The 59,655-nt window shown below is 32.4% G+C and overlaps 4 protein-coding genes across 5 annotated transcripts; 2 read left to right on the top strand and 2 right to left on the bottom strand.

Annotated features, from left to right (window-relative positions):
- The first annotated feature begins 7,280 nt into the window (after window positions 1-7,280).
- On the top strand, window positions 7,281-11,489 carry LOC141616823 (uncharacterized). 2 transcript variants are annotated; one of them, XM_074433976.1, is made up of 7 exons: window positions 7,281-7,752; window positions 8,341-8,463; window positions 8,753-8,875; window positions 9,265-9,517; window positions 10,155-10,263; window positions 10,569-10,733; window positions 11,213-11,489. In XM_074433976.1, the coding sequence occupies exons 1-7, from the start codon at window positions 7,645-7,647 to the stop codon at window positions 11,247-11,249; spliced, it is 918 nt and encodes a 305-aa protein (XP_074290077.1). In that variant the 5' UTR covers window positions 7,281-7,644; the 3' UTR covers window positions 11,250-11,489. The 2 variants fall into 2 exon arrangements, with proteins under 2 accessions (XP_074290077.1, XP_074290076.1); XM_074433975.1 differs by having other exon boundaries at window positions 10,149-10,263.
- Window positions 11,490-12,062: 573 nt separating this feature from the next.
- On the top strand, window positions 12,063-14,558 carry LOC141620241 (uncharacterized). The gene is made up of 3 exons (XM_074437164.1): window positions 12,063-13,414; window positions 13,573-14,052; window positions 14,198-14,558. The coding sequence occupies exons 1-3, from the start codon at window positions 12,063-12,065 to the stop codon at window positions 14,556-14,558; spliced, it is 2,193 nt and encodes a 730-aa protein (XP_074293265.1).
- Window positions 14,559-15,762: 1,204 nt separating this feature from the next.
- On the bottom strand, window positions 15,763-25,940 carry LOC141616822 (uncharacterized). The gene is made up of 8 exons (XM_074433974.1): window positions 25,871-25,940; window positions 24,239-25,248; window positions 23,744-23,865; window positions 21,538-22,635; window positions 20,408-20,717; window positions 18,280-18,445; window positions 18,051-18,156; window positions 15,763-16,834 (listed from the first exon to the last, which is right to left on the bottom strand). The coding sequence occupies exons 2-8, from the start codon at window positions 25,040-25,042 to the stop codon at window positions 16,717-16,719; spliced, it is 2,724 nt and encodes a 907-aa protein (XP_074290075.1). The 5' UTR covers window positions 25,043-25,248; window positions 25,871-25,940; the 3' UTR covers window positions 15,763-16,716.
- Window positions 25,941-40,914: 14,974 nt separating this feature from the next.
- LOC141620240 (uncharacterized) lies at window positions 40,915-41,364 on the bottom strand. The gene has a single exon (XM_074437163.1). It carries the CDS (start codon window positions 41,362-41,364, stop codon window positions 40,915-40,917), a length of 450 nt encoding a protein of 149 aa, XP_074293264.1.
- Between the last annotated feature and the right edge of the window lie 18,291 nt (window positions 41,365-59,655).

The raw sequence follows: 59,655 nt of genomic DNA, 5'->3' as shown, positions 1-59,655 counted from the left end.
CTCACCAGAACAAAGCAGCAGAGCTGCGTCCTTTGAATAGGCGCAGACACTGCGTCTGTTCCTTGGCTCAGTTCTGGCTGTGAAGCCGTAATTGCAAGCCGTTAATGTTAATTGGTGAATTTAATGATCGATTGATGATATTTACTCGGATGGAAGTGATTAGCATGTTATTTAACATATGAATGGGTCGTGAAAACAGTAAAATATGAATGAGACGGAATTGAACGAATTAACATAAGATGGATTAATGATAGAAGTGAAAAATATTAACAAACTAAACAAATTAAATCAATTAATTGAGTTAGATACGATGGATTAATGACGAATATGCGATGAACACAACGAAAGACAGATGAAAACTATATCAAAGACGAATTCCAGAAACCCAATATTGATGAATTGAATCTCTACAACCCGGGATTGAATTTAATGACGAAAACCCGCAAATATTGGATTATTAGGGATTCAAGTCGGATTTGTGACGATTAAAACATGTTAATGATGATGACTAAATATACATGTGAATTATATGCTATCATGATGAAGAATTAACAAACAAACGAAACAAATAAAATAACTTTGACGAATAACAGAGGACGAACGAAGAAGAAAGGAAGCAGAAACTGCGGCAGCCTCACGAAGAGGCGCAGCAGGAACTGCGCTCCTTCGAAGAGGCGCAGCAGTTGCTGCGTCCTTTCTCGATGGCTATCTACTGGAAATCCGTAAAAAGAGGTTTTAAAGCATGGTTTTAGAAATCGGTTTTAACGAGGTATTTTCGACATAAACCTTACAATTGTGATACAATAACTAAAATACAATAAATAAAAGAGAGATCATACACCCTCAGCCTTACATGTTGACGAAACGAGAAGAACTAAGATATCGATTAGTGATGCTCGACGCGAATGCAAAGAAAGTGCCCTCGTAAGAGGAAAACGATTAAGTTAATTAAGTTGATTATGGTGTAGTTGGTCAAATTGGTCGGTCATGCAAACGGGGAGGCTGGTACTCAGAAGGATCCGAGCTTACGTGGTCGAAGGTTCAAGCACGTAGACGCCAAAAAGTAAGAACAAAGTCTAGAATGCAAAGGGAGAAGAGAAAAGCGGACACTCGCGTGAGAAATATGAGGAGCGAAGGCTCCTATTTATACTAATCACGTGAAGGAATTAGGGTTTCGGAGACTCTTTGGAAGTGAATCTCGGAAAGATATGAAAAATATACGAGAAACATGCAGAAAAGGGCCTGGGAAGAGGCGCAGCAGCCACTGCGTCTCTTGGAAGAAGCGCAGCGCCTGCTGCGTCTGTTCCCAAGTGGTTTCCTCCTGCGGAAGAAAGATTTCCTTGTTTGAGTTATGGTAGGACGGAAATAATTCGGTTTTCCTTAATATCTTATGTGAATATTACGGGAAATTGTTTACTAAAAGATAAAATTTATGAAATATGAAATAGAAATATCCTAACATTCCAAACATTCGACTCGGGATTTAACGATTATCAGAAAATGGAGACGGTTTTAGGCCCGGACTCCGAATGTACTCTAATTACTGTCAAAACGACCGTACCGGGACATAGATGACAACTAAGAGGTAGACATTAATATTTGAGCAATCACTTGACGATAATCTTACGAATTGTCACAAATCGTTCCGCGTACCAAACATGCGGCTCAATCATCACCGGGTGGTTTGCGAGAGGTGCAGAAATGAGGTATCTACAAACTTACGCGTCAAGACCAACATACATGCAAAACAATGCATAAAGAAGCAAAATAACACCTTTGAATTAAACATAATATGCAACGAAGTCAAAATATAGGCATATGACCCAAAACAGGGGTCACTAGATCGAGTACAGGCCACTCGATCGAGTAAGGGACTTACTCGATCGAGTAGGTGAAGATCAGAAGCACGTAAAACAAATCACCAGGGCTACTCGATCGAGTAACTAACGTACTCGATCGAATGTCGCCTACTCGATCGAGTACCTACGCATTTCTCAGCACTGTCCAGGTTTCGTAAAACAGCCATAACTCACTCATTTCTTAGTCGTTTTGGGCGTGTGACCTATCGTTATAATCGTAAAAGAACAAGCTATCACCTCCAATTGGAATCACATTAAAATCATTTATACATATCAAGTTATAACAGTTTAAAGACAACCTCTCTATAATCGAAAAACATAACTACTTAATTTTACCTCCAAACAACTTAAACGACAACATGGTAAACAAAAACAACCCAATACTCATAAAACTAGTAGTCCCAATCACATGTTACTATTTTCGAAAGCAAAGCAACAACATTCATCATGCAAATAATTTATTTAACTTGCCAATCATGACTTACCCACATGCTTTTATTTTATCACTTTTCGTAAACAAAACATACTCATACATTAAAAATCCTATTTCCATGTTACTAATACAACAATATTACAAATACACTTCGTCACCTAAACATATTCATAATCACAAAATTCATATTCTCGTGCAATTGTCACTCCATCTTTTCCAATCAATTCATCCATTTCCACCACATTCTTCATACAACATATACATATGAACAATAGTAGACATGTATAAGAAATCATTATATAAAATTACACAAACAAAGTTATGTATAATCATATCACATATGAACTACTTCTTTTTTCCACCACATTACTCATCATTCTCATACACTTTTCCAACGATTCCAACCAACATGTAAACCAACTATCATGCAACATGCTTTCAACCAACAACATAACAAAAATCACATCATGACCATCTTTCTTACATATTCCCCATTCTCCACACACATACATCCACCGATTTATACCACACTTTGCTACAAAGATACACAATTCATAAGATAAACACATAGCGATCCCAACTCATATCCCATGGTGACCGGTTCAAAATTGTAGGGCGAGTTCGCGACTTTAGGACGTCTCCCAAGTCTTTGCATTAGCTCATACAACTTCTACCCCGGGTTCATTTTATTTAGACTCCCTAGGTTCATTAGATTCATTGGTTACAGGTTTCAGGATCGTCACTCTGATACCATTTTGTAACACCCCCATACTCCAAGTGCCTTACTAGGACCACTTAAGGCATGGAAGTGCTACCATCTCGGTTACCCGAGGCAATGATAATCATAAGACAATAAAGAAACGTACTTTAAAATTAAACATAGTTTAAGTGATTACATGATCAAAACCAAAACTGATAAACCGAAATACAAGGTTCTCGGGGCGGTCTCATCGCTAAAACTATCAAAGCTACAAAACACCGTCGATATAGCGGAAGACTTCTAACGCCACGTGATGACTCGTCCCAAACTATCTCATACGCGTCATATCATACCTCGCTCAATAATCGCTCACCACCCCGAATGGATCACCACGATTTTAAAACATTAAACGGGGTCGATTAATCACACAATTTATATAACCAACAAGACAATAAACAACACACTTCAAAGAGTCACACACAATCACCCACACCAATCAATCTCCGTCACCGATCGTCCACCGGACCACCCACGCTGGGGGACCGCACCGTACCCACCAAATCCCCGCTCATCATACCGAGCGATAACCCCGTCCCATTAATGTGCACATCCCCTTCCGTGGCGGGTTCCACGAAGGGCGAAACTAAGGCGTGAAGCCACTCCCGCAAGTGACTCCACTCACCGAGAACGCATCTCGAGAACCGAGAGACAAACAATCGGAATCACAATACAACATCAACAACCGTCTGAATCAATCAACAATCACTAACTACAAAACAATCACCACACATTATGTAATTAATACCGAGTAGGAAACCCTACCGAACAAAGAACACAATCGACGGTCTCAACAGCTGTATCAAAATTCCTCTTTTACGAATCCTCCTCCTAACATATAATCACATAATTACTAACAATCACGAAACTAACACAAATCCCCAATTCCCAAAATTAGGGTTTAAACAAAGTTAACTAAATACTATAAAATTGGTATGTAGATCTTACCCTTGACGCAAGGATCACAAAGGTATCAAGAAAGGTAAAATCTGACCATCCAAGCTCCGGGATTTTCCAACAATGCGATTAAAGCGAATGACGTAGTTTGATTTCTCTTTTCACAGTAATTAGGTTTTAAAAAGTGTTTACAGAATAGTGACGGAAGTAATATATACTTAATCGCATTATTAACAAAACCCGAGAAATCATCCCCCGTAAACCGGCTACTCGATCGAGTAGCTAAGGTACTCGATCGAGTGCCCCCTTACTCGATCGAGTATCCACGTTACTCGATCGAGTACCCAACAGGTCAGAAACTATTTTAAACTGCAACTCACCCTTACTCGACAGAGTAAGGCCTACTCGATAGAGTACCCCGAGACTCATAAATATGTAGTATTACACTGAGATTGAGTATATGTGATGTTGGAGATCTAAACACTACTCGGAGTTGAATAAATAACTTAAATGTTCATTTATGGATTGACGCTATATTGAAGTGGCTTATAGCTACATATTGAATTTTCTGAGTAGTTCTCGTGATTAAAAATCACATTTTGATTATTATATGTAATCGGTGATCTCCTGAGTTGGGCATTGTGATTCAGCACATGTAAAATCCAATTGCATTATATGTTACTCCCCGAAATATTTTGTTATTGTACAAAATGCCCATGTAAAATCTCGTCGATGATATGAGAAATTGATGTCTAAGGTGGTTATAATAAATTTTGGACTATATATTGGTTATAGTTTTTACCACCTTAGGGGGAGAAAAGTGAGTTAAAAGTTGGTAAAAATAAATATGGAATGATCCCTTACTGAACCAGAAGTTCAGATAATGTTATACATCAAATTCATTGAGTAGAGGTTTTGAATTTGATATAAAAAAAATATTTTTACCAGATTGATACATATACACCTGAAGTGTAATTCAATAAAAGTCAAGATGAATTGATGGTTCCACTATGAAAATGAAATAGATGATAAATAGCAAGATGGAGCAGTTGGTATGGAATAAGAATGCTATATTTGGAGTGTTCCCGAAGTGACACAGATATCTGAATGATAATATATGGCCTAGATGAATATAATGGTACCAAATATATACTCAGATTCAGATATCATTGAACAGTATTGATATTATCAAAAGATGATAAATTATATCGATATATTTTATGGAACCTATATATATATATATATATATATATATATATATATATATATATATATATATATATATATATATATATATATATATATATATATATTTTCGCGCGATATCTTATGGACTCGTAATGGGGATCTTCTACTTAAGTCCATTTTAATTGTCGACATATAATCAATTATTATACATGAGCTCATGGACATGAAGTCCATACATTGACCTGAAGTCAATATATGTTATGAATCTTGAAAAATAAACTGTACAGTTACATTATTGAGTCACCACCATGTGCATTTAGAGATAAGTACATTATTTGTATATTAGATTTAATATATATCCATCATTGCATTATTTTATAAATTTTGTTTAGAAAATAGGTTTCATGTCATATGAATGCACATATTTCATAATATTGTTTTAACTTATTATATTATTAAAAGGATAAATGTTATCTTATAAGACACTCCAACGAGGATAACTCCCTGTAGGAACCTCTTATAAACAATCATCAAATGATGATGATGATGATGATGATGATTGATCAATTGAGTTTTGAAAACTCTTGGTTATACATATAAACCTCTACCATACGATTGAAAGATTATCGTGATTAGTTCCAAAATGGAATATTCAAAATACTAAAGAGTTAATTTGAATAAATTGTATTGTCTCAACCTGTAGTTAAACATATGGAAATTCATACATGAATGAATTTCAGTAGTGAAAATCTATAATAAGGATGTCAATCCATACAGTAATATGATTTGGCAAGAAAGATCGATGATTTTTCAAGATGAATTGTTAATCAGATTGATTCTGCTGAAGAGAATGAATTCAGAAATGATAGCTACACCTTTTTTCCCTTCGACTAATTTTTTTATCCCAATGGGTTTTTCCTAGTAAGGTTTTTAACGAGGTAGCACTATAAGCGCATTAATACGCTATAGTCACGATGATCATCATAATTGTTAAGATGACAATTGGTACGTTTAGACATGCATATAATGTTATGTCATCTATTAAGAAGAATTAAAATTATTTTCTCTCAAAATTGCAGAGGTATTTTTTTTTAAATGAAGATCAGAGATTTATCATGAAATGATGACCATATCCAGATTATGAGTTCCGAAGAAATATGATATTGAAACTATCAAGGATTTCTACTGATTGAAGATATCAAGTTTATTATCAACCACGATGGGTTCTATTTCAACGATCGAGAAATTTTGTCAAAGCATAGATTATTTCAAGATATATCAAGCTATGTAATCATCAAGGGGAGTTAACACGCGTTGTACTCTTTTTCCTTATCCATGGTTTTGTCCCATTGGGTTTTCCATGGAAAGGTTTTAATGAGACAGCTTGTTATGCGTGTTAGGAGAATATTATCATCGTAAGACATTGTATTATTTTAGGTAATGGTCATCTAAGGCGAGTGTTATAAAATATATATTGTGGTTGACCATTATACCCTTCGTTCTTAATCATTGTAACCCTTCACCAACCATTGTAACCATTCACCAATCATTGTTACCCTTCATCATTATACATTGTTATGGATGTATATAAATATATTCACACACATTGTACATGGAAAATAATAAGAATACATTATTATATTCTCTTACATTATTTCTACTCTTCTCATATAGATTTCTAACAAAATGTAATTATTAGTTTTCTTTTTTAGTGAATGCACATAATTGTAGTCACCTTCCGTATCTAAGAAAAATGTTTTTTGAAGGGAAAAATGTGAGAGTCCTTATTATTTTAGTAGATATAACAACAATAGGGGATGGAAAGGATCCATATGCATAAAGAAGATACTACAATTGCGACCAAGAGTAATATTTATGTTCTGTTTGACAAGTCGTTTCAGGTAATTTATTTGACTAAAGTGGGCTTATTTAGCCAAAATTACAGCTACCTTATTTTTCTGTAAGTATTTGAGCGTATTTAAATAAATTAGTTACCTGAAATAAAATGTTACTTTGTTAACATTTGAAATTTCACGTTCCTGAACTGATTTTATTTTCCTGTTTTACACATTCAACCTATAATATTATCATATCCTTTTATATCTTTTCATCAAAATAAGTAAGTTACCTATTCAGCTTATTTGTCAAACATCAATTACCTTATCAGCTCCCAAATTTGAGCTACCCTGTCCACCAAAGGATAAACTTTAGCAAACAAACACCAAGGTCCATCTAAAATGGAGGTCCCACCCTGAAAACCACCATCAATCATGGAGTTGATCATTCATTCATGCTGCCCATATTCAATAACAGTCAAATATCAATATCACAGCCTTTGGTATTTTATTTTTTTGTTAGGCTTAGCCTCCCTATGTATGTGGAATTTTGTAGACTACAAATCCTTAGCAAAATATCTTCAAGTTTTCAGCTAAATAATCCTGGTCCCTATACAAAATTTGCGTAAACTAAACCTCATTCACAGAACTTTTGGAGGCTAATTGTATAAGAAAATGGTGAGTCAAACAGCTCGGCGACGAATCAACACCATTTCTGGTCACTTTGGTGCTGATTTACTTACTGAGGATCTTACTGTTTCAACCACCAACTTATTTCCTTTGGTACCTTCAACTTTCTATAACATCTTTTTTTTTATTCAGTTACCGAACTTTTGTATGTTCAGTGGCGGATTTAGGGGGTAGCAGGGGCGCTCGTGTCCGCTGGAAAATGAAAAACTCGTAAATTTTAGTTAAAAAGTTCTGAATTTTTTTCGAGTTTTTCTTATGCCATTACTTGTTCGCTCACGGTAGAATTTTTTGTCCCCCCAACCTCAAATCCTGGCTCCCCACTGCGTATGTTTGAGAATAAGACACTCTGTATTACATTAAAGGTTCATTTTACTGATTAGATGTGCAGCATCAAATCCTCTCTATTTAGAGCCTGATTTTTAACTTGGCACCGAACCCTCATCACTGAGACTACTAGATCAATTAACATCAGAGATAACAAATGATAAAACGAATCATTTGATACTTGATAGTAGCTCCTCTGCCTTGATGTCATTCTGTTGGGATTGTGTTGTATATGTATCACAATTTGAGATTGTTGGCTGTTTGAAATGAATCATTTGAACATTTAGATTATTTTGTATGAGCAACCTGACTGGAAATGATGATCTCATCTGGGAGATTGTTTGTTTGCTGTTGCAGAACTGCAGCAGCAATTTAAGCACACCATTTAGACGTCTCGATAACAGACTACATTATGGAAGGCAAGCATCTGCTGCTCAAGGATTTTTCATGAAGCAGGCTGAAACTCCTATAAATCAGACTGTAAGTCCCGTTTTCAGAACACCAAGCATCTGTTTTTCCCATCCTAGTTAAACTCCGAGACTTTCACGAGTGATACTCGACTACCTCTTGTAGCTGAGAGGATTAGGACTTAAAAACATTTGATTGATTTTCCGTAGAAATCAAATCCTGTATATGCATCTACGGCCTAGAGCTTCTGCTGTCTGAGTGAAAATCATACAAAACTTTAGATCATTTTGTATGAGCATCTTACGATTATTATCATGAGTATATGTCGTGATCCAAAATGGAAAACTGTTTGATGTTGCAGAACTGTACTAGCAACTTAAGCACACCATTTAAACGGCTTGATAATAGAATGCATTATGGACGTCAATCTTCAGCTTCTCAAGGATATTTCATGAGGCAGGCTGCAAGTCCTGTGAATCAGACTGTAAGTTCCATTTTCAGAACACTAGGCACCTGTTATTCTCTCATAAAACGTCCTAACGTTATTGCCAAAAGACGTGTCACTTTATGGTAAGAGAAGGGAGTCGGAGGAGCATTGTGTTACCCTTGGATAGTTGGATAGGAAACAGAAAGAGGCACTTCTCTAATGTTCCATTAATTAAATTTGTGTTGAGATTTTTGTATCGACTTACTGCCGCTTTACCTCTAAAAACAATAGCATGGCACTATGACGAGTGAAGGGTTTCAAATATATGTAGTCCTACACCTATGTTGGAAAAGGCGGTTTCTTAAAGGCCTATAATGAAAAATTTGTTGATAATGACATCGGCAGTCTCTTATTTTCTCTTAAGTTGTTTGAAATTTCCATGGCAGGGCAATTCTAACCAAACTGATGTTTGCGGTAAGAGTTGCATCAATGAAGAAAAGCCTACTTTTAATCCTACACCTCCATTATTTAATCGGATGGGGAGTGGGGAACCTCAGTTTGCAAAACCTGAAGTAGAACTCAATTGGTTTGCTAAGATGCCATCTGCATCTTCATGCCGCAAGTTTGCTAGACCTACTGAACAACTAGCCGAAAAGAAGCTGACCACTCAGAAGCCCATAGTTTCATCCCAACCCAATGGTATGTATATGAATCTTAGCTTTTATCAATACAGTCGTTGCATGAATCTAGTCACATTTCATAATAGAGATGTTTGTTTAAACACTTCTTAGGTCCTGAAGTGATTGGAGATGCATTTTTTGCATAAGCTAAATTAAACAAATGGGCTAATTGTAAGACGTCATTGTGTTTTTACTCGTTTAGCAACATCAACGTTGCCTGAACTTGATCCCTCAAAAATTCCTACCTTTTATGAGATAAGGGGATCAGTTTTCTGCAGCTTACCCCTACATTGAAAATGTTAATAAGACTATTTCCTCACAAGTCCTAGAGTCATACCCTCCCACAATGGAGGGTAATAAGTCGGTCGAATGTATGCAGCCTTAGTAAAAAGGGGTTATTTTCAGATTGACCATAATGAAAATTGTGTCGGAGATTGCAGTTTGACTAATTGTGACTTAAAAGGAAAAAGAAAAAAAAACAAGTGCAGACAGTTGAGTGAGTTATTTTACTTTATTCCATCGAATTAAACAACCAAGGACTAGTGAATCTTTGGCTCTACTGAAAATGAAAATGCATGCTGAAGTTCTTACATAGTTACATGGTATTTATTTATTTTATTATTTTCAACTTGATTGGGTGATTATTCAAGGAGTAGAATGGTCGCCAAGGATCAATGTCGCTGAGTCCAAATGCAGCTATGTCATCACAGTGGAACTTCCTGGGATTGATGTCAGAGATATCAGAGTGGAGATGGACGACAAAAAGTAGGACGTTTGTTTAGCATCGACATTCTCCTTTGTTTCAGCCTAATCTATTGTAACATCTACGCCTTGTTTCGATGAAGGGATTTGGAATAAAAAGAGAGGGATGTAGTTTCCCTTTCGGTTTTGTCCATTTTCCTCCTATAAGCCAAACTAAAGTCACTTTGATGATGACAAATCCATCACTTTCTCTCCAAATCCCGTCCATCCAAACAATGAGCTAGTCTTTTTGGTAGTTTCTTTGTAATATAATGCAAACAAGTCTAAAGGATTTGAGCGGAAACCTGATGCACACTGTGTTCTTGCAGCTTGATTGTGAGAGGTAAACGGTCAGCAAAATGGTGGAATGCAACAGGATGTTCAAATGATTCTGATATGACTTATCACAAGAGGGAGATATCGCAAGGACAATACCAGGTTATTTGGCCTATTCCGGCAGGTGCAAACAAGGATTATATCTCAGCCGAGTTCATGTAAGTTCAATTTGACTCTGATGAACACCCCTCATTCCTCATTCCCTGCTTTTTGGATTTATAAATTGATGGAATAAAGTGAAATGACTCAAACTGTGGGATTTCTTATATTGTGGAATAGCGGTCTTGATTAATGCAGTTGCCATTATGCATATGCTACTTGTATTTGATCCCCCTCACCATCATAGACTCGGGCCTTTGAGGCGCTAGTGCAACATTGGTGACGACTTACTGCAAACTTGTTATTGCATTTGCATATGTTACTAACTGATTAATGCAGTTCACAAGTATTTAAGTGTTCTCGACTAGTATGTATGGAGAAATCTTATGTTTTGGTTGAAAATGAAATGCATACCCAGGTCGGAGTGTCGAACATGAGACACAGATACGTGAACTGATATGAAAACTTGTGCAGTAACAACAACTAACAATGTAACATAAGTCATTGAACTTATGATTTGTACTTGAATTTGATGCAGGGAGGGGATACTTCAGATCACAATCCCCAAGATGTGATAATCGATATCCTGGAAACAAACTATAACTCGGTATAGTATACACGAATAATCGATGCAGAGATTACACTCTACTGTTTATCATATCATATGTACATATAGACGATGTAGTATCAAATTATCAATGACGCGGATAATATTGAGGTTATATGGTAATGTACACTCAGTCAATGGCCCTGTTTAAGTTGATTGAGTTGCTTCTGAATCGGATCTTCTCCAGTAGCTATTTTTTGTTTGGAAGAAATCTCGCGTCCATCATTTTAACCCCTGGTTTGATCTGCTATCCTCTGAGATTGCACAAGTTATGATTTTTGTAAAATCTCCTAGCAAACAAAATGAAGCCCTTCTTATGCCCAAGTAAAGAATCAGAGTGAGTCTTTGTTATGTACGTCCTATTCTTACTCCTGGCAAAGGGCCAATAAGAGTCGCAATGGATAACGATTCGAACGGGTTTTAAACCTAATAATGTGAGATTGCGAGTACCTTGTTGAATGTTGACGCCTATTCTTTACTCATATAGTGGGTACGAACGTATTCTGACCCTATCGAACATTGGAAAGTTCAGTAAATTTGCTGAAAGTCTAGCAAACAGTTGAGAAGGGTTGGCCATCCTGAACCTTTAAAAAGCTAATAACAAAAAACGCCGTTGCCGGGGATCACAGGCGGGAATACTTACCACTATACTACAACGACCTTGTGTTCTACAACTGGGAATATTTAAGTTCTTATCAATGGGACACCCTCTAGCCGAATTTTTCCTTAGTGTGGACTGTGTTAAGGTGACCCTATTTCACCCTATCTTTTTATCCTATGCATGGAGATCCTTTCCCTTATGATTACAAAAGCGGAATCTAAGGGACTCATTGAAGGTATTAAACTATCACGGCATAGTCCTGCTATTTCTCATCTTTTATATGCTGATGATTCACCCTTGTGCCTCCGTCTGACTTCTTCAAGTTGTGAAACCTTGCGAAGCATCTTGAACGACTTCAGCTCTATGTCGGGTCAAATGATAAATAATCAAAAATCTTATATCAAGTTCAGCCCGAACTCTCCTGCTGATTTTAAAGAGCATATTATTGATATTTTGCAAGCGCAAACGAAGACTAAATTTGGTTCATATCTAGGCATCCCAATCGATTTAGGCAGGAGAAAAACTTCATCTTTTCAGTTTCTTCTTGACAAGATATCAAACAAAATTCTCTCCTGGGGACTAGCGCATTTTTCTCAAGCGGCTAAGTTGATTCTTATTAATTCGATCCTTATGGCTTCCGTTACTTATATTGCATCTGTTCTTCCTATTCCACAGCAAATCACCTCGAAAATCAATTTTTTGATTGACCTCTTCTGGTGGAAGAATTCCCAAAAGAAACGTGCTCAGCATTGGTTACCATTTGAGCAATTACAGCTATCAAAGACAAATGGTGGTCTGGGTTTAAAAAGCGCACGACTTATTAGCCAAGCAATGTTGGCTAAAAAATTTTGGCGCTGTCACCAACATCCAACCTCACTGATCTCAAAAATTCTCTGTCCAAAATACCGGAAAGATTTTCCTATTCCTGGCAGTATTTTGAAATATTCAAACGCTTCTTTTGCTTGGAAAGGAACTGTCAAGTCCACCTTCTTACTTCGTGACGGTATTGCGTGGAAATTTGGGAATGGAAGCTTAATTGATCTAAGGAATGACGCATGGGTTCTTGGGAATAAGCCTATTTTAAAGTCCCAGTCACAAGTGCAGACAATCAGTTTTGCGGATATTATGCTTGATTCCACTCATTGGAATTCGACAAATGTTTTTCAGTTCTTTAATAAATCTACAGCAACAAGTATTTGTGCTTTGGAACTTCCTCCTGAGCCTACAGATGACTATATATACTGGAAATTTACGGAAGACGGATTTTATTCAGCTAAGTCAGGATACTTGTTTCTTTTGGACAGAAGTCATCACTCATCTGCTTCAAACTCTCACTTTGCTTTGATCTGGAAACTTCCATGTCAACCTCACATCAAGATTTTTTTGTGGAAAATTGCCCATCATATTTTACCCACTGCCAACATCTTAATTCGCAGAGGTTTGATTGTTGATCATGCCTGCTGTTTTTGTAATCTCGAGTCTGAAACTTTGGCACACCTTTTCCGAGACTGCTGCATAACCAAAAGACTTTGGTTTGCTAGCCAACTCGGAATTCGGGTTGATTCATCCTCCAACATACCTTTACTGCTTGGATGAACAATTTTTTAAGTTACTTTTCGCTTTCCGGGAACCACGAACCTTATCAGGTCCTGCACTTCTCTTTACTTCTTTTTGCTATTTGGAAACATAGGAACAATGTTATCTTTCGGGATTGTCGGGTCAATCTTGCTGCTATTTTACAAAAAACTGATATGCTTTTCTCGCAACAGCTTGATTTCATGTTCAGATCTAAGAGTGATAAATATGAAATCAACTCGACTGATGTTGCCTGCCTTCGGATCCCTTCTCCAGAGCTCATTCACCATTACTTCAAGATTGAGGTTACTTTCAACAAAAAGACGTGGCAGGGCTCTTTTCGAATCCGTTGCAATGACAATATCATTCATGAAGTTCCGAACTTCTTCTGTAATTCTCATCTTCAATGTTCCATTACCGCCTTACTTGAAGCAATGTCTCATGCCTCAGCGTGTAAGCTTCAAGATGTACTTTTCACATTCGGAAACACCAGACTCCTTCAATTGCTTCACAAAAAGGACAAGCTTAAAGTTCCCGTTACATTTTCTAATAGTATGATGCGTATTAAATCTTATCTTAGCTGTAATTTTAAGTGGTATATTAGTGGCTATGTGTAATTCAACTTTTCTTGATTATAATATATAGTACACTTTTGTCAAAAAAAACTAGGAGTTGCTTTATTTTCATGTACTCCAGTAGAGTGTAGACTGATTATAATTCAACTTTTATGTTGACGCCAGTTGGAAAAAATCGTGTCTTGCGGGTTTTGGATGGATTGTCATTGGGCCTGAAGGGGAAACTAGATATGAAGGTTATCTATGTGGTCGGGCTGAATCTCCTCTTCAAGCTAAAGCACTTGGGGTGAAGGAGGTCATCTCTTGGGCACGGCAGGAGGGAATTCTACACGTTGAAATTTCCTCTGATTGTCTTTCGCTACTGACGCAATGGATGGGGAAGCAGGCAAAGCATCATCATATTAGGGGCATCTTACATGACATTTCTCTTATTTCATCCGGCTTTCATTGTTTGTGTTTTAGCTATGTTCGCAGGGACATTAACTACAGAGCTCATGCCTTGGCAAAACGGGCTATGAGTTCGTAATAGGAACCTTTCTTTCCAGCTGCCAAAAAAAAAAAAAAAAAAAAAAAAAAAAGTAGACAAATCAAATAAAATCTCTACTTCTCTGGTAACGTGCGTCTTGCTTCAGACGGGCCTTTTTAGTCTGAAATAATAAGACGGGATTTTGTAATCATTTTACAGTTAAATGTGACCACTATTGAAAAACCAGATTCTACATATAAGTTCGTAACACGCTATACCATTGTGGTTACATTTAACTATAAAATGGTCACATATGCCCGTCTGAAAAATAAGACGAAAAGTGTCCGTCTGAAATAAGAATTTGTGATTTTTCATATATATCCTAAAGAATTTTAAATATTCTCTTCATCTATAAATAGCGTCAAAATGGCAAATGCGAGATTTAAATTTAAAAGCGAAACGTAAGAGTATTAGACATCTGAATATTTTTTTTTTGGTGCATAGACATCTGAATATTTGATACACCCTTTTCCCCATTTTCTACATATATCACAATTCACAATGAGCCTTATATTTTAATGCTGGCGAGGTTACACTTATCACATTTACATCTTATACGTCGTTTTAAAGACAAAGTACTGGTCATAGACAAAATAAAAATTTTCATTCACAAAATTTTTTTTTTTTTTGTAAAGGAAACCATACGAGCGAATTTAGTGCTGATGGCCACTTAGACCTGGCAAATCAGGTCAACGGGTCGGGTTCGGGTCGGGCCAATTTGTGTCGGGTCATTTCGGGTTTCTAAAATATTCGGGTTAGTTCGGGTCGGGTCGGGTCATTTAGGGTTTACGGGTCTGTTCGGGTTTGTTGTTTCGGGTCAAGCGAATCGGGTCATTTCTGGTCGGGTCATCTTCGGGTCAACGTTTAAGAAGGAAAAAGGCATTTCAAGTCTTTTGGGGCCAATTAAAGTTATGTTTTGTCGGGTCATTTTCGGGTTGGGTAGTTTCGGGTCGGGTCATTTCAAGTCGGGTTAATACGGGTCTATGAAAGCTCGGGTCATTTTCGAGTCGAGTCGGGTTAATTCGGGTTTCGGGTGTCATTCGGGTGCGGCATTTCGGGTCAATTTCAAGTCTCGGGTCGGCCTTTTCGGGTCGGGGTTGATTTTGCCAGTGATGGGGTTCCAATCATTCTCCACAGTATTAATTTGGTTTTTTTGTTAACATTTTTATAGAAAACAAAAAAAATACGTATAATATTAAACAAATTTATGATCAAGAAACACTTAAAACAGCAATTATTTATGTGTAGCAAAATGCACCATTCAGAAGTTAATTACATATTGATGCGAGCAAAATTAAGTTAAAAGACTCAACGAGGCATCGGCCAAATGCCATGCTGCACTGTATGTGCGACTCGTGCATAAGAAGAAACAAACAATACACAACTCTTTCTCAGATTTCGGTTTTTTTTCATTCCCATACCTCCATCAACCATGTGTAAGGTTAATTAAAACAAAAAAAAATCATGGCACAATACCGTATTTTGAAAATAAACTGTATCTGCTCGCAAAAAGGAGCACCTTGTGAAGATGAGATGCACAGCTTCGTGCCTTGCGTCTTTATCCTAATGTGCCCTTGTTGCCCATGTACAGCTTCGTGCTTTTCAAAGCTAAGCATAACATTATTACATGTTGGAACTTCAAAAGAGATTGCTTCATTTATACAGCTTTTCAAAGAAGAATGTTCCAAATGAAGTCCAGTGAATATCCAAGTTCTATAACCAGTCTAGTGCTGATCAGCTCCAAATGACGACCCACCACGACAAGATTGTTGACATTTCCACAGTGCATTCAGTAGATTTCATACACCGAGCATCTGGGAAAGAGGGCATTAGAAATGCCATCTTCCCAATCCGATATACTTATAAATGTTCAATGCACACTACTTTACATCAGAACGAGGTTTAAGTAACCATATATACATATCCTTTAATGTAACAGAGGAAAGATGAGCAGCTAAAAAAGGCTCGACATATAAACAAATGATTAAAATCTCTCTTTTTGTGGTTTTCCTTTTCCTTAAAAAAATCGGAGTATTTGGCTATTCACTAGAATTGTATATTTCCAAAATATACAAAGAAAGTATGTCAAAAAAGGAACTGAAGGAAGGGTATGAATAAGATTATGATGGCACTAGCTATGCTCCTCTCTCATCTTATTCTATTGTATGAAATACGCACGAATCACCTCAACAACGGGTGCCTGGCACATAGGACACTTCCCCTTGCCCTGAAGCAAAACATTCGCACAATTTGTACATGTGCACATATGCCCACATCTGCGATATTGGAGGAAACAAAGACGTGAGAAGAGCTTGAGACAGAAAAATAGTGCTCGAATGAGATTCAGCTTTCCATCATTATACAACATTACAACATTTTCTGGATGCCTAAAAGCTTCCTCTCCTAGGGCCTAAGGCCTAAGGGGGGCCATGTGTGAAAAACGCAGATTACGAGTGACAAAATGAAAAATGCATTTACAAACTGCATAGCTCGATTGGTACTTGGTCATATAAGAAACTGCATGTTGTTTAACAAATCATTTTGAGTCCTTCCATCATACTACAAAGTACAAAGCCAATAAAAACGTGGATTTTGACTCCATTGGATGAAAGCAATATTTCAGTTATTGTGATTGCAAATTGATGACAATGACATAAAATAGCCGTTTGAGCTTGTGATTGGCAAAATCTGCCAACCATAGTGATTTATTATAATCCGTACTACTGAGTGCGCCATCTAAGAATCCCCTATATACTAAATGAATAGGTGAACTCTAAAATTTTCCCTCCAAAGAGCATCTTTTTAAATAAGGAAGCTATTGATAATTTAATTGTATTCACTAAATAAGGAAATTAATAATTATAATATATTTCGTTATATAATTCTTTTCATCAAAATAAATCTTTTTATCAAATTATATAATTTTCACTAAACACTAAACTATAATTTTAATTAAAGTATAAATAATACTCCGTATAAGACTATAAACTCTTAAATTTGTTATTGATATTATTATTTAAGAATGACTTGACTCATACGGAGTACTATTCATACTATGTATAAACAAAACTATAAATGGTTTTGATTACTTTCATAACAAAAAAAAGTTGAGAGAATTTATAAATTAAATCATTAGCATTGTGGTATAAAAAATACATTAAAAAAATATACATTTCAGCACATACTCAATTCTCTTAGATTAATTTTCAGTTTTAATTTATTTTTTACTTGAGACAAAATATAATAACGAGAAAAATGAACAATTAATGAGATACCACTATTATTTTACAGTTCAATTTTACTTAATTTTCTTGAATAAATTTACAATTCATTTTTTTTTCCTCATCAAAATATAATAACGTGAAACATGAAAAAGTAATGAGGTGTTAATTTAGCATTATTAAGTAATACAAATACAAAAACTCTATAAATACCGCGCATTTATTGCGCGGGATCTAAACTAGTTCAGATATTATGCTAATAAAACATTACCTGTACAACAAAGAGTCGATGTTGGTGCTAGAACATATGCAGCAGACGCCTTTTCTTACACTATCCCATTTGAAACTATCTTTAGGCAGTATGTTTTCAAGCGACTCTGTTAATAAATACAGTAAGAAATAAGGTACCAATTCAGAATCAGACATTTGTATCAAGAAACAAAATCACAGATACCTAAAAAGTAGCACACTAACAAGGAATTTAAAACTTAAAAGCATACCTGATGGGTTGTTTGATCGATTTAGAGCTGCTGAGACCTCCTGTCTTACTGATCGTTGCAGCTCAACTTGCATATCCATGCAAGCCTCTAACATCATCTGCATGTTATTCAGTCTTTGATGTAGCCTAGTCATGTCGATCCTCAAATCATTGATTAATTCCCATTTCTGATCAGAATGCAGATACAGCAATAATCAGAAGCACAAACATTTAAACAAGACTGTCTCACAGGATTATTTTGTACGACTACTCTATCAATAAATATCGGTTTAATTAATGGGTAAATGGGTCTGTATCACACGTTTGCCCTCTGCTTGGATAAACATTGAAATCTGAGAAGTGAAGGGGAGTGAAAGGAAGGGAAATGGAGACAGAAATTTCTCTCCAAAATTTCCTATGTTGGAAATTTTTGGAGATTAATCCCTAATAGCGATTATTTGGAAGAATTTGTTTTAGCTTGTATGATGAAAAATGGATCCTCCAAATCCTTCCAGTTCAAATTGCTAATAAAAAGTGGGATTTCGCCCCTTTCCCTTGATCTCTCCATCCAAACAAAAGATTTGTATGTGACCGTCTCTTGAGAGACTACCTCAATAAAAAATGTAAGCCTATTTAATGTTAAAAGAAATATAGGGGATATTCTAAGGTAAAGACATCATGTCTGAGCACGGTGTTTCAAGGTCTACTTATAATTGCATATCTGTGTATGAAAGTGAATTAGGTCTAATTCTCACAATTTTCGAGGATAAAGTGCAAGTAAGTTATCATTGTGAAGAAAACGTATAAACAAGTAATCACAACTTCAGCAGAAACCAGAGCTCCTTTTTCCATTAATAATGTTGCAATAACTGTGTCAAGATATCTGGCATGATCTTAAGATCAATGGATCATTGCATCAGGAAGAAAATAAGCAAATCCAATGTCACAAATCTTTCAAAGGTAAAAACTTTAAGCAGAACAAGTAACAGATAAAAGATCACAGAAATCAGGACTCCCACTTTGACTATTCGGCAACACTCTAGATTAACTCGATCAAGCACATACATCAACAGTGATACAGTTTTCTGGTAAGATATACAACGCAGCATTGCTCTTTGTGAAAAAAGTACTCCGTAAATGAGTTAGTTGTCATTCTAAAAGCTTTATAGGTGGCACCTCAAAAACAAAGATAAATGACACATTAAGTGACCAGGAGAGCATATGAATAGTAGCAAAGAAAGTGACCAGGATATAAGGGGACGTTTAGTTGGAGGTCTATAAGAAAGGGAAAGGGAAACAAAGTTATTGATTTCCTTTGTTGGTGTTTGTTTGACACAAACAAAGAGAATGAAATTCCCTTCCTTACCCCTCAATCCATCTAATTCCTTACCCCTCACCCCCCCAAGGTATGAGATTTCATTACCCTTGTTACCCTTCAACCACCTTCTTTACCTACCACCACACTTGCGACTCCCACCACACCAGTCACCATCAAGACGCCACCGCCACCACCAAAACCACCACCACAGCCACCCCACATAAACCACCACCACCGCCACAACCACCATGACGTCACCACCACCACAGCCACCCCATTGCCGCCACCACCACCACGACGCCACTGCCACCACCACTATCACCACCACCATAACCACCCCACCACCACCACAACCACCCCACCTAAACTACCACCCGCACACCAAAACAAACCACAACCCACCACACTTCATTTTCTTGATGTAACCAAACAACTAGTTAAGTTTTAGGTAATTCCTTACCTTTCCCCCTCTTACCCTTTCTAATTTCCTTTCCCTTTCCCTTTCCCTTTCTCTAACCAAACGCCCCCTAAGTCCCTTCTGTACATCCATTTATATCACCCCTTCTCGAATTTATTGATAAAACACATTGAGCATTACTTTTTACAATATACTACGGAGTACTTCGTAAAATAGCAACTTTTAAAAAATATACTACGAAAAAATGTTGCTTAATAAATCAAAGTTGACATATATCAAATCATATCTATAAATTGGACAATAGTGGTCAAAGACTCGAAGTTTAAATCAGTAGAACACCAAAGCCACCAAAGTCAAATGGGACAATCACAATATAAATTGGACGATTTAAATAGTTAAGAGTAATCCACTTACAGTTCCAGACTGCTGATGTATGTTTCGTCTCGCCCAATTGGTTTGATGCAACCCCCGTCCCCAGTCTGCCTGAGGTAGTGGTGGAGGTCGTGGAGGAAGTCTAGGTTCATTTCCATTTGCATGCGAGTCATGTGGTTCAGACTCTTCCCGTTCTGTGTGCAACAGTTCTTGATTTCTTGACACAAAATGAGGTAAAATTTCATGATGTTCCCAGTCATCAGGAGCATCAGTTTGCCTATCCACATAAGACTGTATTAGCCGGTCTAGGTTCTCTCGAAAATCACTGTCAAGAAGACTTGAAACTCTTCTCCTAAAATAGAAACATGTCCAATAGTTAGTGCCTCGTGAGAGACACAACAAGAAATTGACGTCACGGTACAATAATGAAAAGAAAAAAATAGGAGGAAACAAAAACATGATATATAGTTAATATACAAATAAAGAATTATTTATTAAAAATAATGTTTTAAAAATTAAAAGATTATCAAAATGGGGTTAAACTAAAACTAGTTAACGAAATAGGGGGTCCACATAGGATCGGATCTTATAAAGCTGGGGAAAGGAAACGCCATGGCGGATGGCATGTTCAATACTGGTGAATATTTATTTTCCTATTGTATGCTATATTCAGTATATGGTGTTAGTAGTAGACACTCAAATTCTGGTGACAAAGTGATTTCAGCCTACTCTTTAGATGGAGAGACGCGAGATCGATTCCCCCTGCTGTAGAATTTTTTTCACAGAAGTTATTTTAGTACATCTGAAACTAAAAAACTCGTTGGGGACGCCTGGGGTTCGAACTCGAGACCTTTAGGAAAAGTAGAGTGATACAACCAACTTCACCAACATACCGGAATGAAATAAAATCTTGTCAAACTAAAATGAATCAAATTTCATGGGTTAATGTAAAAAATAGAGCACACCATCCCAAGTGGCGTGTACCGCCACGCACACTGGCGTATATTACCTTTCCTCGGCTTCGGAAAATCTGATCATACATGGACCTTATTTCGCTAAGTATGTTTAAGTCGACCTCATTTTACTACTTTTTTATTTTAAAAAATATTCACAAAAAAGGGGGTTTTGTATGGATTAAGTGTGCAAAAAGCAGCAAGAGCAAGGACAAACACCTGTTGACAAGCTCCCTAAGCTCTATGTGGTATACGTTCTCATCATCAGAGAAATAATATGTATCAACAACCCTGTCAGAAGCCAATCCAGAACCAGAAACCAATCCCAGCCAATCTCTTCCAGTTTCCAGAGAATGGTTCTCATCCCAGTACTCGTCTTGGTCAATCTGTTCTACACCTTCATCTTCAAGTGCTTCGTGAGATTGAACTTCAACTTCACCTGCCCAGCGGGGTCTGTCTGTTTCTGCTTGATTATCTCTCCATTGGTCAGAAAAGGGACTACCTTCCCATACACTCTCAAACTCCAAAACTCCTTCTTGCCAGTCCAACTCTGGCACATTCAAGTCATGATCATTGAGATTTCCTGATATATCGAGCTGATCATCCACTGCATTATGCACGTCAGCTTCTTCCCTAACAGAGAAATCTTCATGGTCTATTTCATGTCCACTTCCAGGAGATTCTTGGGCATTTATATCTAAAACTTCATCATTGGAAGAACCATTGGAATTGACACTGGTGGATGTCTCTGGTCTACTCTCCACAATGTTGTTGGTGTCACACTCAAGCCTACCTTCAACGTGGGTGCCCAACTGGTGAGAATCCATTTCTTCGTTGCTGCAGTTTCTTACAGTGTTGCATGGTTCGGTGTTAGATTCGTTTCTTGGAGGAGATTCAAGTTCATAGAATGCTGCTGGGTTTAAATTTAAAGCACCCTGACTATGTAGTTTGTGAACGGCATCCATTCCAGTGCCGACAGTTCGGTTCGAAGATTGGACCACCGAACCCGGAACCATGCAACCATGCTGAGTCGGATGATTCAAATCAGCTGATGGACCAATACCAGGGTCCACACTTGGTAGGGCTGTTGATGGAGTGACATCGACGGCACCAAGAGGAGATGTTTCGTCATGAGAAACATTAAGCACATCAGCAGTAGGATCATTTAGATCTGGAGCACCATCGAGGATCTCACTAGCGCAGTTAGCCTGGCTTCCATCATCTCTAAAAGCATCGGAATCATTGTCAGAGGAACCGTCAGATACGTCACTTGCTTGCACATGAGGGTTGTTGTCCAATCTCGACATGAAACCTTCCCTGCAATGAACGCAAGGGATTAACACTAATGGCTTATACTTTACACTGAGAACTGAAACTGCACTGATTATGAAAATAATAACAGAAACAAGATTACCCATGTGCCTCAAGGACTCCTGAAATTGTCATATATGGGGGTCAGACGTATGCAGCCTTAGCCTTGAGTTAGCAAGACAAAGAGGTTGTGTCCAAATGACTCAAAATGAAAATTGCCTCGAGAAATAGCATCAAACTACTACTACTACTTCACCATGAAAGAAGCGTACTAAAGATGACATTAGGATAAATTAGAATAATTAAGACATATTTCTCTGAGGTTGAGAATTGAATTCCAGCATACTGGAGTTTCGGTTTGCCTCCACAAAAGGTATGAAATGTAATTGACACGTTTATTATCAAAGATTTCAAAAGAATTCAGAGTTCTCAAATAGGTCTAGAGGAGACAGACCTCACTTGTCAAGAGGAAACATAAACCTCACTTGTCATTTGTTAATACAAGTTATGTTGCTCACAAACTATACTTCTAACTGTGTGCCGGATAACCAACACTCAAAAATGACAGGGTCGTTTCCCCTGCAATAGCAAAGCGATAATTCCAATAGACTCTTGGCTGAAAATGGGTTGACCACTGAACCATGTGGTACTCGACAAGGTTGTTTCCCTGCAATAGCGGAGAGATAGCTTCCAACTCACTGTTGGCCGCAAATGGGTTAAACGTGTGGTACTCTTTGGAAAAAGCAGTGCACGAAAATTTGACGAGTAATTTTGATGTAGTACAGCATATTCCAAAGTCAAAAGAAGTATACCACGGTTCCATTTGAAATAAACAGATGCCTGCTGAGCAAATATGACTATATGAGATAATAGTCTAATACACAACACAAGAATACAGATGCGTTTGACTAGAGTACAATTCTACCATCTAATCTTCCAATTCAAAACACGTGTATGAAATACATCTCATCATATCATAATATAGATAACCACAATAGAAATCATACGATTCCTTCAACTTCATAAGAGCAATATCATCACAAAACCAACAAAAACTCACGATATAACTTCAGAAATGCTGCCGATTAGCACAACATTTATTGAAATGTCTTACCTCAAACCTGACACAGTTTGACGTTGCCTGAGCAATCCAAGTTCACTTTCTGCAGCTGAACTAGGCCTCCTCAACTCAGTTGACCTCCTCCTATTCTGAAGGGACCTGAGTCTAAGTAATGCCTGCAAGTGATGTAAAAAATGCTACAGTCAATTTTCAAATATAAACACATATCTTGCCTCCAGAATCCGCATATAAAATTACAATAGCAGAATTTATCTTCAATAGCAAAAATCAAAATGGGAACATGCTACAGTAGAAAAGCAAGTAAAAGTATCTCCCTCCACCAATGAACAAACTTCCTGATTTAATTTGCACAAAAAATAAGAAAAATAGTAAGATGCACAAAAAAAAAGCAGGGCGTCAGAAGTTATTCATGGGCACCAAAAATGGAAACCAGGAAGTTTAAATGTGAACAGGAAATTTTTGTCAACAAAATATTATTCTGTAATACTAAAACCCTTAGGATGGATGCACAATGAACTACACTTCTACCTGAATACGCCCACGGTGAGCAAAGCCACTAACTGGCCGAGTCCCCCCCAAACACTGAAGCTCGTCCCGTCGTTCCTGTTCCTTCTTAACCAGTAAATCAAGAAGAGCCTGTCTACCACATAATCTGCGAATCTGCCTCCGACTGTTTTCAGGTTGACGTTCATCATGATTAGAAACTTGTCCATTATGGAAATGTTCAATCTGAGATGCAATCCCAGTAACCTGATCTCCTCTACTGCCAGCGCGTGCTTCCCTTTGCTGACTAGTCAAATGAACCCAATCCCTCACAACTCGGACCCTCTCCCGATCATTATCACCAAACCGTTGACTCCTTGAACCTCTATTAATGTGAGCAGCATGACGAGTCCCAGAATTTCCGCCATTGATCATCCACTCCCGGAAAATTTTCCTAACTCTCTCTCTTTCGACTTCTCCTAAGTCACGAGAATGCCTAGAAGTCATGCTCCTACGGTCCTCCTGCTCGTTGACATGGCCCAATTGAGACTCGAAATTGATAACAGACCCATTTTCACTCTCACTTGAATCCTCCTGGCTACCTCTTACTTCACCTTCTCGAAAGCTAGACAAGTCATCATTTCCTTCTTGAGGCACCCTTGACCTCCCTCTCTCACGGCTTGAATTCCTAGTACGCTCATCCTCAAGTTCCCTCCACATCCGAAGAATTGAGGACGCACGGGTGCTTCTAATCCTTTGATTTCCACGCCGTCCTGATGCTGATGATAAAGACTCCACATGAATGGTTGAGTCAAGTATTGGAACATTTGGCAACCCTGCTATTGCCATATATATCTACTTCAACCTAACAATGTCTCAACTTCAAACAACAAAATAAAAAAATAACCCAACTCAACAATAATTTACCATTCAACCCCCCTCTCTGATATATCAAACAAACAACCGAATCAAAAAATCACCAACAGTGCACACCCTTAATTAAAAAAACTCGGTCACACTATCGTTTTAATTTTCGAATGATTGGATTATTACACCTGCACAGCAAATTCAAATGCCTTCAATTAATCATAAGCATCGCCGATATCAAATTTGACTATAAATCACCTATAAAAACATGTTACTGAGCATCAACCCTTGAAAAAAAAAAAAATCAATTGACAAAACTTCCACAAAAAAAGTGCTTAAAAATCCAAAACTCTATCTCCTTCAATCAATAAAACCCAGAAATTTCAACCCAAATACCATCAACCACTCACTCAAATAAGCATGACCCATTTTTAAACCTCAACCAATAAAACAAAAACCAACAAAATCACCACAAAAACCCAGAAACAAATTTCAAAATTAAGCCATTTCCCAATTCCAATACTCAAACTTTGTGAAAAATAATAAAGAGATGAAAAATCCACAAAATATAGGCATAACAGAAGAATGTTAGTTTCAGTAATATAATATGAACAATAAGAATGGTAGTGAAAATGATAGCATAGATCGTGAAGGCACACCCATAATATTTAATTACAATCATACAAATTAAAGATAACAAATGAAGAACAAGACATTGTTTGAAACTTCCAAGCAAAGAGAAGATAGTAAATAATAAATAATTAAACAAATAAACATTCATAATGCAAAATGTAATAGTTTTAGTAGTACCTGTTTAACAACCCACAAATAAGGAGGGTTTTTTCTTTGCTTCAATTTCAAAGACTTTTTAAGGGGGAAAAAACTATCTTATCGCATTCTTTTGGATCAATTTGTCAATCAATTGAATTGGATTGAATTGAATCAAGGGAAGAAGGGAAATGAATCAATCGAATCGAACTTAATAGAGCTAAATTGAACTGAACTAAATCAATCAATTGAATCAATCGATCAATCAATCGAATCAAATAAAAATAAAAAGATTATAATAATAATAACACAATACTACTACTACTAATAATAATAATAATAATAATAATAATAATAATAATAATAATAATAATAATAATAATAATAATAATAATAATAATAATAACAATAATAATAAATATTATAATAATATTATTCATTATTATTAATAATAATATATTAATATAATATAATAATAATCTAATAAGTTATATAAAAAATAAAATAGTAATATAATAATAAATATAGTAATAATAATATACAATATAAATGATAACATTAATAATAATAACTAAAAAAATAAATATGATAAGTATAATATAAATATTATAAATAATAATAACAATTAATATAAATAATATGTTGGAGCTGGTGTCCTCCACAAATTAGTGTGATAACATTTATAAATCTATTATAGGTTCACAAGGGTATACTTCGTATTTTATTAGTTGATTAACGATTACCTAATAATGGTTGGCTTGCTAGAAAGTTTGACGTTATTATCATACTGATGGCGGTGATCAATTGGTCCCTAAAAGTCACACTTAAAGGATGTGTATGAGAGATGTGATTATGGAAATGTAATCACATTGATGTTTTATATGACTTAAAGGTTAGTCCATATATTTGACTAAACAGTTAGTCAATGTGATGATGAGACGATTATTTAATGCCGATTAAATAATATTAGCTAAGACGAATTAACTTGTTAATTCGTAAATTGAATATAAACTGTTATATTTAATTAATGTATATAATGTTAGCTTAAACGAATTAAGATGTTAATTTGTAATTAAACATAATCGGTTATATTTAATTAGCTAATTATAAATATGCGATATTTATAGTTAAAGTATATATTATACGAGATTGTCATAATAAATTTTTACAGACCGGTATTAATAAATCGACTGCAAGCTGTTGTGTGTAGACTCATTAATACGGAATAAAATAAATGACAATTTATAATTATACACTTTATATACATTTTGTAAGACTACCAAAATAAGAAGATTTAATCTCCTTATTTTGGGTAGTAGGTAAAACCGAAAAGAGTAAAAAGAGGAAGAAAAAATCTTCCTCTAATGACTCCTTTACACGGTTAAAAAGAGGTGAATAAGAGATTATTTCTCTCTCAACTCTTTTGACCTAATTCACTCATCATTCACACAAAAAACCCTAAAAATTATTTTACATTTTGGGGATCTATTCTAGCAAGAACAAAGGCATTTCTTATAGTATCTTGGGTGCAACGATTAGGCGAATATCATTGCGATATTGTTCTTAGGCCGATTTTGCTAGGACTGAAGGTTATTTCATAATCTCTCTATTTTGTTTATGCTATTTCATTTATGACTCGTATTCATAATTATAATTTCGTTATAATCCTTATAATTTAAAGGGACGTATACCGATATTTCCTACAAGTGGTATCAGAGCCAAGGCCACGAAATTATTTTTAATGATTTTCATAAATGATGTAAACAAAAAAAAGGGGGTTTCGGGAAAATAAATTAGGGTTTCGGTTGATAAAAATTTTTTTTTGCCGATTTGAAATTTTTTTTCCCAGCCGAGATGTTTTCGGTTTTTGTTGTTTTGATTTCCATTTTGATTTGTTCATATTGTTGTTTTAATCGGTTAAGATGATAATATGATAATTTGTAGATGTTTTGATTTAATGATTAAATTAAAATGTAAATGGAATCGTGTTTGTTGATGTTAAATTGTTTTGCTATATAGTTTTTGGCGTATAAGTTAATTTAACAAATGTTCAAATCAATTGTGATAATCAGTTTGATCATGATTTAGATATTCATTTTAATAGGTTAAATTGAATAATCTAGTTTGAATATATGTTTAAATTACAAGTTGTTTATGCCAATCTTGTTCTTATAGCAACATTAAACAATTTGTTCATCTTAATTTAATTTTTTTTTCGATAAAAGGGGCCTGTTTTTATTCCAGCCGTGAGCTAAAGAAAAAAAAAATTGTTTTTTTTGTTTCGGTTTGTTGCTGAATTGCCGAGACTTAAGAAAAAAAAATATGGTCTGTTTTTGTTTTTGCAATATGCCGAGAGCTGAAAATTTTTTTGTTTTTTTTTCTGGATTGCCAAGGCCAAAAAAAAGAAAAAAAGGGTTTTTTTTGTTTTATTTTTGGCCAATATTGATTATACATTAAATTAATAATGTATTATTAATTGTTGTGAAGAAGTTCACAATTAAAGATATCTAATTATTTTAAAGAGGTTTAAAATAATATTGGATTAATTCATATTACAAGTTTAATATGTATTAAGATTGAATTTATTGTGAGTAATTGAGGAATTGTCACATAATTTGATCATTTAAATAGGTGGTTTGGATAAATTAATCTACATAATTAAGGAATTATGTCTTGCATGTTTAATTTATTAGTTGATGCAATTTTTTTTGTTGAATGAATCGTTGAATGGATTTATTTACGTATTTTTGCAATCGGTTGTAATTTGTAATACCTAGTGTGGCCTTAGTTAAATTATGTTTTCGTAATGATGGAAACATAATTTTTAATGTAATTTGAGATCTCGAATCTCCTTTTATTTTCTTTAAGTATTATGTTTTGAAATTAGAATGTAAATAGGTTTATTTTGTAATTTTAATTGTAATTTTAAAGAAGACTAAAGATGGAGATTGGAGCTCACTCCCGCTACATGGACCAAGATGGAACATCAAGACAAGCTTCTCGGGTCCAAGGATGGATTCCAAAGTTGTATTTATGTTCATTTTGATAGATAGGCCACACTAGGACTTTATTTTTGTTTTACGTTTTACCGTTCTTATTGCTTTTCATTCACATGATAGTTAGTGCATCATTTTCCGCCTAAAACCAAACCACCTACTAAAATGCATGAAAATTGACTCATATAGATTGAATGTTAGTTTTCATAGACATACAGATGTCACACTATTTAAGCCATCACCTTAGTTTATTCATTCACGCATGCTAGATATTAGTTCACTTAAAATGAATTAAAATAAAGTTGATGGGACCTCTAAAACGGAAATTGAGACTAGTCTTTATAAGGGCAAACAACTATGAATCCCTTCTTCGTCGGTAGGCATAATATGACCCCTTCTACGTTGGGTAAGTAGTTTGTGTTGACTTAGTTTATCTCAACATTATAGTCCGAAGAGTTTCTCGTGATTATGATGGACTAAAGATAGAATTTACAGAAATTTATCGACCAAGAATTCTAACATTAGAATTAGCCAAAAGGTTGGCTTATCAATTTACAGATAATTGAGTCTTGGAATCATTTATATAATTCTTGAGGGAGGTCAACTGTATAATTGCTTGAGTCTTCGCTTATAACAGTTTTGCATTAAGACTTAAAATCATAACGATGCATATGCTTATTATTTTTATTCTTCTTTTCGCAGTGTAGAATACGTTTATTTTGATAATACTGTTACAACAAATGGCTGGAAATAACGAAATCCCAATGCCGAGTGCCACACTTGGACGCGAGTCCTGGCTTAAAGTTTTTATGGACAACATGAATCAGTTCACATGACTGAAGAGGATGGGTCCAACTTTGCAGACTGGGAGGCAGCACTACGGAATGCTGCCATTGCTGACGGTAAGCTCAAGTACTTAATCGAGCCAATACCGGTAAACCTGGCCCCAATGCGGGGAGTTAACGAGTCACTTGCTTATAGTGACTTCGTCATGGAAGCGGGTGCGATAAAGAACGCACTCATCTTTGCAATGGAAACCAATTTGCAGAGACGCTTCATTGCCCAAGGTGCAAACAAGATTTTCACCACGCTCACTAACGAGTTCTCAAAAGCACCGAGAATCGTTACTTATGAGCATACATGTCGCTTCTTTGATGCGAAACTCCAGAAGGGCCAACCGGTTAGCCCACACATTCTTAACATGATTGAGAATGTCGAGAAATTGGAGGCACTTGATTGTAAAATCAGTGAGAGCATAGTCATTGACCGTATGCTTCATTCACTTCATGATGGGTTTGCCCTTTTTAGGGCGAATTACTACATGAATGACTTGAAGAAAAGTCCTCATGAGCTACACTCACTTCTCGTACAGACCGAGAAGGATATGAAATTGAGTGGGAGCATGAAGCAGGATGTTCTCATGATTTCCAACAAGAATAAGGGTAAGGGCAAAGCTCCCGACGACCTAACTGTAGGTAAGCCAAAGTTTAAGAAGCCAGGAAACGGTAAGAGTGGGCCTGGTGAGACTAGTGGCTCACAAGGTAAGGCAAAGAGCAACGGCGGTGACATTGAGTGCCACCATTGTCACAAGACTGGACATTGGAGGAGGAACTGTCCCGTGTACCGTGAGGACATAAAAGCAGGCCGCGTCGTTCCTGTTGGTATGTCATCTTATATTCATATGATTGAGATTAACCATGCAAGTTTCGGAACTTGGGTACTTGATATTGGTTGTGGTTCTCATCTGTGTAATCATTTGCGGGGCCTAAAAAACATCACACCTCTCGGAAAGGGTGATGTGGACTGCGAGTCGGAATGGAGCTAGAGTTGCTGCAGTCTCGAAGGGAACATATGTAATCCAACTCCTAGTGGTTTTGAGTTATATTTATATAACTCATTACTATGTACCCATTTGTCTAAGAACATTATTTCATTTCCGTACTTGATAAAGACGGTTTTTCATTTTCAATAAAGGATAATAGCTGTATTTTCTCTTTCAATGAAATGATTTATGGCAAGCAGTTTCCATGAATGGAATTTACATCTTAGATCAAACTACAGATATATTACACGTGAATAATAAGAAATTAAAGGTTGGTGACAAAGATCAAACCTATCTATGGCATTGTCGAATGGGACACATAAATGAGAAACGTGTAAAGAAACTCGTCGATAATGGGACTATTCCCGCATTCGATTTTTCTACATTTGGCACGTGTGAATCATGTCTTATCGGCAAAATGACTCGAATTTCCTTCAAAGGTGTTGGAATGCGCGCTAGTGACCTATTAGGACTCATACATACTGATGTATGTGGACCTATGTCAATTACCGCTAGAGATGGCTATAGATATTTTATCACTTTCACGGACGATTTGAGTAGATACAGATATGTCTACTTAATGAAGCATAAAAGTGAGTCCTTTGAGAAATTCAAGGAATACCAGAACAAGGTTGAGAACCAACTGGTTAGAAAGGTTAAAGCACTCCGTTCAGATCGGGGTGGCGAATATCTTTCAAATGAGTTTGATCAACACCTTAAAGACTGTGGAATCGTTTTACAGTTAACTCCACCTGGAACACCTCAATTAAATGGTGTGTCCGAACGGAGAAATCGAACATTACTTGATATGGTTCGATCCATGATGAGTCACACGGTAGTACCTGATTCATTATGAGGTTTTGCTCTTTTGTCAGCTGCTCTTATTCTTAACCGAAGTCCGACTAAAGCTGTCGACAAGACTCCATATGAAATGTGGAAGGGAACGGTCCCTAACTTGTCCTTTATTCGGGTTTGGGGCTGCGAGGCTTATGTCAAGTGGAGACACGAGGATAAGCTCGGCCCGCGATCGGTCAAGACATACTTTATTGGTTATCCAAAAGGAATGTTTGGTCATTACTTCTATTCGTCTATCAAACAACGAGTTTTTGTTGCGGCTAGTGCAAAGTTCTTAGAGAAAGAATTTCTCGAGAACAAGACAAGTAATAGAACCTTCGAGCTGTCGAAGATTCCAGAACCAACAACCGAGGAACAGATGGAGGAAGTTGTTCCTCCAACTGATGATACGGTTAATATTCCTCAGGAACCTAGGAGGTCGGGTAGAGTCTCTAATCCTCCGGACAGATACATTGGTATGGTCGAGGAGAGTGACGTTTTACTCCTAGAGAGTAATGAACCCACTACCTATAAAGGTGCAATGACCTGTTTCGACTCAAAGCTATGGATTGAAGCCATGCAATCCGAGATGGACTCCATGTATGAGAATGACGTATGGGATCTAGTTGATTTACCTAATAAGGTAAAACCTCTACAGTGCAAATGGCTTTACAAAATAAAGAGTTCTGTAGACGGGCAACCAGATACCTATAAGGCACGACTAGTGGCAAAAGGTTTCACTCAAGTGCACGATTTGCATTATGATGAAATTTTTGCACCCGTAGTTATGTTGCGTTCCATTCGGATTATCTTAGCGATTGCCGCTTTTCATGACTATGAAATTTGGCAAATGGATGTGAAAACCGCCTTCTTAAACGGTTATTTGGAGGAGGAGTTGTACATGGTGCAACCCGAAGGTTTCATAGATCCTGAGAATACTAAGAAAGTGTGCAAGCTAAAGCGTTCCATTTATGGACTTAAGCAAGCTTCTCGGAGTTGGAATCATCGTTTCGACCAGGTGATAAAAGAGTATGGTTTCACTCGATCGGTCGAGGAACCATGCTTATATATCAAGTCGAGTGGGAGCAAGATTGTTTTCTTGATATTGTATGTCGATGACATACTCTTGATTGAGAATGACATTCCTCTCTTATCTTCGATTAAATGATGGTTGAAGAACCATTTCCAGGTGAAAGATCTGGGTGAGACACAACGCATATTGGGAATCCTTATCTACCGAGATAGATCACGACGGACGTTATCACTTAGTCAGGAGTCTTATTTGGATAAGATTCTTGAAAGGTTCAGCATGACCAACTCCAAGAAGGGGAACCTTCCAATGACGTCTGGGATGTAGTTGAGCAAGTCTCAGTCACCCACGACGCCTGAAGGTATTGAGCACATGAGTCGTGTTCCTTATGCATCTGCAATAGGATCAATCATGTATGCCATGATATGCACACGTCCAGACGTGGCATATGCATTGAGTATGACGAGTCGGTACCAAAAGAATCCAGGTGAAATACACTGGATAGCTGTTAAAAACATCCTTAAGTACCTACGGAGGACTAAGGATAGGGTATTGACTTATGGAGGAGATACTAAGCTATGCGCAATTGGTTACGCAGATGCTAGCTTCCAAACGGATCGAGATGATTCAAAATCTCAGTCCGGGTTCGTCTTCACTCTTAATGGTGTTGCGGTCACCGGAAGAGTTCCAAACAGGATGTTGTAGCGATTCTACCACCGAATCCGAGTACTATGCCGCTTGAAGCAAAAATGAAGCTATATGGATGCGTCAATTCTTACAAGGACTTACGATAGTTCCTAGTTCAAATGACCCGATCACCATCTATTGTGACAATAGAGGTGCCATCTTCCAGGCTAAGGAGCCAAAGTCTAGCAACAAATATAGACATGTACATCGGAAAGCTCACCTAATTCGTGATTACGTGGAGCAAGAAGAGATAGTGATTGACAAGATAGCTTCGGATGATAACATCGCGGATCCTCTCACTAAACCGTTGAATTATGATAAGCATGTGAGAGATGTGATTATGGAAATGTAATCACATTGATGCCTTATATGACTAAAAGGTTAGTCCATATATTTGACTAAACAGTTAGTCAATGTGATGATGAGACGATTATTTAATGCCGATTAAATAATACTCCCTCCAATTTCCTATTATCTTCCCTCTTTCCTTTTTCACACAAGTTTGATTATCTTCCTTCTTTCCTTTTTTGGTAAGTTTCATTCATTTTTTATTAATTTCTCTCTCCTAAAAAATCAACAACTCTCATTACTTTATCTATTCTTTATTCATCATTCATTCTTTATTATTTTCTCTCCCCTATAAATTCCACAACTTACAATACTTTATTTTAGTTTATTCCTTTTTTCTTCCCCTTTCTTAATTTTTGTGCCCAAAAGAAAGGGGAAGATATAAGGAAATAGGAGGGAGTATTAGCTAAGACGAATTAACTTGTTAATCCGTAAATTGAATATAAACTGTTATATTTAATTAATGTATATAATGTTAGCTTAAACGAATTAAGATGTTAATTTATAATTAAACATAATCGGTTATATTTAATTAGCAAATTATAAATATGCGATATTTATAGTTAAAGTATATATTATACGAGATTGTCATAATAAATTTTTACAGGCCGGTATTAATAAATCGACTGCAAGCTGTTGTGTGTAGACTCATTAATACGGAATAAAATAAATGACAATTTATAATTATACACTTTATATACATTTTGTAAAACTACCAAAATAAGAAGATTTAATCTCCTTATTTTGGGTAGTAGGTAAAACCAAAAAGAGTAAAAAGAGGAAGAAAAAATCTTCCTCTAATGACTCCTTTACACGGTTAAAAAGAGGTGAATAAGAGATTATTTCTCTCTCAACTCTTTTGACCTAATTCACTCATCATTCACACAAAAAACCCTAAAAATTATTTTACATTTTGGGGATCTATTCTAGCAAGAACAAAGGCATTTCTTATAGCATCTTGGGTGCAACGATTAGGCGAATATCATTGCGATATTGTTCTTAGGCCGATTTTGCTAGGACCGAAGGTTATTTCATAATCTCTCTATTTTGTTTATGCTATTTCATTTATGACTCGTATTCATAATTATAATTTCGTTATAATCCTTATAATTTAAAGGGAAGTATACCGATATTTCCTACATAATAATAATAATAGATATAATATAATAATTTATTAATATAATAATAATAATAATAATAATAATAATAATAATAATAAATATGTTATTAATAATATTAATAAAAATGAATATATTAATAAAATAATAAATATAATAATAATAATAATAATAATAATATTAATACTAATACTACTAATATTGCCATTAATCATAATAAAATAATAATAATAATAATAATAATAATAATAATAATAATAATAATAATAATAATAATAATAATAATAATAATAATAATAATAATAAAGTCCAAAAGAACAGGGCCTATGTCCCACTAATTAAAACTAGTTTAGCTCCCATGCAATGTATGCACGGTATATATATAGAGTTTTAGTTTTGTATTATATTCATGATATTTAAATTAACTATTTTTTTTTACTTTTCTCATCGTTATATTTTGATTTGAAAAATCAAAGTCAAAATCGTATTAATCATGAAATGATTATTAGAGATTAATGGTGTTATTTTATAAAATTTTACTGATAACATATTTTTAGCCGCAACTTTTTCTCATAGGAAATCAATGAATTTTTTTCATAAGATTTTTTAAACAAAAAAAAGAATTCTTTTTTATATCATAAAAAGATTGGAGATAATTTTGTGTAGAATGTAAAATACTAAATGACATAAATATATAAATCTGAAAGATTATGTATATTATAGCCCAGCATACTTATATAGAATATACTAAACATAACCAAACTTTATTTTAGGAAATATGTTTAGGCGGAAAAATTTGGAATTTCGCCTATTCATTTAGTAAATAGAGGATTTGTAGAGGATAACTAGTTTTTATTCCCGTGAGAATCACGGGTGCGTTTGAGTCTAACTATGTAAACTCGCTACTCATAAATGTAGTCGTATTAATCTGGGATACGTTGATATCTTTGTTGCCTTGTGTTACATACATTGGAATGTAAAAATGTGTGATTATAGTTTGGTGAAAAGTAAAACAACATATTGATATCAATTTCACATGAATCAAGATATTAGACGGGTAAATACCTATAATAACGTATAACTATAACCTCGAATTACTTATTTTAATAGTGAGAGTTGTCTGGAAAATTAACCATGTTAAGTGATAAGTGTTCGATACGTGTAAAACTTATTTTCATCATAGACCGGTGTTTTTTTATAGTATACTATACAAATATGATTGTATAGACAGATATTATTTCACATTTTTCATACTATCTTATATAAATCCGAGAATAACACAATCTAAATTTACATTAACTTACATTATGTATTTATATAATACACTTTTCATTTGCATACATTAGTTTAGAAAGACAATAACCATTAATTTTCAATTTTATTCAATATTATTGATGATGTGAGTATGTCATTCTCTTGCAATATCAACGAAAACACAAAATTAATAACTAAATAATATTGTAACTATTAATTCAAAACATAATAAAGATACAAAGTGAAATAATTTTTTAGTTCTCTATGTAAACTTTACCTACCAATTTTTTTGAATAAAAATGAAAATTAGGATTGTTATTATTATAGTGTTTATATAAGAAAAGTTTTATAGTTAGTTCTCGCATTATTTTCAACAATTTATTCGAGGGAAGAAGAAATATTTTCTGAGTGAATGAAATATAAAAAAAAAAAATATGGTAACATAAATACAAAGTATAATAATGTTGAGGGTAAACAAAAAGGTCATCCCATTAAATTAAAGAAATAAAGGTTAAATGAATAGGGTAGATTTTAAATAAACATTTATTTATTTATTTAAAATTTTCCTTTTTGTGTTTGCAACTAATATTTTGAAATTTTTGTACTTATTTGTATAAATTTTAAACAAATAAATAAATTTGTAATTTTTAAGTAGCACGATTTTGGAAAATTAAAAGTTTATATTAATTTAGGGTTTTTTTTTGTGTTTGCACCTAATATTTTTGAAATTTTTCATACTTATTTGTATAAATTTTAAATAAATAAATGAATTTGTAATTTTTAAGTAATACATTTTTGAAAGATTAAGTTTAAAAATTACCAAAGGTAAAATATATAACGTTTTTAGCCAAAATTTCATCATATGAAATCAGTTAGAAAGAAAATTACGAAAAATCTTAATCGATTCATTAACACGCTTAATTACAAAATTTTTAATAAAAATATAAATTTTAATTATAAAATAGGGTTATTTCATAAAAATAATTCATCCTATGGGTGGTCTGCATTAATTACTCTATCCTATCAATAATTCCAATTAAATCCAACATATACCCCATACCTTCCAATAACAAACTCACTCAATTTCTTGACCGGTTTTATCAGGTAACCTTTTCCTCCCTCTTTATTTAACTCTTAAAGTTGTACACAACGATATCGCCGACCACCTCTACCACCCCCTCCCGTAACGCCGACATTGCTGAAATCACCAATCCCCCCTGACCACCACCAGCACCACCACTCCTCCCCAACCCATTGTTTCTCACATGCGCTTGCTACTCCTCACTCCCCCTCTTCCTCACCAACACCAACATTACTATCCTTCGGCTCCACCCTCCTCACTTCTCTTGTTCCCCTCCGGTGCCACCACCACCCTCCTTCTCACTCCCCTTCTTCCTATATTCACCTCTCCAAAACCCTAAAACAAAATCCTATATCTACTAGGGTATACAAGTATATTTCAAAGACAACTATTTAGTGGTGGCGACAGCTTTGAGTGGTGTTAGGATGGGAGTGAGAGAGATGATTGATGACGGCAACGTCAGTGGAGTATGGTGAGTATTTTGTGGTCAATTTTTGTATAGTTGTGAAGTGTGGTTCTAGAATCTAGAGCGTCCGTCGATGATCGGAAAAGAGAAATTGGGTGGTGATGGTGGGGGTTTGTTGGGTGGGATAAAGAGGAAGTGAGAGCCGAGATAATGAGACAGGGAAGTGAGAAAGGGGGAGAGTTTTTTTTTTGTTGATTTTAGAATTTAATATTGTTTTATTAGTTTTAGATTTTTTTTCTTTTGAAATCTGACCTTACGAGCAGGTAACCGGTTACCTCAAACTGTTATGGGAAGATAGGTTGTATAGGATGGATTTAATTGGAATAACTGATAGGATGAAGTGATTTAAGCAGACGACCTATAGGATGGATTATTCCTATGAAATAACCCTATAAAATATGAAACTTAGACGTGATTTGTATATTTTACATTACTTTTTGAATTTTTTTAACTCATGAAATATTTATTGTATACAATTAATTTTGATATAGATATAATGACATTTTTGTAAGGAATTTACTTAGTTAATTTATGTATAATGTGGAATGGTTAGTTTAGAAATTTTACATGGTGATGAGGTGCATCATAATATGGCAGGAAAAAACCATTTTTTTTTATTTATAGATTCATATAATTGACACTACAATATATTTTTGATTCGTTTATTAGAAACTATGATCCAATAACTGTTTTTATTTTTCCTTTATTTTAGTATTTATTTGTTTATTCTATTTATATTATTGAATAACGTGACTTTAGAAAAGTTTACATGGAAGATTCTATATATTATCCATGTAGTACGCTATACATTATTGATTTTGCCATGCTATTCAAATATTTGAAGATATATGAAAAAATATGTTAAATACCTCGTTTTTTAATTTCTTTTTATGTATCCAACTAATTTAAATCGAGGGTATATAGCAAAAAAAAAGGATAACATTTATAAATAACACAAAAATTAGAGTGGTGTAATGTGATTTTTATTTGTCGTATTACTTATTCTACCAATAAACCCCCAAAATTTAAAATTTAGTATTTGTTTTGATACTTAGTTATTGTTTTGTTTGTTTAGTTTACCTTTTTTTTTGGTACAATTAGTTTAGTTACTCTAAAAGGCCAAATTTTAATGTTTGTTGTGATCTAATGTGTGTTTAATGCAATAGATTTATTTAATTTTTTTCCCTTTTTCTTTTATTAAATAATAGAAGGTGATGTGGCTTGATAAAATGAACTTAAACATGGGGATGGTGAAATATGGTGCTTTTGTTTGTCTTTTTATAATATTTATAGATAATCGATTCATTAACACGCTTAATTACGAAAATTTTAATAAAAATATAAATTTTAATTATAAAATATGAAACTTAGACGTGATTTGTATATTTTACATTACTTTTTGAATTTTTTTAACTCACGAAACTATTTTTGGAGCCCGTGAAAATCACGGGATCGTTAATAATTTATTGTTTTAATCAGCTTAAAGATTATGGATTATGAATGTTTATCTTCCAACAAATATTTAGGCGTTATTTTAAATTCTCTTTATTGATTGAATGAATTAGAGCGTTTAGACCGACAAAATAAAATCTCAAATGTGTTTAAGGTAGACAAGTAGAGATATTGTGATAACACAAGAGATGATAATCGTAGACAAAAATATGGCAATGTGTATAGGTAGTATAAATGAGGAGGGAAGCCAAAAATTCATCATTTAGGAAAAAAGTGATATGCTAAATTAGTAGAATGTATTAATTATTAATAGGTATAAAGATGAGAGGAAATTAAAAAGTTTATTACATTTATATTCTTTTGTCACATTAAAATTTGTCATTTTAGGTATCATTTAATTAAATTGTATAGATTTATTTGTAGATGAGTGAATGAAATCAATGTCATGTAACTATAAATTGATAATCCACGTCACATTAAAATTTCCATGTTACATTTAATTAAATTTGTCATTTTTAAGTACCCCTTTAATTAGATTGTATAGATTATAGATGGGGTTTTAGGGCCGCCGCATGAAACTTCATAGTGAAAAGAGTTGCATGAAAACTAATAAAAAGTTGCTTAAGGTAATATTTTTAAATTATGTGAGTATGTATCATCCTCCTGCAATTTGAAAACACAAAAATAATAAAAAATAAAATTCTAATTAATTCAATATACAATAAAGAAAAAAAGTAAACAAATATTCTAGTTATCTATGTAAACTTTACATACCAATTTTTGGAATAAAATGGAAATTTTGATTGTTATATAATGGTGAGGGGAAAGCAAAAAGATCATCATTAAATAAAAGTAATAAAGTTAAATAAATAAGGTAAATTGATGACTAAAGTTATGAGAGGGAGATAAAAAGTTTGAATCGATTTTTTTTTAATTTATTTTGTATGTGTGAGACTTTATATTTTTTAAATTTTTTTACTAATAAGAATGTGACACATGATAATAAAAAATGATTTTTTTTTATGACACATGGCTTAGTGAGATGACTTAGTGAAATATTTAGTCTTACCTTTTTATAATATTGTACTTTACATACCAATTTTCTGAATAACATGGAAATTATGATTATTGTTATATAATGGTGAGGGGAAAGCAAAAAGATCATCATTAAGAAGATAATAAAGTTAAATAAATAGGGTAAATTGATAACCAAAGTTATGGGAGGGAGATAAAAGGTTTGCATCAATTTTTTTTTTTTTTTTTTGTGTTTGCAACTTATATTTTTTATTTTTTTTTAAAATTTATGAATGAGGTGAAATATAAGGTTTTGTTTATTATGTTGAACTCAAAGCTGGTAAGAATAGAAACTATACATATATGAAAATTAAAGGGTTAAACAAATAAAAAAATGGAAAAATAAAACAATAGGCGAAAGTAGTAACTTACAACATAACAATAAAGCGTTCACATCAAAGAAGATCATGATATTGAATCCTATAAAACACAACAAAATAAAGAGGTTAGACTTAATTTACTAATAGAAATGTTAAAAAAAAACCATAAAAAAAAAATCAATACCAAGATATACACAAAAGATATGTAATTTCACTTAAAGAGATGAAGTGTATATATATATATATATATATATGCTATAACATTCATTAAGATTAAGAATTCAAGAGTAAGATGAAAGGTTGAAATTAGGTTACGAACTTACAATGAATGAGAGAAGAGGAAAAACAAAGGTGGAGTAAATGCATAATAAAACATCTTGAATGTGTTATTATTATTATTACTATTATTATTATTATTATTATTATTATTATTTTTTTTTTTTTTTTTTTTTTTTTTTTTTTTTTTTTTTTTTGCAAGAATGGTATGTCTCATATATTCCAAAAAATGAAGGATTACATGAGATTTCTTACAAAGCTATATCCCCTATACAATTTGTCTAGGAAAGCAAGATCCGCTATACAACTTTGTCCTATACAGTAAGTATTAACAATGAGTTGAGTCTAAAGCAAGCAAAACTTCATCATATATGGCCTCAGGAGCAGAATTAAGAAGAACTGCACTAACAGTGAACTGAATCCTTCGGGTCAGGACTGTTATTGGCAACTCTTTTCCTTCAAAAGCCCTAGCATTTCGTTCCTGCCAGATAGAGTAAACCAGTGCACCAATACTGCAACTTTTCAGTTTGTATCTCCAAGCTTTTCTTTGGTTCATAGCAGCAATATACAGAATGAGGGAGGGCAGATCAGTGAAGGAAGCTGAGATGTTCAACCACTTCATGATATGGCTTAGAAGTTCAGCAGTAAAGTGACATTTGAAGAACAAATGATCAACACTCTCAGCATCAGACTTACAAAGGTAACATCTGTTTACCAGATGAAAACCTCTTCCATTTAGCTGGTCCACGGTTGCAAGTTTTTGTTGGACAGCTAACATTAAAGTAATTCTATGTCTGGATAGCATAGTACTCTGGTGAATAGCTTTGAACACTGGATTAGTAAGGTATTTGCACCTGATCTCCTCATAGGCAGCCTGAACAAAGAATTATTATTATTATTATTATTATTATTATTATTATTATTATTATTATTATTATTATTATTATTATTATTATTATTATTATTATTATTATTATTATTATTATTATTATTATCATTATTATTATTATTATTATTATTATTATTATTATTATTATTATTATTATTATTATTATTATTATTATTATTATTATTATTATTATTAGAACTTAATTAGACATGAAATATTACAACATAGTAGGAGGTTTTTGAGAGTTGTCACATGACAATTAAATACTACTCAAGTTAGTCTTTTAATGGTATTTAATAGATGATTTAGCTAGTCATTTAACTATATTGTATAGATAGAAATATATTTCAACGCGGACATCGGCAATCCAAAGGCATTTTGACAAAAAAATTGGGGAAGATGGTATTTTGAAAATTGTATATGTAGTTGATTCATATGTGGGTGGAGTAAAAGAACATGGATTACTAATCCGATTTTAGTTTTTTTTTTTAAAGAAGGAAAAAAGAGTGGATTAAAAAATAATTTATTGATTTCTAGTTGGCTTTTAGTCGATGTCTACGTGACATTTATAATCCTAGGTGGCTTTTAGTCGATGTCTACGTGACATTTAATAGGTGTTTCAAGTAGCCTTTTAATAAAATTTTATAGATTAAAGTGATACGCGGATTAAGATGTGTCATTGTAAATACATACGTGGCTTTTCCTTATCCTACGTGGCATTGTCGGCGTGGCCTTTTGAGGCTAGCCTTTTAATAAGGTTTTATAGATATTTATTGTACACAATTAATTTTGATATAGATATAATGACATTTTTGTAAGGAATTTAATTAGTTAATTTATGTATAATGTTGAATGGTTAGTTTAGTAATTTTACATGGTGATGAGGTGCATCATAATATGGCAGGAAAAACCGTTTTTTTTATTTATAGATTCATATAATTGACACTACAATATATTTTTGATTCGTTTATTAGAAATTATGATCAAATAACTGTTTTTAGTTTTCCTTTATTTTAGTATTTATTTGTTTACTAGTTTTAAACTCGTGCAAAATTGCACGGGTTTGTATTTAGGACGGTATGAATGTTTTTTGATAAATATTTTATTTTTACATTTCTATTGTAATTATCTAATTGTCTTATATCAGTGATCAGTGATCTAACTGGAAATGAACATTCTCCACGTAAATAGATGCGTTAAAACCACAACTACCGGGTGAATGTTCATTTCCAATTACAGACGAATTAACATCAGTAAGAGTTTCACCATATTCGGCATATAGATCTCTCACTAAGCGCTCAACAACATCGTACTATCTAGTTTTAAAAAATATTTAAGTTATTTAATTTATTCGACTTACCTTATCGTGTTTTTATTATTTAAACAATATTTGTTATAACAATTGTGAATTATTTATTAAAAAATTTATTTAAAAAATTTTACTAATTTTTTTTAATCAATTGTAAATTAAATTAAAATTTATTTATTTGTTTTTTTAGAGTAAAAAAAAATTAAAAATAGCTTTAAATGCTTGTTGAAGACTGTATTAACTCGGTTTCCTATCATTATCACCTATCAATTTCGGTGTGCGCGGCTGATAATTAAGATGCCTGGTTTTATATTCCAAGTACATATGCCGCCATTATTGTTTTTTGAAAAAAAAAAATTGTACCCTGTAGTTTTAAAAAATTATGTTGTGAATTTGTGGTACAATAATATTAACAAAAATACATGTAATTCATTTTTGTAATTCATTTCCGTTGTAGGTTCGATCCCGTATATAACTGTAATTCCTTCCTGAAATTATGTAATTTTATTGTGTAATTTTGTTTTAAAAATTATGTAATTTAATCACATTTACTCGCATTTGTAATTAATTCTGCGTAAATTTTATGCATTTTCTTTACACGGAATGTATAAAATTTTATCATAATATTAATTTGAAGAAGTATTCCATAAGATTATTTTATATAATCTGTTGCGACACGGAATTCAGCGCATGTTCGAAAAGATGGATATCTGAATAATTAAATACGTTGCACACTCATGGGTCCCACCATAACCTGGATTTTCCAAAAAAAAAAAAATATATTTATGACGTGGCGCGCTGTACAATGAGTATTGTCTTCTGAATTTATATAGATAAGATTCTATTTATATTATTGAATAACGTGACTTTAGAAAAGTTTACATGGAAGATTCTATATATTATCCATGTAGTACGCTATACATTATTGATTTTGCTACGCTATTCAAATATTTGAAGATATATGAAAAAATATGTTAAATACCTCGTTTTTTAATCTTTTTTTTTTATGTATCCAACTAATTTAAATTGAGGGTATATAGCAAAAAAAAAAAGGATAACATTTATAAATAACACAAAAATTAGAGTGGTGTAATGTGATTTTTATTTGTCGTATTACTTATTCTACCAATAAACCCACAAAATTTAAAATTTAGTATTTGTTTTGATACTTAGTTATTGTTTTGTTTTGTTTAGTTTACCTTTTTTTTTGTTTGGTACAATTAGTTTAGTTACTCTAAAAGGCCAAATTTTAATGTTTGTTGTGCTCTAATGTGTGTTTAATGCAATAGATTTATTTAATTTCCCCTCTTTTTCTTTTATTAAATAATAGAAGGTGATGTGGCTTGACAAATGAACTTAAATATGGGGATGGTGAAATATGGTGCTTTTGTTTGTCTTTTTATAATATTTATAGATAAGAGTGAAATATAGAGAGGGATTATTTGACTGTCCAATTTCCATTTACAAATGTTCTTAGTTCAAGAATAGAGGAGACGTCCGTATAGCGGTTAAAATTTGGGTGAAATTCTCGGGAGACTTTGGTTTAAGCCTTCCCAAGAATAATCTTGTGGAATATTTAAGGCGTCCATTCCTTCTAACCTTCGAACCTATCAGTCTGTCACTCACTTACATGATATACTAGTTTGACCCTGTGCGTTGCAACAGAGTAATTAACTTAGTTATAATCACATCCTATGTATAGTTATTTGTCTAGATATGATTAAAATATCTTTTTTCAAATAAAATAAAAGATAAAATACTTTGTTAATGAAAAAAAGGTTGTAAGGCTTAATATTTGTATGTTATTTTTGTCACTTACGCGTGCCTTTAATACAAACTCTTATAAGAGCTTTCTAAGACAATACTTGAGAGACCCAAAATTTTTTGGATTGATAGTAAGTTCAATGATACTCTTATTTATAGTCATGAGATCACCCCACCTTATGATAATCTTTTGATGTGGGACAATTCAACTATTTATACGTACGTAGTAATCACACCTACATTATTTTTCAACATGGGACAAATAATATACTTAGAAGTATGTCATATTTTTCGCACCTAATTCGACATCCAGCCCGATTTGATAATGAACAAATACTATACTATCTATTAATATCCGTAAGTTTTTTTTATCATAATTAAAATATGTGCAAATGATATAAAACCTATACTCTAATAATAACATTTTTTTTACCACGAATCTAATTATATAATTGTCATAATTTTTTTTACGATAATTTTTTGCCAAATGAAATGTATAAGTTTTTATATAAATAAAAATTATAAACATCGTCACTTGAATATAATATAGAAAATTATATCATATAGTGGAGAGAATGATACAAACTCTTAAGAGCTCTTTAAGACAATACTTAGGAGACTCAAAAGATTTTGTGTTGATACCTAAGTTCCAATGATGTCTCTTATTTATAATCATAGAATCACTCATCTTAAGCTAATCTTTCGATGTGGAACAATTGTATTATTTATATGTAATATATTCATCACGCCTGCATTATTTTTCAATGTGGGATAAATAACATACTAAGAAATACACCATCTTTTTCGCATCTAGTTCGAAATCGAGCATAAGCTCCGAATACGGGCAATTGCTACTTCAATATATGTAATACTTATTTATCATCTATTAATATTCGTACGTTTTATTTCTATTTTTTTTATCATAATTAAAATATCAGCAATAATATGAAATTTATACTTTAATGATAACATTTTTTTACCACCAATCTAATTATATTATTTTCGTAATTTTTGTACGATACTTTTTTGTTAAATGAAATGTAAAATTTTTTATATAAAAATTATAAATATTGAATATAATATAGGAAAAATATATTATATTCTATTTATAATAATAATAATAATAATTAAAATATTATTTGCTATATTTTTTATATCAAAAATATTGTTTAGGATACTTTCCTAAATTAATTAATTAATTAATTTTTAATAATACAAATTCTTAAGGGTCCTCTAAGACAATATTTAAGATACTCAAAAGATTTTTATTTGATACCTAAGTTTCAAAGATTACTCCTATTTATAATGATATGATCACCCACCTAATGGTAATCTTCCAATGTGGGACAATTCTACTATTAATATGTAATATATTCATCACACCTACATAATTCTTCAATGTAGGACAAATAACATATTAAGAAGTACACCATCTTTTATCATAATAAAATATGAGAAAATAATAATATTTCGTTCATACCATTGACTTGTTTACGTTTTCTATTTTAGCCCGTTCCGTTTGACTGTCTATGTTTCTATATATGGATTTTTTTTATCAATTAAATAATGGCCCACATACCCTTGTCTACTTTTATACCTTAAAGCTTTCGGTGGGTGGGTGCCAAAATATGAGGGGCTTACATGAGAGTAGTTGTGTAAGTAAACATAAGAAAAGTAAAAATACCCCCTTTTTTAATATTTGTGCAAAAAGTAAATGTAAACAATTTAATGGAAGAGAGAAATAGTAAATAATACGAAAGTTATACTCAAATGAAAGCATTTTTCGCTACGAATCCAAATATCTAAATTTGAAAATGTTTTACATTATACTTTTTGGTTAAATTGATAATCAAACAATTTTTTTATGTAAAATATAGCTTTGATATTAAAAATATTACACAGTATCTTTTTCATAATCTTGGAAGATCTTATAATATATTTTCCTAAAATTAAAAAAGATGGTGTGGACGCTCTAATGTCGCTCGAAAAAAGCCTCTTTTATATATATACTAGTTTGAATGCCCGTGCGTTGCAACGGGGTAATTAGCTTATTAATTATAATGCAAAAAAACGTTATAAGAGTTTAATGTTTACATTCTATGTCTAATGATTTATTTACATATTATTAAAATATCCCTTTTAAAAAAAATAAAAGATTAATATATACATGGGTTAACTTTTATTTATAATCATATAATCACCCCACTTTATACTAATCTTTCGATGTGGGACAATTCTACTATTTATAAGTAATATATTCACCAAACTTAGATTATTTTTCTGATGTGGGACAATTCTACTATTTATACGTAGTATATATTCATAAATCCTCAATTGTTTTTCAATGTGGGACAAATAACATACTCAGAATTACACCATCTTTTTTGCACTTAGTTCGACATCCAACCAGATCCTGAATACCGAATACGGATAATTGCTACTCATTATATCTAATAGTTATATTTAAATTTAATAATATGATCAAGTACTCTCCATTAATACTTGTATGTTGTTTTTCTTCAAAAAAAATTTATCATAATTGAGATACGAAAATTTTCCGTGGTACCCCTTAATTTTGTCAGATTTTTCATGTTACCCCTACTTTTAAGAATCTCCCTATGGTACCCTTGATGTTTCATTTTTTTGTCCATGGTACCCCCTAATGTAAAAGCTGTTAAATAGAAACTTAAAATTAGGGGTATTATGTGTAATCTACCAAAATTCGAGGGTACCATGAAAAATTTCCGTTATAATATTGACCATTTTATCGCTCTTTCTCCCACCTAAAAAAATGTTACAACTTTAAAAATTTAACATTTAATTTAAGATTATGTTTAAAGTCTCTTATATAATAAGTATACTTTGAGAGATTCAATATATTTGGGGTGATACCTAAGTTCTAAGGATAAATCCTATTTATAATCATGGGATCACCCCACCTTATGATAATCTTCTGATGTGGGATAATTCAACTATTTATACGTAGTATATATTTATCACACCTACATTATTTTTCAATGTGAGACGAATAACATATTTAAAAGTACACCATATTTGTTGAACCTAAATCGACATCCAACCCGATTTAATAATAATCAAATACTATATTATCTATTAATATTCATACTTTTTTTTATCATAATTAAAATATGTGCAAATGATATGAACCTATATTCTAATGATAGAATTTTTTTTAACACAATTCTAATTATATTATTTAAACGTAGTATATTTACCACACCTACATTATTTTTCAATGTGGGACATATAAAATCTATAGGTAGAAAATATAATGATATAAACTTTTAAGAGCTCTCGAAGACAATACTTAAGAGACTCAAAAGATTTTGGGTTGATTCCTAAGTTCCAAGGATGTCTCCTATGTATAATCATAGAATCAACCACCTTATGCTATATTTCGATGTGGGAAAATTCATTTTTTTATATGTAGTATATTTGTCACACCTATATTATTTTTTCAATGTGGGACATATAACATACTATAAAATACACCATCTATAATATGTGCAAATTATATGAAATCTATATATACTCTAGTGATAGCATTTCATACCATGAATCTAATAATATTATTTTCATAATTTTTTTACCGACATTATTTTGCCAAATGAAATGTAAAAGTTTTTATATAAAAATTAGAAACATCACTTGAATATAAAATAAGAAATACATAGTATATATTATAATAACTAAAAGATTTTCCAAAGATTAACTTAGGTTAGAAATCATTATTGTAGAGACAGTAATACAAACTCTTTTAAGAGCTCTCTGACAATACTTAAGAGAATCAAAAGATTTTGGGTTACGACTTCTATTTATAATCATAAGATCACCCTGCTTTATGGTAATCTTCCGATGTGGGACAATTCTAATATTTTTTTTTTTTATGACGAGGGGGTTGAATCTCCCCCGGACATAGTATATTCACCACACTTACATTACTTTTCAATATAGGACAAATAACATACTAAGTACACCATTTTTTTCACACCTACTTTGACATCAACCCGATTTAATAATGAGAAAATACAATACATTCACACTCTAATGATAGCATTTTTTTGTCACAATCTAATTATATAATTTTCATACGATACTTTTTGTCAAATGAAATATAAAGTTTTTATATCAAAATTATAAACATCACTTTAATATAATATAGAATATATATATATATATATATATATATATATATATATATATATATATATATATATATATATATATATATATATATGGGACAATCCTATTATTTATACAATGTGGGAAATGTAACATACTGAAAAGTACATATCTTTTATATCAAAAAATTTTGGGTTAATACCTAAGTTTCAAGGATGCCTCCTATTTATACTTATAGAATCATCCTACCGTATACTATTATTTCGTTGTGAGATACATAATTTAATTATTTAGACGTATTATGTTCATCATGCCTACAATATTTTTCAATGTGAAAGATATAACATACCAAGAAGTACATGTCTCTTCTTTAAAAAACCACTATTGTATACATATTATTTTTCTTTGAAGGTAAAACCACTTAGTCTCGATCATTAGATATGGATCTCTACATCGTACATATATCGACTCATTAACGCTCTATTACTGCATTCAGAAGACAACCATTAGTAAAATCTTTAGTTTTGTACCGTGTCAGGAGACTACCAATAGTAAAACCTTTAGTTTTGTATTTTTTGATTTTCTTGTTCATGTTCTTAACTCTTTTTCGTGTAGTTCCCAACGATTTCCACTTTATTTTTTATATCATATCGTCGATAATGATAGAAAATCTTAAGAGCTCTTTAAAACAATATTTATGAGACTCAAAATTTTTTGGGTGGATACATAGGTTCCAAATATGCCTCCTATTTATAATCATAGGATCACATCACCTTGTACTAATCTTTCGATGTGGGACAATTTTACTATTTATATGTAGTATATTCACCACACCTACGTTATTTTCTAATGTGGGACAAAAAATACTAAAAATTACACAATTTTACCTACTAAGAAGTTTTAATATGTGCAAATAATATGAAATCTATACTCTAATGATAGCATTTTTTACCACGAAGCTAATTATATTATTTTAATAGTTCTTTTAACGATACTTTTTTGGCAATTAAAATGTAAAAGTTTGATATAAAAATTGGAAATATTACTTGAATACAATTTAGGAAATATATATATTATAATAATTAAAAGATTCTCCACTTTATTTTTTATATCAAAAATTATTATTTATGATACTTTCCTAAATTAATTTTTGATGATGTAGACGCTCTCAGATCACTCGAAAAAACTCTCTTTTATATATAGATATAGACTAGTTTGAAAGCCCATACTTCATACGGGTTAATGACTTTGATTATTTTAAAATCAAGTGATAAAACATTATCGATAAGATGTTACGATTATTATAATGATAGGTGTGAAATTAAAGCGCCAACTCGTGCCACATTCAACAAATCAATATATATTTTGTTTGAACCATATATCTACCCTTCAAATAATAATGATTTACTTACCCATTGTCATGCTACTTACTAGTCCTCTTTCTTCATGATATATACATATATGTACATAAATTATATATGTACATATACGTGTTTGTTAGGTATCACGCTCTAGGTTGAAAGCACGTGCGTTGCAATGAGGTAATTAACTTAGTTATAATTATAATGAAAAAATGTTATAAGGGTTTAATATTTATATCTTTTGTCTAATCATTTGTTTACATATGACTAAAATATCTCTTTTAAAGAAAAATAAAAGATAAATACGTGTGATGAATATGGCAGGCTACATTTCATTGATATTTAACATTGAATTTGTTTAGTGATAATTTGAAATCAAGTCATCATATAAATTACATATACAGAACATTGTTTTATTAGTACGGATATTTCTCTTTTCAAATCAAAAATTTAATTAACTATATCATTATAATAAGTAAGAGATTCCATTAAAATTTACCATTTCATCGCTCTTTTTCCCACCTAAAAAAATGTTAAAACTTGAAAAATGAAAATTTAACGTAACGTTACATTTAAAGTCTCTTATGTAATAAGTATACTACTGATGTATGTTCGTCATTTAAAAATTCGGCTTGAAAAATAAAAAAATAAATAACTTATTGCTAAACTACTAAATTTGACTAAAAAGGAGATGATATAACTATAGGTAGTTATATAATTGCGAAACTATCAAATTCAAAAGCATAATTTTTATAAGCTTATAACTACTCCCTCCCATCCAGATCAAAGGTTACAGTTGCTTTATCACACTTGTCGATGCACGTTTTGTAACGTGCATATCTTTAGTTACACGTTATTAAAAATTATAAACATTTGATATTCTTATAACATTCATGACGATAAATCAAACAAGATCTCACATGACTATATTTTGTCTTATAGATTAAGAATAATATCAAAGATTCCCTACGACCATGAATAGTGCCAAAAAGCAACTGTAATCTTTGGTCTGGATGGGAGGGAGTATTTATCGTTTTTATAGAAAAAATTAAATTAAATTTATATTCTGCTTCATTTTAGTAATCGTTTTAGGACGTTGTAGACAAATTAATAAAGTGTTAGTCTTATAAGTTATATGCAATTATTGATCTTTAAAAATATAGAATAAGTATTTTCCACCAATATAATTATTTAAATTATATAATTTTAACACGACTTTTAATATGAAATGGAGGGAGCAATAAAATGTATACATAAATGTAAAATGTTTTTTTTCTGTTGTGATTTCAATTAATGGTTAAAAATTACGATGTATTTTAGTTTCGTTTCACTCAAATGTTATGAAGCACAATAATTACCTATATTTGAAAATATTTAATTACCTGATTTTATTAGAACTTGTAAATTTTCTATTCTAGTAGAAACTATCATTATTTATGACATATTAATAACCAATCATAGGTATATTTGACCCCATTTTATTTTAAATTGTGATTTGTCTTAAATAAAGTTATTACACTATTGATTGTCTTAAAATAAACATATTATAACATCGTTTGTTAAGATCATTAATATGTAATCGCCTTTAGAAATATTTATTTGTATGTTATTTTTGGAACCAAAACGTACCGTTACCAACCTTTTATTGATTATGGGTGAGGAACAAATAAATTTCATTATTGTGGATATAATAATTAATATAAACTCTTATAAGTCTCTAAAACAATATTTAAGAGACTCAAAAGATTTTGGCTTCATACCTAAGTTCCAAGGATGACTCTTATTATAATCATATGATCACCCACCTTATGTTAATCTTTCGATATTGCTCTTTCGATCACATACGCATTTTACTCTTTCACATACACAAATTACCTTTTTAGCCCTTACATTTCCAACTTTCTCTCATCACGCATCTCTCATAGTCTCATACTACATGTTAATACAGACTTACGAAGTAATACTTAATAAAGCCAACCCCACTGCCACCACCTCTATTTCCATACCTGGCCACCATTAACAACCCACCGGCGAGGCGGGGACGCTTTCCCCAACCGATGACTGGCCAGAGACACAAGCCGTTTTCCCCAACTGCTCCATGATAAGGTTATTTTCAGTCATTGGCTTATTAAAATAAATCATAAATTACTACTAACTGGTAGCTAGTGGCAAGAAAGGGTCGAATCCACAGGGAGGCGAGTTAATTAATCTAGTTTGTTTATATTTAAGTTCGTCTTAAAGGTAACAATTTTATGGGGTTGATTGTTTGATTTCTAATAACTAATTGAGATGTAAATAAAGACAAATTCAATAATAATAATAAAGAGTCCAGGGATCGGGTTCACTAGGTAGTCATCCAACGGTGCGATTTAATTCATTGATTGAGCAATTTATATTGTTGAAAGTCATATGATCGGTCGATTCTAATATGCTTTTTTAGATCTAAACTTAACATGCAATCACTATTATTAAGTCGGTCTAATTCAATTATCGTGGCCTATACTAGTCTTAACCCGGTCGATGAAAATCCTAGTTTGCAAGACTAATTAACTAATTCTGATCAGTAATTAATTAACTTGATGTAAGACGATAATTGAACAACAATCAAAAGCAATTTAACAATCAATTTATTAATAACCCTTTTCTAACAATCTAGTTCCCCTTTCACCCTAGATTAAAGGCTTAGCTACTCATACTAAAGGGAAGAACAACAATAGCAATAATAAAAAACATGGTGAAAAACAATACAAGATGAATAATGATTGAATAATAATAATTGAGGAAAGATTAATACCGTAATAGAGGAATGCTTAGATCCGGAAGTAAGAACAATAAACTAAACTAAACTAAGAGTTTTAGAGAGTTTTCTAGGGTAGTTATGCGTAACTATATAAACATAAAGCGTAAATAAACTTAGGGTACGAATTAGGTATTTATAGTAAAACATAACCGACTTAAGGAAATTGCGGAAAATTCTGGAAAATATAGGTTCCTCGATCGAGCCTATGTGGACTCGATCGAGTAACCAACTGCCTCGATCGAGCCTGTGTGTAGTTGATCGAGGAACCACTCCGTTTCTGCTCTTTTCTTCGTGTTGTCTTCTTAACTTCTCTTCCTTCATTCTTATGGATTCCCGTGCCATACTTCGTGTATTCCTTCATGCCCATTCCGCGATGCCCATTTTATTCCTTTGCTCCTCAAATGCATCATTCCTGCATTAAACATCAAATAGCGGAAGTAACAACATTCTAACATAAAAGGCGTGTAATTAATATAAATTAGCACGAAAACCGTATCAAAAGTAATTAAGGGGAGGCATAAATATACAAATAATTATGACTCATCAAACTCACCCAAACCATCTCTTTGCTTGTCCTCAAGCAAAGCATCACACAATATAAAAAACAATCATACAAATGGCAAACAAATAACTTAGAGCTAATATTTAATGCATACAAATCCCGAGCTATCCATAACTATAACAAAGCAATGACCAAAATGTACCAATAAAACAAATTCAAAGGTACGGGTAATAGAAAACACAGCTCAAGTCTCATGTCACCATACTATAGACAAATGCCAAACACCTTTCGATCTTGCAAGACAAATTAGTCGGATTCTCGCGGATTCACTCATGCACTCATAAGTATGTAAGGGTGAGTTATATGTGAAGATAGAAAGAAGTAAAAACACTCACTCAACTTATGAAACATGCATGCAATCTAATGTGATAGAGATTTCTCCAATTAATATGCATCCAATATGTAGACAAAAGTACATGTATCAAGAACAATAAGGGTGGCAAATGGGTTAAAGGGATAGAAATGGTTTGTGCCAAAGCACATTATGGATATGTGGAGCTAAGACGGTAGTCGCAGCGCTAAACCAAAACCAATTCTAGACAAAAGTAAGCTTGAATACAACCCATCTAGAGAAATCATCTCAACTTTACAACACATGAGAGCTTATGAGGCACTCTCCAAATATGCATTAGACTCTAGTAACATCATTTCGATCCTTGACAAAACCAAATGAAGTAATCAATTTCTTTTTTCGTCAATTCTCTTTTTCTTTTTTTTTTCGATTTTTTTTTTTCGCTTTTCTCTCTTTTTTTTTTGCTTTCTTTTGCTTCATATTTTTCTTTTTCCAACACAAGGATACAATACAATTGCTAAAAAGTACTTTACTATACACACATGACAATGAGTCCCAACCCAACCATAATAACAAAATAGACAAGATAAACAAGCAACTGCGACTGTCCCGATAAGGTAGGCAAATTCTTGGATTGTAGCTCATATGATGTAATTTAAAGTTGGCTACAAGGGTTCAAAGACTGTTGGAGTATATGTCCTCAACAGTAGTGCGATCACATGTTTAAATCTCATATTAAGAATACATAAGGGATGATTCATTTATATAGTCAACTGATCAACATTAATCAGTAATGATCAGCTAACTAGAGTTAGACATTACTGTCGTTTGACGGTGGTGATCAGTTGATCCCTTAAGGTCACACCTAAAGGACAATTCCCTTAATAGACAGATTGATTAATTGTATGACGATGCAAGTTAATCAATTCCTTAAAATTGAACAATTCATTTGTGAGAGAGAATATTTATATTTTATTGTAATTGGATTAAATAAGATTTATTTTAGTAATTGAAATACTTTATTACTAAAATTGATTATTGTTTGTGAAACAATTGAGATAAGAATGAATGGTTAATTATAATTACAATATGTTGTGAATTATAATTATATGACCCATTTTATTTATGTGATCAAGAATCACTAGTCAATTTGTTGTATGTGATTTAATTAATTTATAAAATGATATTTATTTGATAAATATGCATTAATTTAATTAATAATATGTAACATACTACATGTGACATATTGTGTAACAAATGACAAATTGACAAAATAAAATGGTAGTCCATTTTATGTGAAGTGGACCGAAATGGAGGGAGTTGTGGTGCATTGTGGTTGATTTATTTTATGAGATAAAATAAGATGTAATCATACCTATTGCATCATAGCCTTACACACCTATTTCTTGTGAAGACTAAAAGTAAAAGAAAGATGCCATCCTTTGGCATTTTCCCCTTGCTCCCACCGGTTTTCCCTCCTCTTTTGTTTAAGAGAATTGTTCTCTACTTCATTCATTCATATCTTCACATGCAAGTTTCACACTTCTCTCCCATTTCTCTCTAAACTTGCTTTAGAAAAACAAAAAGTTGTTCATCATAAATTCTAATCACAATTTAAGATTACTAGTGTAGTAATAAGTATATTATTAGAATTAATTTTAAGGTTACTACTATATTAATCTAGTTAATTAATGTAATAGTTTAAGGGACTTGTTTTGGGTGCAATCAAGAGGAGGATCTCTACATTGGGATTTTGGAGGATCATTCATTACATTTAAGCTCAATTACACATAAGGAAGGTGACCTTATTTGTGCCCATTTTTCGAGCCACACAACAATGTAAGGGACATTGTTTTTCTTTATTAATCTCTTATTTAGTTATGCATGCACTAGATCTTAAGATCACATATTAAGAAGTTAATTAGTTCACTATTATAAGAGTCTAATAATAGGTATATGAACCTAACAATTGGTGTCAGAGCATAGGATGTTGCATGCATAATCGGTTATTGTTTTTCCGAGTTAAAATGTTAACATATAAAACTAAAAATTTGTGATTTATAAGAGTAAGTCACGAAATCATGATGCATGTTATATATTCTGGTCCTAAATATTTTTAGGTCATTTTTATGATTTATGGTATTTTATTGCTCGTTTTAATGATTTTTAGTGAAATAATTACATTTTTATGAGTAAAATGAACTTTTATTCACTAAAATAAGTTAACCTTCACTACTGGCCGTGATTTTTTTGTATGACCTCACATGAATATTTTATGTATTTTATGTAAAATGTCATATTAATGTGATTAATATTTCATGATTTATGATTTTTATGTGATAAAAATGGTATAAATGGAGGTTAAGTGACTAAAAATGGTTAAACTTAGTTTTTGACCTTGAAATTTTTATATGACCTCACATGCATATTTTAATTATTATGTGTAAAATCTCGTATTAATTTAATTAATAATGCACGATTTATGATTTTTATGAGATAAAAATGGATTAAAAGGAGGTAAAATGGTTAAATATAGTTAAACTTCAAAATGGGCCATGATATTTTAATATGTTGTCACATGCATGATTTACACACTGTATGTAAATTTTGAAATGAAATGGTTTCATTTAGCATGATTTATGAATTTTTAGTGTAAAAATGACATAAATAGTGACTACTAGTTTGAATTCCCGTGCGTTGCAACGGGGTAATTAACTTATTTATAATGCAAAAAAAATGTTATAAGGGTTTAATGTTTACATTTTATGTCTAATGATTTGTTTACATATTATTAAATATCTCTTTAAAAAAAATCCAAGATTAATATATACGTGGGTTAACTCTTATTTATAATTATATAATCAGGCCACTTTATACTAATCTTTCGATGTGGGACAATTCTACTATTTATAAGTAATATATTCATCAAACTTGGGTTATTTTTCTGATGTGGGACAATTCTACTATTTATACGTAGTATATCATCAAACCTGCTTTGTTTTTCAATGTGGGACAAATAACATACACAGAATTACACCATCTTTTTTGCAGTTAGTTCGACATTCAACCAGATCCCGAATACCGAATACGGACAATTGCTACTCATTATATCTAATAGTTATATTTAAATTTAATAATATGATCAAGTACTCTCCATTAATATTTGTCGTTGTTTTTCTTCATTTTTTTTTATCATAATTGAGATACGGAAATTTCCCGTGGTACCCCTTAATTTTGTCAGAGTTTCCATGTCACCCCTACTTTTAAGAATCTGCCTATGGTATCCTTGAGGTTCCCTTTTTTTTGCCCCTTCCCCATGATACCCCCTAATGTAAAAGACTGTTAAATGGACGCTAAGTTTGATGGCGTGACAATAAAATAACAATTAAAAAATAATACCCCTTTATTGTTTTATTGGTACCGATATCTCTCTCTTCTAAATGAAAATTTAATTAACTATATCATTATAATATTAGAAATTTCTCATGGTAACCTTGAACTTTGATAGGTTACACATGATACCCCTAATTTTAAGTTTCTACAAATAGTACCCCTATGTTCACCTTTTTCTTTCCCAGAATACCATTTGACAACTTCCGTCATAACGTCATTACTCCTATGACTTTTGACGCCTTTTTCTTTTGTTATCTATTACACAAACATTTCATCATCTAATTCTTAAATCCATATTTTATTTAATAAACTAACATTTAATACATAAATAACAAAACACAAATAGCATGGCATGCTCAATTACTCATAGGAGTAACAGCGTTATGAAAAAAGTGAACACACGGGTATTATATGTACAAACATAAAATTAGGGGTATTATGTGTAATCTAACAAAATTTGAGGGTACCATGAAAAATTTTCGTTATAATATTGACCATTTTATCGATCTTTCTCACACCTAAAAAAATGTTACAACTTTAAAAATTTAACATTTAATTCAAGATTATGTTTAAAGTCTCTTATATAATAAGTATACTTTGAGAGATTCAATATATTTTGTGTGATACCTAAGTTCCAAAGATAAATCCTATTTATAATCATGGGATCACCCCACCTTATGATAATCTTATGATGTGGGACAATTCAACTATTTATACATAGTATATATTTATCACATCTACATTATTTTTCAATGTGAGACGAATAACATATTTAAAAGTACACCATATTTTTTGAACCTAATTCGACATCCAACCCGATTTAATAATAAGCAAATACTATATTATCTATTAATATTCATACGTTTGTTTTTTATTTTTTTTTATCATAATTAAAATATGTGCAAATGATATGAACTTATACTCTAATGATAGAATTTTTTTAACACAATTTTAATTATATTATTTAAACGTAGTATATTTACCACACCTACATTATTTTTTAATGTGGGACATATAAAATCTATAGGTAGAAAATATAGTGATATAAACTTTTAAGAGCTCTCCAAGACAATACTTAAGAGACTCAAAAGATTTTGGGTTGATGTCTAAGTTCCAAGTATGCCTCCTATTTATAATTATAGAATAACTCACCTTATACTAATCTTTCAATGTGGGACAATTCTACTATTTATATGTAGTATATTCACCACACCTACTTATTTTCCAATGTGGGACAAAACATACTAAAAAGTACACAATTTTACATATTAAGAACTACACCATCTTTAATATGTCCAAATAATATGAAATTTATACTCTAATGATAGCATTTTTTACCACAAAGCTAATTATATTATTTTCATAATTTTTTTAACGATATTTTTTTGACAAATGAAATGTAAAAGTTTGATATAAAAATTGGAAATATCACTTGAATATTATTTAGGAAATATACATATTATAATAATTAAAAGATTCTCCACTTTATTTTTACATCAAAAATTATACTTTCCTAAATTTATTTTTGATGATGTGGACGCTCTCAAATCGCTCGAAAAAACTCTCTTTTATATATATATATATATATATATATATATATATATATATATATATATATATATATATATATATATATATATATATATAGATTTTAGCATAAATAGCTAAAACGAATTACATGGCATGAGAAAATTATTTTAGGTTGCATAAATATCCCTTATCAGATCTAAAATTATAAAATTGATTGGATTAATTTTTGGTATACTTTAGATGTTTTATTTTTATTTGATAAAACCGATAAATCACAACTATATTTTTCTCAAAATAAATTCAAAAATTTTAACTATGATTTTTGACATTATGAGTGTCATGGAAATATTCCAGAATGTTAAAAAATTTAAAATTCAAATTTTGAAATTATTGTAATTTAATTTGGATTTATTTCATAAATATTTTGATTTTAAGGTCAAAATGAGCATAAAATTATATCAAGTTGAATTATTGTCAAAAATTGAGTGATGACTAATTTTTGAGTCCTAAGAGTGTTAGGATAATTAACTTGAGCTTAAATTTGATTTAAGTATTGATTAGTGATTTTAATAAGTTATTATCACGCATTTCCATAAAACCGTGTTATATAATCGATATAAGTTAAATAGGGTGATTTGGCACATAATTTGGCATGATAGATACATATTATAATGCTGCATATTTAAATTGTTGAATGTCTTTTATTTATATATAATTTTGAATTATGTAATTTTATCTTAGTATGGCCTTAGTTTTAATCGATATTACCCGTAATGAAAGGGAATATTGATTCGGTTGTAATTTAATGTGATCTCGCATTACTTTTATTTTTACTAGTTTTTCATATTACGAATGTATAATAGGAATAGCATTGTATTTTTATTATTATTATTTGTAATCATGGAGTTTCTTCAAGATGGTGCCATTCGGAAAGGCGTTCCGACAAAGACGGTGTTCTTGGGAGGCGTGCCACTTAAAAATTTAAGAGACCAAAGGAGTTGGTTTCCGAATATGTAATAGATTATT

Source organism: Silene latifolia, chromosome X (genome assembly GCF_048544455.1).
Source record: "Silene latifolia isolate original U9 population chromosome X, ASM4854445v1, whole genome shotgun sequence".
NCBI lineage: Eukaryota > Viridiplantae > Streptophyta > Magnoliopsida > Caryophyllales > Caryophyllaceae > Silene > Silene latifolia.
Note: the sequence above shows the minus strand (reverse complement) of the source record. Positions and strands in the feature narration are given on the sequence as shown.

Bases quoted from the DNA above. Each gene is read 5' to 3' on its own strand.
- LOC141616823 (XM_074433975.1), top strand. From the start codon at position 7,645: ATGGTGAGTCAAACAGCTCGGCGACGAATCAACACCATTTCTGGTCAC. The intron at 7,753-8,340 runs GTACCTTCAACT...TTGCTGTTGCAG, and splicing joins CCACCAACTTATTTCCTTTG to AACTGCAGCAGCAATTTAAG. The intron at 8,464-8,752 runs GTAAGTCCCGTT...TTGATGTTGCAG, and splicing joins AAACTCCTATAAATCAGACT to AACTGTACTAGCAACTTAAG.
- LOC141620241 (XM_074437164.1), top strand. From the start codon at position 12,063: ATGGAGATCCTTTCCCTTATGATTACAAAAGCGGAATCTAAGGGACTC. The intron at 13,415-13,572 runs GTTTGCTAGCCA...TTGGAAACATAG, and splicing joins TGCATAACCAAAAGACTTTG to GAACAATGTTATCTTTCGGG. The intron at 14,053-14,197 runs GTATATTAGTGG...TGTTGACGCCAG, and splicing joins CTTAGCTGTAATTTTAAGTG to TTGGAAAAAATCGTGTCTTG.
- LOC141616822 (XM_074433974.1), bottom strand. From the start codon at position 25,042: ATGGCAATAGCAGGGTTGCCAAATGTTCCAATACTTGACTCAACCATT. The intron at 22,636-23,743 runs GTAAGACATTTC...CGTTCATTGCAG, and splicing joins CAAACTGTGTCAGGTTTGAG to GGAAGGTTTCATGTCGAGAT. The intron at 18,157-18,279 runs GTATGCTTTTAA...ATTTATTAACAG, and splicing joins TCGATCAAACAACCCATCAG to AGTCGCTTGAAAACATACTG.
- LOC141620240 (XM_074437163.1), bottom strand. From the start codon at position 41,364: ATGTTAGCTGTCCAACAAAAACTTGCAACCGTGGACCAGCTAAATGGA.